Source organism: Cetorhinus maximus, chromosome 23, assembly GCF_964194155.1.
Source record: "Cetorhinus maximus chromosome 23, sCetMax3.hap1.1, whole genome shotgun sequence".
NCBI lineage: Eukaryota > Metazoa > Chordata > Chondrichthyes > Lamniformes > Cetorhinidae > Cetorhinus > Cetorhinus maximus.
In genome coordinates, this window is record NC_135901.1 from 15,906,284 (window position 1) to 15,978,372 (window position 72,089).

The 72,089-nt window shown below is 45.3% G+C and overlaps 3 protein-coding genes across 3 annotated transcripts; all 3 read right to left on the reverse strand.

The window, feature by feature from the left end:
• Nucleotides 1-19,550: 19,550 nt before the first annotated feature.
• LOC144697845 (interferon-inducible GTPase 5-like) lies at nucleotides 19,551-20,720 on the reverse strand. The gene has a single exon (XM_078569819.1). It carries the CDS (start codon nucleotides 20,718-20,720, stop codon nucleotides 19,551-19,553), a length of 1,170 nt encoding a protein of 389 aa, XP_078425945.1.
• A 9,129-nt stretch (nucleotides 20,721-29,849) lies between these two features.
• On the reverse strand, nucleotides 29,850-40,653 carry LOC144697846 (D(2) dopamine receptor A-like). The gene is made up of 6 exons (XM_078569820.1): nucleotides 40,580-40,653; nucleotides 34,822-34,949; nucleotides 33,435-33,643; nucleotides 32,164-32,256; nucleotides 30,927-31,263; nucleotides 29,850-30,037 (listed from the first exon to the last, which is right to left on the reverse strand). Exons 1-6 carry the CDS (start codon nucleotides 40,651-40,653, stop codon nucleotides 29,850-29,852), a joined length of 1,029 nt encoding a protein of 342 aa, XP_078425946.1.
• Nucleotides 40,654-58,990: 18,337 nt separating this feature from the next.
• Nucleotides 58,991-60,485, reverse strand: LOC144696950 (uncharacterized). Its single transcript, XM_078568668.1, has one exon. It carries the CDS (start codon nucleotides 60,483-60,485, stop codon nucleotides 59,061-59,063), a length of 1,425 nt encoding a protein of 474 aa, XP_078424794.1. The 3' UTR covers nucleotides 58,991-59,060.
• Nucleotides 60,486-72,089: the final 11,604 nt, after the last annotated feature.

The following is a 72,089-nucleotide window of genomic DNA, read 5'->3' on the forward strand; positions in this document are numbered from 1 at the left end:
ACTCTTCTTCTTTAAAATACTCCTTAAAACCTACCTCTTTGACAAAGCTTTTGGTCTCCTGCCCTAACATGGCTCATGTGGCTCAGTGTCAAACGTTACTTTGTAATATTTCTGTGAAATGCCTTGGAAAATTTTATTATGCTAAAAGCATAATTATTGTCACTGCCTTGGACATATATCGTTGATTTGCCTCATCAATTACACATTGTAACTCAAAGTGTGAAGCAGCTTGATGGACAATTGTCCTCAGTTTGTCATTGGGAACCTTTCAAAAAATGCCCACAACAAAGATGGCGGCCGCGCACGCGCCCTGCTGCGCATTGCCCACAATAAAGATGGCGGACGTTACCTCGGGGCTGCAATCGGAACAAAACTGCCGTCCTGGCTCCGTGCAAAAGTGGGAACACTAAGGTCTTTTTCGGGGTTTTGCGGATTACGCAACATGCTTACGAAACCTTTCCGCCTACCCACCAGATCCATCGCTTCCTCCGTCCCCCTATCTTTCCCCTTACCGATCCACATCCGGCAAATAACCGTCTCTCCATTGCCATTACTCGCTCTGCGCATGCTCCAATGTTTTTCACCACTGCGCCTGCGTACTGCTTTCCTGTGATGTGGACAGGGGATATTCCCCACCGCGGGGGATGATGGGTGAAGGCCTCGCCATTGAAAGTACAAATTATTGTATCGCGATTTGTTTTCCTGGTGTGGTACGGAGACTGGGGCCGGAGGATCAAATAATAAACTTAGGAAACAAATTATATCGTTATATTGAAACTATTGGAGAAAATTCTGAAGGAGAGAATCTTTCGCCACTTGGAGAGGCAAGGTTTGATCAGGGATAGTCAGCATAGCTTTGTCAGAGGGAGGTCATACCTAACAAATTTGATTGAATTTTTTGAAGAGGTGACCAGGTGTGCAGATGAGGGTAGTGCAGTTTATGTAGTTTATATGGATTTCAGCAAAGCCTTTGACAAGGTTTTGGCTTGAAGGAGGCAGAGGGTGCTTTATTGACTGGAAGCCAGTGTCCAGTGGCGTACCACAGGGATCTGTGCTTGGTCCCCTATTATTCGTCATTTATATAAATGACATAGATGACTATGTAGGGGATGGGATTAGTAAGTTTGCGGATGACACAAAGATTGGCCGGGTGGTTAACAGTGAGGTTGAATGTCTTGGGCTACAGGTAGAAATAGACGGGATGGTCAAATGGGCAGATAAGTGGCAGATGAAATTTAACCCTGAAAAGTGTGAGGTGATACACTTTGGAACACCACTAGTCACAGCTCTCCATTCAGAAAAGCACCCTTCCACTGCTACCCTTGAGTGTGTGCACACACACACTCACACACACCATTTTGTGTTGAGCTGGTTTCAGTTGTGCCTGTTAACCAGTTGATAGATTTTTAATTGGATACCATTAGGATCCTGCAGCAGTCCATTCGACTGAGGAGACAGTTCTAGATTCTGTCTGACACCATCAGTGGGTCAGGTGGAAGCTAAATAGAAAATCCTGCAGGAAAAATAATCCTTAACATTAAAAATCAATCTGAGCAATCAATACTACACCAGTGTGAATTAGTAAACTTTAACACAACAGGGTTTGTCACTAAGTAGTGTAAAGTACAGTGCACTAATGCTCACCTTTAGTCTTGCCCCTCTATCCCAATCTCTGGGAGATTGTTACTAGATTCACCCCATCCTTTCGACACAACTATTACCCACATAACACTGGAGTCATTAGAAATTGATGTGTGCTTCCCACATCCCATCAAAGAATAAAACAAAATATATTTTGCATGTGAAGATTTAATCATTTCAAGCATAAGTTTAATCTCATTGACAGCTATCAGCAGCTATTAACCCTGTTATGTTTTTGATCATTAAAGGCTGGTAGGAGTGAAGTATATTTAAAAGGACAGTGTGTGGGAAGCACACATCAATAAAACTGGGAATTCTTGGACATACGCTGCAGGTTGTTCTTTTTCTGGGAATCAAACTGTTGTATTATTGTCCCAGCAGTTTACAGCCTCCTGTGAACTCATCCAGCTTCTAGTTTAATGCAGATTTTAACCCAATAAATTTCAGCATATTTCGATTCAGTGACTCGGAACTGACACACAAACACGTTAAACCTTTTTAGACTTATTAAGAACCATTTTCCGTCTGGAAACTTAAACCTGCTGTTTCACTTTCAGTCAGGAACAGATCACAATTTTATACCAACCTTTGATTTGGCAGCACGTTTCCAGCATTCACCATTGTTCTTCCTGACTCTAAAACCAGTTGTAAAAGTGCCTTCTGTTCTGTGTCTAGGAGCTCTGAACCATGGAAGAGAGCAGCTGAGGCACATTTCTTACACACCTCAGGATTCACCCACATTGGGATTGTGCCATCAGTGAAGAAAGATGAGAAAGACCAAAGTGTTGTTTGGGGGTCCCTCAGTGTGACCCTGATGGACTGTGTCCAGGCTGAAGTTCTGTTCCTACCGTAAGATCCTCCCCCAGATTGTCCTTTCTGACTCCAGCCAGGTGATGTTAAACACTCAGGTGAGGAAAAACAAAAATATACAAACAAAGCTGATTTATTTCACATTTATTCAGAATATTGAACCTCATCAACAGGTCAGGACAGTCAGAATGAACATGGTTCAGTCCTGGTATGATTAACAGCATCAACAGGAGTAGAATCCAAACTTTGCAATCGCTTGTGAACCCACCGGTGTGTTCGTAGGTGTGATGACTGAGTGAATGCCTTTCCGCAGGCATTACAGGTGAACGGCCTCTCCCCACTGTGAACTTGCTGGTGTTTCAGCAGATAGGATGAATGAGAAAATCTCTTCCCACATACAGAGCAGGTAAATGGCCTCTCTCCAGTGTGTACTTGCTGGTGATTCAATAGGTTGGATGACCGAGTGAATCCCTTCCCACACACGGAGCAAGTGAATGGTCTTTCCTCAGTGTGAACCTGTTGGTGTGTCAGAAGGTTAGATGAACGGGTGAATCCCTTCCTACAGTCAGAGCAGGTGAACGGTCTATGCCCCGTGTGAAGTTGTTGGTGTATCAGAAGGTTGGTTGAATTAATGAATCCCTTCCCACAGTCAGAGCAGGTGAACGGCCTCTCCCCAGTGTGAATTCGCTGGTGATTCAGTAGGGCAGACGGACTGCTGAATCCCTTCCCACAGTTGGTACAGGTGAACGGCCTCTCTCCAGTGTGAGTATATTGATGTGTTAGCAGATTCTTTTTGCTTTTAAAGCTCTTGTCACAGTGAGAACAATTAAAAAATTTATCAGAGCGAACAAGTTGATGTGTCAGAAGGTGGGATGACTGAATGAATCCCTTTCCACACACGGAGCAGGTGAACGGCCTCTCCCCAGTGTGAATACGTTGATGTATCAGCAGATCTTTTCTGCATTTAAAACTCTTCTCACAGTTAGAACATGTAAACGGTCTCTTATCAGTGTGAACAAGTTGGTGTGTCACAATGTGGGATGACCGAGTGAAGTCCTTCCCACACACAGGGCAGGTGAATGGCCTCTCCTCAGTGTGAACTCGCTGGTGTGTCCGAAGGTTGTACAAATGGGTGAATCCCTTCCCACAGATGGAGCAGGTGAACGGTCTCTCCCCAGTATGACTGCGCCGATGAACTTCTAGTTGGGATGGGAAATTGAATCCCTTCCCACAGTCCATACATTTCCATGGTTTCTCCATGGTGTGGGGGTCCTTGTCTCTCTCCAGGTTGGACGATTAGTTGAAGCCTTGTCCACACACAACACATGTACAGTTTCTCCCCACTGTGAATGGTGTGATATTTTTGCAGACTGTGTAACTGCTTAAAGTTTTTTCCAAAGTCAGTTCACTGGAACACTCTCAATCGGGTGTGTGTGTGTGTTGAGGCTTTTCCAGTCACAGCGATGTTTGAAATCCTTTCCCAAAGACAGAATAGACAAATATTTCTCCTTCCACATTCAAAAGTTGATGATATTCAGGTCCTGATGAATTCAGTGCCTTTGACAGATCTTGATGTGATGTTCGCTTTGCGTTTTCTGTCTGCCAGTCATCCCCGTTTCATACCCTGTAAAACGAGTTTACAAAAGTCATCACTTCAAATCCAGGACAGAAATTCTGAACAGACAATTCTAGTTTCAATGGAACATCTTTTTTTCTCTTGTTCCCCCAAAGCTGTAAATCCCCGTCCCACACACTCTCCCTCCTCTCTGGGCTGAAATCCAAACCCATCTCACCATCTCTTTCCTCCACTCCCAATTTTCTCCCTCCTTCTCCTCTGCCTGGGTTCAGTTCTCCAGCTCCTGTGTCTCTGATTCATGGTCTCAGGCGGGACCCCAGCTGCCGTCGGGCGGGACACAGGAGGGGGGACCCTCCCGTGTGGGTCTTACCCGGACCCTGAGTCCGTCCCCCCAGTTTCTGAGCCCCCGGGCGGCCCGCGGTCTCCCCGCAGTTTCTGAATCTCCCACTCCGGAGCCTCTTCCTCTGAACCCGGCTCTGTCACCGGGAAGAAGCCCCGGGGCTGGAAACACGGGACATGGAGGCTATGATCCGGGATTGCGGCCTACAGCGGGTGTTTCTGAAGCCTCTTCCCCGACCCGCCGGCTCCATTCGGCCTCACTCACCCGCCGCCTCCAGTCAGTTTCTGTCTCCCTGTGGCTCCGACACCAGCCCGGCCGACCTGACCCAACACCCGCACTGCGCATGCTCCAGTCAGAGCGGCACTGCGCCTGCGGAACAATCGCCTGTTGTACAGATAGGGCACATTCTGCCTCTCGGTGAATGCTGGGTAACTCCCACCGCCATCGACAACCTGTTTCATCGAATACAACATCATCTTTCGTGGTCCGATTACGATTTGAACCCTGGATATAAAATGGTTAAGTCAGTTGACACAGCATCCATAGTTCTATCCTGGATTTGATTAACAGCAGGAAAAAACCCTCAATGTCAAATGTGAACTCACTGGATTATTAGCAGGCGGTGTGAACAAGTGTGTCTTTTCTCGCAAACAGAACATTTAAACAGCTCCTCATCACCAATTGATTGTATATCAATTGCTTTGAACTTTTAAGGCTGAAGTGTTAACTAGTGGAAATACTGAATAGATCCCTCTGCGCATATAAAGTATCTGAATGGTCTCCCTCTGACGCGACTGTGTTCTTGTGTCAGTAAATGGGATGACCAAGTGAATCTCTGTCTACATACAGCTGGTGGACGGTGTATTTGTGGTGTGGTTGTACCCATGAGTTCCCAGCCTTGACATGCTTCGCAAACTCTTAATATAACGATTTCCATATTCTCACATTCCCCGGGTCAAAGAAAAGCAAAAATACTGTGGATGCTGAAAATATGCAATAAAATTAGAAAATGATGGAAATATTCTGATATTGAGCAACTTCCAGATCAGAATTGACTTGATATGATGTGTTGCAGCCGTAGCATTTGGAAGTTGGTGGGCACCAAAGTGATCCACAGCAACCACAGCTGCAGTAAGTGCAGTTCATGGAACTTCAGTTCAGAGTTGTTGAGCTGGAGCCTGAACTTTGGACAATGGGGAGAAAGTTGTCTGGACAATTTGATTCAGCAAGCAGCCACTCGTCTTCAGTCACATAATATCAGATTTAGTCTGTGGTCAGGAATGGGATGCTGTGACTACTGGTGATAAAGGTATGGGTATCAAGAAGGTAGCACTGGAGGCGCATTAGCCTTTGCACTTGTCCAATAAATTCAACGTTCTTGGTGCCATGAGGAAAGCTGCTTGATGTATGAGCAAAGTGACCATGGTACCGAGTTACAGGGGACCATTCAAGTTGGGGGTGGGGGGTGGCGGAGAGAACAAAATGTAGGAATAGTCGGGGACAGTAGCCAAGGGTGTGAGTCCTGAATGCTGTGCAGCCTGCTCAGTAATGGATTGAAGGACGTCACCTCGGGCTGGAGAATAACGTGGAGAGGGAGGGAGAGGGCCCAGTTATCGTGGTTCATGTAGGTACCAGCTACATAGGTATTATCGTGTAAGAGGTTCTGCTCAGGGAGCATGAGCAGCTAGGGCCTAAATTAAAAAGCAAAAACAAAAGTAATAACCTCTAGATTACTATCTCATACATCAGTAAATTGGCATAGAGTAGTCAAGATCAAAATGTTGAATGTGTGGTTCAACAACTGGTGTCACAAGGGTCATTTGGAAGAACTCCTTCAGAATTTTATAAAACGGGATTGCCTGGGCGGTTATGTTATTAGGCTATCAATCCAGAGGCCTGGATGTGTGTTTGGATCCTAACCTGGCAGGAGGGAATTTAAATTCAGTTCATTAAATAAATCTGGAATTAAAAGCTCGTCTCAGTGACGGTGACCATGAAACTATCTGATTGTTTTAAAAGCACATCTGGGTCACTAATGTCCTTTAGGGAAGGAAATCTGCCAACCTTACCTGGTCTGGCCCACGTGTGACTCCAGGCCCCAACAATATGGTTGACTCCTAACTGCCCTCTGAAATGGTCTAGCAAGCCTCTCAGTTATACTCAAGGCAGCAACTCGCCACCACTTTCTCAAGGAGCAATTTAGGGGAGGGCATTAAATCCTGACTTTGCCAGCGGTGCCCATGTCCCGTGAATGAGAATAAAAGCTTGGAAGCGATCACTCTCTCATCAGATATTTAACTAGGGAAGACTGCATTATACTACTGAAACTGGGGCAGGTCTTGGGGAATAGCAGAAATATATATATTCTGCTACTATCCGGCACTATATCAGTCTCAGGAGTATCGGAATAGTTTCACAATACAATCTCTAAATTTGCCTCTGACGCCAAATTGGCAGGGGGGTGCTGGGGGAAAGAGTCAGTACTGAGGAGGGCTGCAACAAATTACAGGAGGACAGCAACAAACTTGCAGGATGAGAAAATAATTGGCAAATAAAGTTCAGCACAGATAAATTCTAGGTAGTTTATTTCGGTCGGAAGAACAGAGAGGTCATGAATTACTTGGAAGATGGCAGTCTAGGTGGAGTAGAGGAACAAAGGGGTCTCGGTTACGAATATGTCAATCATTGAAAACCGTGCCACAGGTTAGCGAGGCCATAAAAATAAGCAAACAAACACCAGGCTTTATCTCTAGAGGGCTAGAATTGAAAAGTAGTGAAGTTCTGCTGAACCAGCACCAAACCGAGATTAGACCAGACTTACGGTACTGTGTGCAGAACTGTTCACCATATTATAAAAAGGATACAGGGGCACTGGAGAGGGCGCAGGGAAGATTTACAAGGGTGATCCCAGAAATGCGTGGGTATATATATCAGGCAAGGGTTGGCAGGCTGGGTCTCTTTTGGAAAAAATGGAAGGCTGAGGGGTGACCTAGTAGAAGTCTTTAAACTGATGAAAGGTTTCGATAAGAGTGAATACAGAGAGAACGTTTCTTCTTTTGGGGAATAGCATAATCAGAGGCTGTCAATATAAGACAGTCACCAAGAAATCTAATGGGGAATTTAGGAGAAACTCCTTTACCCGGAGAGTGGGAGAGAGTGTGGAACTCGCTTCCACAGGGAATGGTTGAGGTGAATAGTGTAGATGTATTTAAGGAGGAAGCTGGATGAACACATGAGGGAGAAAGGAATAGAGGGCTTACAATGATAGATTGGGATGAGGAATATAGGAGGAGGTTCGAGTAGAGCATAAACAGCAGCATGGGCTGGTTGGGCCGACTGGTCTGTTTCTGTGCTGTATGATCCTGTGCAGTTTCCGACCAGTGTCTCAGTTCCTTCTGCTAACACCCTTCATGCCAAAAACCAACACATTTGTAAGAGTAGGCAGAGCTTTAAACAGTAGTGAATAAAAATGGGGCTCATGAAATAATTCAGGAGCCACATGCGAGCTTTCCTCATCACCCTCACATACACGGGTGGGCAGTTTAAATCCACAACACTACACCAGCACTCTACTCGCGGTCTCAAATTTCTAGAACACAGCCAGGACAGTTTTTCTAGAACAGTATATTTTCAAACTGGCTCGGGAACAGGCCAGGCGAGAGATAGAGAGGAGGGACAACCGGAGGGATTTGTTAATCATCCAACAGTCAATGACTGCCTTGCAAAGGGTGACCACAATACCACTGAATTTGAGCTCCGGTTTGGGAGGGAGAGTCAGTGGGTGTATTTTGGTTGAGAGAATGATGAAAGTCAATATAAGTTACAATGGTACGATTTTTAAACGGGGGTTTCCCTTCCTATTTACTTCCCAAATAATGAATTATTTCGTGAGCCCCGTTTTTATTCACTATTGTTTAAAGGTCTGCCTGCAATTACAAATCTGTTGGTTTTTCGCATGAGGGGTGTTAGCAGAAGGAACTAGGGCACTTGTCGGAAACCATTCAGGATATAGGGCACAGAAACAGGCCATTCGGCAGTACAGGGAGAGGCCATTCAGCTCCTCGGGCCTGCTCCCCTTCCCCCATTCAATAGGATGGCGGCTGATCTTCTGCCTCGACTCTACCTTCCCGCCCTATCCCTTCGCGCCCAAAATCCTATCAGTCTCAGACTTGAATAGGCTTAGCGACGGAGCATCCACAGCTCTCGGTGAGGAGGGGGGGTGGGGGGGCGGGGGGGGGGGGTTAGAATTCCAAAGATTCACAACCCTCCGAGTGAAGGAATTTCCCCTCATCTCAGTCCAAAATCGACGACCCCTCACCCTGAGACTGTGATGCCCCCGCCGCCCCCCATTCTAGCCTTTCCAGCCGCAGGAGGGAAACAGTCTGTCGGCACCGACCCCGTCAAACCCTCGAAGAATGTTCAAAGTTTCAAACAGATCACCTCTCGTTCTTCCAAACTCCAGCGGTAACAGGCTCCCCAGTTCAATCTCACCTCGTAGGTCGGCCCTCTCGTAGGGATTCACGGAATGAGTCAGGAGGCCATTCTGCGCTTCACCCCCATGCCAGCATCCCAGGGATCAGTCTCGTGAACCCTCACTGCATCCCCACCAAAGGCAAGTCTCCTTAGCTAAGGAGACTGAAACTTGTGCACATGTGCTCCAGGCGTGGACTCGCCAAGGCCTTGTATAATGGGGGCAAAACTTCCTTACTCTTAAAACAGCACCTCCCTCGCAAGGGGAGAGCCGACATGCCATTCGCCGCCCTTCATTGCTTGCTGCCGCCAGCGGGGCAGCTTGCCGCGTTTCGGGTGTGGGGCACCCAAATCCTCCCACGCGCCAACGTTGGCCAGGGCTCCGCAAGATGGCTGAAGGGTGCAACGCCAAAGCAATTCGCTCCGGAGCGTCGCCCTGGCTCCCTTTGAGTGAGGGGCACTCGGCGAATCCCAAGTGAAATTGGCGCCGTTCTCCCTTTTGCCCCACATGCAATGATGATGGTGTGATGATGATGATGGTGTGTGTGTGTGCACGTAACTCCTGCCATTTCGTCTTACCTGGACCTTTGGTGCTCTGAGACCCTTTACTGCCTTATTTCAACTCTTCAGCCTGCCACTGGTCACTTGCCTACCTCCAACCTGACACGCTTCACTGACTTGCTCTACGACTACGTCGCAACCTCCCCTATCTCTTAAAGCCTATCTTTCCTCTTAACAGGGAAACTTTTCATTTAAGTCCAACAGTTCTGACATGCAGTCAGAGCCACATTAGTTGGCCAATGTTTGGGTGACCTTTGACCCTGCCTAAACTGGCATCCCAATGAGGTCCTGGCTGCCTTTTATTTCTCTTTTTAAAACAAAGGGGAGCCTCTCCTGATTAGAGTAACCTTATTTCAAAAACAGTGTTCCCTCTTATATGTTTTATTTCTACTTTATTCCATGACCAGCCCCTCCACCTCACATCCTCAAATGGCATCGCTTCCCCCTCCATCTAACGGCTTAAATACCGGGGCGGCCGCAGGGAGGGGGCGGCGACAGCCATCGTCACGCCCCCTCCACCAATCACAGCGGGCGTTTCTGTTTCGTCCATCGCGCGGCGGCGGCCCGCCGTCCAATCAGCTCCCCACCACCTCCAGACCCCGCGCGGGCGGCGGGCGGCTCGAGCTTTCCCGCCAACGGTCGGAATTCAAAATGAGGACCACGTGGTTGGGGTGGTTATTCGGCCCCTCCCGCCATTACAAGCCCCTTTCCCCAAAAATGCGTCGCAAAAAGGCATTAACATGCTGAAGGATATGGGGACCTATCTTCTCAAAAGACATGAAGATGAAGACATTAAGATGACTGAAAAAGAGAACATCTTAAAAGGCATTCGCAAAAGGAGAGCACATCTTCTTAAAAGGCCATGAGATGACTAAAAAGGACATATTTTCTCAAAAGGCATTAAGTTGATTGATAAATAGAACACATCTTCCCAAATGACTGGAAAAGAGAACATATCTTCTTAAATGCATTAAGATAACCAAAATGAGGACATAAACATATGAACTAGGAGAAGGAGTAGGCCACAAGACCCTTCAAGTCTCCTCCGCCATTCAATAAAATCATGGCTGATCTGATTGTAACCTCCTCCTACCCCTGATAACCTGTCACCCCCTTGTCAATCAAGAATCTATGTAGCTCTGCCTTAAAAATATTAAAAGACCTTGCTTCCACCGCCTTTCAAATAAGAGAGTTTCATGACCCACCACCCTCCGAGAGAAAAATTTTCTCCTCATCTCTGTCTTAAATGAGCGACCCCTTATTTTTAAATAGTGACCCCTAGTTCTAGATTCTCCCACAAGAGAAAACATCCTCTCCACATCCACTGACCCCTCAGGATCATAAATGTTTCGATCAAGTCACCTCTTACTCTTCTAAACTCCAGCAGATACAAACCTAACCTGTCCAATGTTTCCTCATAAGACACCCACCCATTCCTGGTATTAGTCTAGCAAACCTTCACTGAACTGCTTCCAACGCACTTACAACCTTCCTTAAATAAGGTGACCAATACTGTACACAGTTCTCCAGGTGTGGTCTCACCAGTGCCTTGTACAACTGAAGTATAACCTCCCTACTTTTGTATTCAATTCACCTCGCATAAACTATTACATTCTATTAGCTTTCCTAATTACTGCATACTAACCTTTTGTGATTCATGCACTAGGACACCCAGATCATCCAGAATCTTAGATCTCTGCAATCTCTCACCATTTAGATAATATGCTTCTTTTTTATTCTTCCTGCCAAAATGGACAATTTCACATTTGCCCACATTGTACTCCATTTGTCTGGTCTTTGTCCACTCACTTAACCTATCTATGTCTACCTCTTTATGTCCTCTTCACAGCTTACTTTCTTACCTATCTTTGTGTCGGCAGCAAACCATCTGCCCCTTCGTCCAAGTCATTGACATAAATTGTAAAAAGTTGAGGTCCCAGCATTGATCCCTGCGGTACACCACTCGTCACATCCTGCCAACCAGAGAAAGATCCATTTATGGCTACCCTCTGTTTCCTGTTAGCCAGCCAATCTTCTATCCAATACACCCCTACACCTATGAGCTTTTATTTTCCACAATAGCGTTTGTGTGGCACTTTATCAAATGCCATCTGAGAATCTAAGTACAGTACATCTACCGGTTCCCGTTTATCCATAGCACATGTGGCTCCTTCAAAGAACGCCAATAAATTGGTTACACATGATTCCCCTTTCAAAACACCATGTTGACTCTGCCTGATTGCTTTGAGTTTTTCTAACTGCCTTGCTATAACATCTTTAATAATAGCTTCTAACATTTTCCCGATGACAGATGTTAAGCTAACGAACCTGTAGTTTCCTGCTTCCTGTCTCCCTCCCTTCTTGAATAAAGGAATCACATTTGCTATATGCCTATCTAATGGAACCTTCCCAAAATCTGGAGAATTTTTAAAAGCTTCTTAAAAGGCATTAAGATGATCAAATATCTCCTCAAATGCATGGAGGCGGCATATTATAAGGCATTAAGATGACTGAAAAAGAGAGCATTTCTCAAGAGGCATTAAGATAATTGAACAAAGGAAAATATCTTCTTTAAAAGGCATTAAGATATGGAAAAAGGTAAAAAAATCTTCTTAAGAAGCATTAAGAGGACTGAAAAAGAGGACATATTTCCTTAAAAGGCATTAAGATGGCTAAAAGAGAACATAACCTCATCTAATTGCTGAAAAATTGGGAGGAAATACTGAAGGCAAGTTAATCAACGGTCAACGCCAGGATGGTTGATCAAGGCCAAATAATTGCCTCCATGTCCAAACAAGAGTTTGTCAACACAGGCCATCAAGAGTCACTAAACTTTCTTGAGGTGCAACCACCCACTAAAAACTTAAATGTAGCCCAAAGAGTTCCGGGGGAGATGGTGGTGTAGTGGTACTGTCACTGGGCTAGTAATCCAGTGGTCCAGGCTAACGCTCAGGATACATGAGTTCCGATCAAGAAGATTTAGCAGAAGCGACATGTATTCAGAAACAGGAACGTGTCCTCTGCAGGTAAAAGGAACATGTCCAGGCATTGCGTCTTTTTTTGAATTAAACAAAAGCCTGGGGGCGAAACAGTTCCCTTGGTGCATTGTCCAAAGTAATACCTTGACCAATCTGCTAAGTGCAAGACGAAAATCTTCGCAGCATGTCGCCTCAGTAATACACAACTCTTATCTATTCTAAACAATTTGGTAGATATGTTGCCTTTATAAAGCACCTTTCATGACATCCCAAGGCACATTACAAGTCAATGACGTACTTTTGAATTGTAAGCACTGTCGCATTGTAGGATTACCAATGTGATTACTGCTTTTTTCAGTGTCATTGGCCAAGAGATAAATGCTCATGGTACAGTAGGGATAATTCCCCTGCTCTTCTTCGGAATAGTACCCTTGCAATCCTTTACATCCACCCGAGACGGCAGATGGGGGGCCCTGAGTTGAAAGCCTCATACGGCAGTGCAGCATTCCCTCAGCACTGCATCAGGAGTGTCAACCCAGCTTGTGGGCTCGAGTCACTGGACTGGGCCTTGAATCCACAACCTCTGACCCTGCGGCCAGGCTGCTAGCCAACAAGCCATGCTGGGTATACAGTCAGGTTTTGTATTCAAAACTCAGGGTGATTTGATTGAAGTGTATACAAGATCCCAACGGCCTTGACAAGGTGGATGTCGAAAGGATGTTTCCTCTTATGGGTGAGCCCAGAACTAGGGGGCACTGTTTTAAAATTAGAGGTCGCCCTTTTAGGACAGAGATGAGGAGAATTTTTTTTCTCTCAGGGGGCTGTGCGACTTTCGAATTCTCTGCCTCAGAAGATGGTGGAGACGGGGTAATTGAAAATTTTTAAGGCGGAGGTGGACAGATTCTTGTGAGGCAAGGGAATCAAAGGTTGCCGGGGTTAGATGGGGATGTGAAAATCGAAACACAAGAGGATCAGTTATGATCTTATTGAATGGCGGAGCAGGCTCGAGGGGCTGAATGGTCCACTCCTGTTCCTATTTCTTATGTTCTAATGTTCCAATCATGTCAATATTTCCTATGGGGAAAAAATGTTAACATCTCCACTGTTAGAAGTGAATAAGATTAGGGCAGGTTTAGATAAAGTAGACAAAGTAAAGCTGTTCCTGTTAGCGAGGTACAGGAGACACAGATTTGAGGTTTCGCACAGGGGATGTAGGGGAGATGTGAGGAAGACCTTTTTTACACAGCGAGTGGTAATGAACTCGCTGCCCTCGAGGGTGGTGGAAGCAGAGACGATGAATGATTTCAAAAAGAAATTGGGTGGGAACCTGATGGAAAGAAACTTGCAGGGGGGTGATTGAGTCGGGGAAATGGGAATGACTGGATTGCTCTACAGAGGACCAGCATGGACTCGATAGGCCAAATGGCCTCCCTTCTAAGCGGTAATGGCTCATTGACTATCATCTGTGGCCTTAGACCCTACTATTGAACAAAATGTTAAAGTCTCTTCTCCTACATATATCCAAAAACTTTCCACACAAATTTCCATTTGCTTTTTCAACTCATTGAAACTTCTAGCAAACAAATTGAGGCTTTAAACAATTACACATTTCACATGATTAAATTTATCCATAGGGTTTTTATTTGAAAGGGCCGACTTTTCTACACGACAGCAGCACAGAAACAGACCATTCGGCCCATCTGCTGCATGTCAGTATTTCTGCTCCACATGAGCCTCCTCCCACCCCCTTACCACATCCTTCTGTTCCTTTCTCTCTAATGTCTCTCCAACTTCCCTTTAAACATATCTATGCTGTCCACCTCAACTCCTCCCGGTGGTAGCGATTTCCACATTCTCACCACTCGCTGGGAAATGAAGTTTCTCCCGAATTCCCCATCGGATTTTCCATTCAAAAGGTCTCAACCTCTTCCAGCACTTTGGGTTTAAGACTCAATATCCATTCACTTACAGCTGTATTTTCACTGTCTAAATATATATCAAAGGCTCCTTGGTAGCTGGAATATAATGGCACTGAGACAGACGAGTCACTGAATGTTCTGGTTGAACCCTCATCAGTGCGTGCATTACTTTTCAAAACTGTTTAAATGAAATGCTAGAGGGGAAAATTTTAAAAAGTTTATTTGGATAAAATTCCTGTTTAATATTTTGAAAGGAGGTGATAATTTGTGCAGTGATTTAACATCTCCTATTTGGGCAGCCCTTCAGGGTCGAGGATGACTTGCTTCCACTACAGTCCAATGGGTTCTATGGTGGCTGAGAAGCCCAGCGTACCATCTGCAGACTGTGCCAGATGCAGCGAAGCTGGAGATTGAAGGGTGGGGCGGATGGTTCCTCCGCGGGTTTGCGCGCTCTTTCGGACGCCTGGGCTTCACTTTCATAAAAGAACCTCCTCCATCCATTTTGGTCGGTCACAAGCCAGGGACTCCCATGAGTCGGTGTTACTTTGGGGGGGGCGGGGGGAGGAAGCGTGACTGAAGCGTCTCCTGCCTCCATTGAGTTCTGAGTACAGCGGTTGCTTCCGGAGTCTGGTATCAGGCATATGAAAGACCTGTCCTGCGCACCAGAGTGGGTTTGGAGTGATTTGCGCCTCACCACTGGGCATACTGGCTTGGGAAGAGGAAGCTAGTGTTGGATGGCTTTTCTAGTTTAAAAAATAAACTGCAGGAACGATTACACATAATTATACTTTTGAGGGATTCTGCATAGAGGTGGTTGGACATTTCAGACTCATTTTTCAGATTTTTTTCCCCCCAAACACACCACACATTGGGAAGTCAAGATGCCAAATGTGCTAATGTTGTAGCATATTAAATCATTCTGCTACCATAGACGCTACCCAGAGGGACTCATCAACGTGGTAATGATATTCTTTGTTCGCCAAAATGCAAAACTTTGAGGTTTAGTCGTCAGAATCCTCCACGCCCACTTCAAACTCGCAGGCTTCTTATCTAAAACGGAACACAATTTATTGGCTGCGATCTCACCTTAAATCTGGCCCTTCCAAAGGGGCTTCCCCGCAGGAAATGTTCTCTATTTCGCTTTCTTTGGAACAGAGGAGACCAAGGAATAGAATGTAAGTGGTGTACAAAGTTAGGCATTTTATCTATAATGGAGAGGGCCATGATGCAGAGTGGATATGAAGTACCCATTTCCTCAAGGAGCTCTGTATTTGAGGGGACTGCCTAATTGTGTTGATATGTGCACGTGCAGGAGATTAATTGGAGTCAGGTTGTCTTTAGGTTTTGAAAGATGTAAAGGATAGGGGTGTTAAGCTTGAGGTACAAGTAACTAGGTTAGATCTAAAATTTGCATTTTTAGAGAAGTTGAGAGTTTGTTTGAATATCAAAGGGGAGTCAGAGGTACCAAAAAACATCTTTACATTTCACAGGGAGTTCCATAGATAGAGTAGTGGGGTGACGATATTTTATTGACCCAAAAAGCAAAGACAAGACAGAAACAGAAAAAGATTTTATATGTGGAAGGATCTGAGTTTCAAAGGTGTGAGAACAGTGGAACTGGGATGGAAGGGGAAAGAGTTTAGGATTAGAGATAGCTGGAGCTCTGGGCCCGGAGAGCTTGCCATTTGAACCGGCCATTCAGTCAACAGAAAAGTCCTGGGCTGCAACAAGCAGTTTTATTCTGAAGTGGATTCCAACGTAGAGTGGAAGAGGTTAGAAGTCATGTGCTATGCCTTTATTAAAGCTACAACACTTCGCCTTGGTTAACTATAAAATCCAGTAATATTACACATCTATAAAGGGACTGTTGCCTGGGAGGTGTTGCCGGGGGGAGGTGTTTACTTGTAGGATTGACCAAGTAGAATTTTTCTTTTTTTGGGGAATGTTTTTTAAAAAAACTAACATTAATGGTGTAACTAATCGTGTGTGTTTACGTTTCCTTTTATTGTTGCTAATAAAACTTTTGGGATTTTAAGAAATAAAAGTAAAAGCATTACTGGACTTCTTACTAAGATCGGTACATCGCCTTGTTTTCAGAATAAAAAACAAAGGGTATAGTCCATAAGACAAGTTTCCCTGAGATTTGGTTTGCTCAGCAACTAACACCGGCTGTGGTTATAACCATGGAAGATGGACACACTCCCAAGGACCTTCCGTGTAGCAAGGTACATGGACCCAAATTACTAGTGGACAACCAAAGCAATGGTTCAGGGATAATTGTAGCCATGACACGAAGGCCCTAACCATCGACAATTGCACCTGGAAGTCAATTCTTTTAGGTTGGCATGCTATGCCACAAATGGCCAGTGGCAACAATCCCCAATGTCACTTGGCAGCTTCATGGTGCAATGCCTGAGACAGAACCTGTCACTTGGTGTACCTTTCTCTTTGAAGGCCAAGTGCAGACACCCCTCTGAATGGATCATTTGCTACCTGCCAACCATTGCCCACAGATTGACCTCACCAAGGGGAATGTTGGTGTCCTTCAACAACTAGGAGACAAATTTAATGTCATTGGCAGAAATATTAGATGGGCATAGAAACGGAACTATCCATATAAATATTGTGGCTACGAGAGGTCAGAGGCCAGGAACTATGTGACAAGTAACTCATCTCCTGACTCCAAAGCTTGTCCACCATCAGCAAGGCACAAGTCAGGAGTGTGATGGAATACTCCACTTGTCTGGATGAGTGCAGCTCCCACAACACTCAAGAAGCTCGACACCATCCAGGACAAAGCAGCCCCGCTTGATTGGCACCCCATCCATTCACTCCCTCCACCACTGACAGTAGCAGCAATATGTACCATCTACAAAACGCACTGCAGGAATTCACCAAATCCCTTTCAAAGCACCTTCCAAACCCACAACCACCACCACCTGGAAGGACAAGGGCAGCAGACACATGGGAATACCACCACCTGGAAGTGCCCATCATTGTCACTCACCATCCCGAGTTGGAAATATATCAGCCATTCCTTCACTGTCATTGGGTCAAACTCCTGGAACTCCCTCCCTAACAGCACTGAGTGTATCTGTACCACAAGGCAGCTCACTACCACCCTGAAGGGCGACTAGGGATGGGTAATAAATGCTGGCCCAGCCAGCATAGCCCACATCCCATGAATGAATTTTTAGAAATTCATGTGATGGGGTACAGGCAGCAACCTTGTACACATTTATTGCATGTGCACATCGCTGGCCTGGTGAGCATTTATTGCCCATCCCTAACTGACCTTGTTCAGACATTAAGAGTCAACCACGTTGCTGTGGATCTGGAGGCACATGCAGGCCAGATAAGGACATCTGAAGGTCAGTGAACAGGATGGGATTTTACAACAAGAAAAATGGTCAGACATGGGGTCTATTTTATTTTATAAATTGACTTCAAATTTCACCATTGGGATTTGAACCTAGGGCCCCCAGAGCATTATCCTGGGTCTCTGGAATACCAGCCTGGTGACAATACCACTACGCCACCACTTCTCCAAAAAGTGCACTTGGAAATCTGCGTGTCATGCTGTAACCCACAAGGCTAGGGACCAATCCCAGTTGGCACAGACATGGGCCAAATAGCTTCACTATGCTGTGAATCAAAACAAAAATTGCTTTTAAAGTTATCCAGGGTTTGGGAACGTGTGTATACCTAATCCAGTTTTACAGAAACATAACTACACAGTTAGCATAGAGAAAAAAATTCCAAGGTAGCTGACTCCAGGATAAATTGCATAAGTTATTCATTTTAATAAATTAATTCCTCACGGGTGACAGACAGCTCCAATACAAAAGTCTTTGATGACCCACATACAAACCTGCATTTATGAAAACAGTATTTACAGGAAATTCTTGAACAGAACTGGAAAATGAAAAAAGTGGATGACAAACAGGTTACATGCAGCAGTTAACAAAATGTTGAAGATTTTTTTTAAAATTTTTTTTAAGTCAACTGCAGTTAAACCCTTCACTAAAGCTACTTTGAAAAGTCAGATAACAGTCACTGTACACATTAATAATTTAATTTAAATTCTGAAGTTCCTCAAATAACCGTAGTGAGTTCAGTTATCAATTGGAAATAGACTGAAACGTTAAGTTGAGAGAATTTTGACACTCCCAATAGCATTCCTTTCGTGAAATAAAATGAGACTCACTCAGCTGTAATCTGTACAAGAAACAGCTTTGTTTACATTTTCAGCAAAAAAAAGTGAGTTTACTTGCATTGCTCAGAAATCACATCTTCCATTTCTTTTGCACACATTTGGCATTTCCTTATTGAATCCTGGCCTTTCACCCACCAACTCCCCCTGCAGTGACAAGTTTCTAATATCTCCTCCTGTTGGGAGGAGAGGAAAACAAAGCAGTGCCGTCAATAGTCAGCCATTCTGCCAAAATATTGGGCTCAATTAGTGTTGATGTGCTTGAAACAAAGGTTCAATTTTTTTTTTAAATTGAAGTGTTGCGCGACAAACACACTGGATTCCGGTTTACGTCAAAAATATCACGCCCATCACCTTTAAAAGTGGAGAGTCAGCAATTCAATCTACACTAGGGCTTCCAAAGACCGTCATTGGCTGTTTAATGATGGTGTTTACTATTACAACATCTACAAGAGCTATTGCTACTTTTAACATGGGAAGGATAGAAGAAATGATCCCCAATATTGCATCAACACTTGGATGTACAATACAGCTTAAACTTACAAAAGAAAACACATCTGGGTTATGTTGCTCATTCAGACAAAGAGGGTCAGTCAATATGTTGCATTGACAACAGCTGAATGGTTGCAGTAATGTGCTTAGGCGAAACCTCACACCCACCTAGCATGGTAGCTACCAGCTGCAGTGAAATACGAGTCTTGTAGTGCCTAGCCTTCAATTTTGGCCCATGCCCATGTGGACTGCCAATTAGAATTTCATCTGCAAGCCAATCTCGTTTAGTTAGTTGTGGAAGGTGAAGGTCTTGGGATGAAATGGCTATGTTTTGTACTTGAAGAGAATGCATTGTGCATTAACAATCTTGGACTGGCAGAGCATGGAATGCCTCTGCAACAAGGTTACATTGCAGACTATGGAGGAAAATAGGGAATTAAGCCACTTCACCCACCAGAGGATACCAATGTTGGCCTTTGATACTGAAGTTGAGCTTTCCTCTCCCTTCATGTGTACCAAACACCATTAGATTGTTGGGCCTCAAACAATGTTATTCACCCTTCAGTACATCCTCCATTTTCCTCTGAACACGGCAGGCATCGTCCGTAAACTTCTGCAGCATGGTATCCAACAAGCGGATGGTGGAAGCCCCAGACAGCTTCCCTCCAGGCAGGGTCTCGAGGAAGGGAATCCACTTCACGTAGCTGTTGGGGACCGACACGTTTATCTTCGTCCACTTCAGCAGCTCCTCCGAGACGCCCTTCTCCGTCAGCATCTTCGCCATCGTGGTCTGGATCTCATCCGAGAGGACAAAGGTCGGCCGGCGAATCAGCTTGGCCCTTTTGCTCAAGGCCGGGTAGTCCAGCCCTAACAGGACGCGGTAAAGCCGGATCTCGTTGTACAGAAAGTGGACATTGGCCTGGTAAGGCAGCTGATCGACCGGGATGGGGTCGATGAGGCAGCTGTAGACCGCCGACACCGGAATGAACTCCCTCAGAGAGTCCTTCAGCTCCATCTTGTTGGCCAGGTAGTGCAGGGAGAGCAGCAGGGCGTGTTTCTGGAGTGGAGGAGAGGAATTTCTCTGCAGAGCCTGGACGCACTCCAGAAAGTCGAACCTGTCAACCTGGTGGCAGGAGACACAGAAGAAGTGAGCAATCGCGTATTCAATGTTCAGATTTGCAAAGTGGTCGGCGGTGAAAACATTCAGGACGTCCTCAACGAACTCCTTCTCCCTGAAGCCAGGAGGGCCCAAGTCAATCTTGGTGCGGATGAGGTAGAACTGCTTGCCAACCCGCCTGAGCTCGCTGGCAAGGGTTGCGACCTCCCACGTGAACCACGTCGATGACAGGATGAAGAAGCCGACGTACTTGTCGACCTCCACCGCCTTCAGGTAGTGGCCCGACGAGAAGCCGGGTCCCCGAACGCTGGGCAGCTCCCAGAACACGGAGCTGGGGTTCCCCGGCCGGCTGTAAGGCGCCGGCTTTGTCACCTGTTGGGCGGGGCCGGTGGGTGCCGCGCCATCTTCGCCATCCTTGAAACCCATGACTGAATTAATGAAAGCAGACTTCCCCGCTCTCGGGGTCCCGGTGACCGCCACATGAACCGTCACGCTTTCCAATCTGCTCCTCTCAGCTTTCACCAAAGATGCCACTTCGGATATCCCGCCACGGCTCATGGCATCTGAAAATCTTCCTATTATCCCCTCAATTTCCAAATCCATGCTCGTAAACTGAGAGAAAAATAAACCAGAGTTATAATCTAATCTACAGCGTAGAACAAAGAATGAACACACCGATGATCTCCAAGAGTCCTCCTTCCGTTTCTTAGACCCACAAACACGTGGGAGGAGAGAGGGAGTGGAGGTGCCACATAATGGATGGCACTAGTAATCCAGAGACACAGGGCAATGCTGTATGCGCCCGGGTTGGTGGAATTAGAATTCCATAAAAATCTGGAACCAAAAATCTATTGACGGCCACGAACCGATCTGGTTCACTAATGCCCTTTCGGGAAGGAAATCTGCCGCTGTCCTTACCTGGTCTGGCCTACATGCCGTTAATTCTGACACCCACGCCCCATGAATGAAGAAGAAAATTTAAATCAATGCCAACTGAGGGAAGTCACCTTTTTCTCAGGCCTTGAGGAAACAGACAGGTCACTTTGTATAGATGGATGCCTGATTTTAATCTCTTGTGTGACAAATCTTGTTGTTGTATCTAGCAGACTAGCACGCAAGGAGGCCATTCGATCTGTCAACTGAGCAATTCAACTAGTGCCATTCCCCTGTAGTCCTGCATATTCTGCTGTCCTGTAGCCAAGATCTCACTATTTTTATAAAACTTAAATGGCTAAGTTATATACTTAAAAAAACTGGATAAAGGCTTTCAAATGACTGGAGCCATTGCTGGCTGACTCAAACAAAAGTAACTTCCTGGCACTCAGAACAGCTGCCACCTCGTTATCTCTGAAGAGATGCCAATGATTGTTGCGACTGCAAAGATCAAATCCAAGGGAATTGTACAAAGACCAATTACATTTCTGAGGCCAAGGCCTGGCCAACAGAGAAGACCAGTCTGATAGTTCAAAGGACCCCAAAACCTCTTGGAATGATTAATGGTTGAAACATTAACCATCAAGAATGCAGACTAAGGAATATAAATAAATCCTTTGTCCGAACCAAAGTGGAGAAGTGGGAGTAATATCACATGATTTCCCCAGCATCCTAGCTGGGAGAACCAGTTACCCTGCCTTGTGGAACTGCGAAGCAGATTGCTATCTTCCATAGAGCAAGTGGCAGCAGAGCCAGGACTCAGTCCAAGTTTAAATGGCCCTAGCCCCCCCATCTACACTGTTTCTACCGGAACTTACTGCACCAGCGCCTACAAGACTAATTCATCTCATCATAGAAGTTCTGCGCACTGGAAAAGCGAATTATCCAGGATTAGTCTTCAACCTGCCGACTCTGAAAGGAATACATCATTGAACCTTTGATTCTGGAGTCCAGTGAAATAATTTTTATTTTCTGTGGTCTTTGCCCTGTACTTCTTCCTTTATCCCTCTTTTGTATGAATGTAAAAGTTGGGGGGGGGGGGGGGCGGGTGGGTGGGTGTTGTGGCAAACCCTCCTTCCTGCTTTGTACGTGTAAAATAAACTCCTCCGATTCTACCCTCGAGTTTGCCGTGGAGTGGTTAACAAAAATTGGATCACATCAAAACTGAGGCTTGGGGGGAAAAAAAATGCCACCACTTTTGAAATCACTCATCCCCCCCCACTTCCACCACCCCTCACGGGCACCACACTCAGTGTTAAAAAATAGAAATGTTCTTCACACTTCTCCTCCAACCCCTCCCCCCGCCTCAACTAAAATCTGTTCCTAGTCCTTGGTATCATCAGCTTTTACTCGTACAGGAAAAGCGTGGAGAAGCTGGGATTGCTCTCTTGAGCATGGAGAAGCTTAAGAGGATATTGAGGTTCTGAAAAAAATATCACAAACCGTTCAATGGCAGCAGTGTCAGATTTTAAACGGGGAATTGCTGAAAATACCGTAGCAACACGAGAAAGTTTTTTTTAAAAAACGGTTGTGAAATGATGGCAGTAGCAGATTCTAAAATGAATATTCCTATTTGTGGAACTTTAAGGCTACAGGGAACACCGCAAGAGCGGAACTAATCAGATAAGAGTCAGTACATGCAGGGTGGGCTGAATGGCCTCCCCGTGCTGTACAAATGCAGAAACTGTTTAGCCTGCAGATGGTCAACCGTGATGGTCTAGCATTCAGCTGGACGGCAGTGTAAATAAATGCAGGATTAATTACATCTGATGGAGGCAAGTCCCATATGTAAGAAGTCAACCAAACTCTACTCAGATGTAGAGAGGACAACCACAAGGCACAGGGCCCTCTATGACCAGTTGTCTATGTTAGTGTGCGGGTAAATCATTTCTTCAAAAGATCTCAAGCAGGCTATCAGGGTCACTGACCAGGGGAAGTCAATTCTGACAGCATAGAACTAAACAAACCACTCAAATTCAACCTTTGATTTGCACATCAATCCAAGAAATACTATGATACAATGCCAAAAGTATCTTTACAGTGCAAGAGGACAACACTTGGCCCGTTGTGTCTGCACTGTCTCTCTGAAAGAGCATTCTGCATAGTCCCACTCCTCTGCCTTATCCCTGTAACCTCGCACACTTTTCAGGGAGCAATCCAATTTCCCTTTGAATAGCGCGGTTGAACCTGCCTCCACCAACCTTTCAGGAAGTTAGTTCAAGACTCCAACCACCCTCTGGGTGAAATAATTTTCCTCACATCACATTTACTCCTTTTCCCACAATTATTTTGAATCTGTACCCTCTAGTTCTTGATGTTCTCTTGAGTGGTAACAGTTTCTCACTATTTACCCTGTCCATACCCCTCAGGATCTTGAATCTCTCTTATCTAGTCTCTTCTCAGCCTTATTTTCTCCAAAAGAGTCCCAGCCTATCTTTATAGCTAAAGTTCTTCATCCCAGGAATCATTGTGAATCTAGAGAATATATCAATCAATATTTTCTTTGGAACATAGGGAAACCTAATACAACCCCTCCTGATCACACGAGTGGTAATGCTCCAGTCAAGCCTCCTCCCACCTAACTCAGTATACCTCTCTATTCCCATTTCCCTAATGTATTTAAAGGGGGAAGATGGATAAATACATCTACACTATTCACCTCAACCACTCCCTGTGGGAGTGAGTTCCACACTCTCCCGCACTCTGAGGATCCCTAAATCTGGTCTCCCCCACAAGTGCAAACCTATTATAATCACATTTATATGTTTTAAAAGACCCCAGACAGCATCTAAAAGCTAAGTACTAGGGAACGTGATTGGATGATTCTCAAAAAAAAAACAAGCCAGAATATCCAATTTAGAACAAAGTCAGATTTTTCATTGCAAAATAATGTAACATTAAAACTCAGTCAGAACTTTATACTAGTAACTCAAATTAATGAGCATCATTATTTGTCAGGAAAAATCAATAGGATTTCAAATCAAATTAATTGTGAAAAGCTGCTCAATGGCCTGATTAATCTATCACTGCAGTGTTTAGCACATTTAGATTTAACATATATCTCCACCAAGACAGCATTATTCAACTGAGAGATTATATCGTGATAAAAAAGGTACTGGGAATTAATTACAGACCCAACATCACCTTCCTTCTCCCAATAACCATTTCTATCTCAATTTCAAATCTGTTTTCTGGTTTAGGCTGGAGGCCAACAGCTCCAACGAACATTAGCCTTATTAAAGGAGGATCGGCTATGCGCTACCAGTCACTATCACAGGACAAAGAGGTAGCTCTTTCAAATAATCCAACACAAATAGCCTTCTTCCTCTTAGACATGTTATTCCATTTCATTCACTAAGAAACTTTAATGGTTTTGGAAAAGTCTGAGCTCACTGGAAACAATCAGAGCCTCCCTAATTTGTTTAGTGGAAGGACAGACAAGGAGCTGCTCAGCAATTCAAATTGTCAAAAACGCAAAGGGAACGTTACTTCAAGACCTTTAGGTTCCTCACTCACCAAAGTAACAAGCATGCTAAAAGCGATAGTAGTGCCATGACCAAGAGATGAGGGGAACAATGAGTTTTTTCCTCAATAGTTCACAAAAATTGTTGCCAGCCATTTTAATTCTCTACCTTACTCTCACTCCAACCTGTCCTCAGCCTACTCCACTATTCCAGTGAAGCCCAAGGAACAGCACTTCATCTCAAATCAGACACTGCCTACAGCCTTCAAAGTTCAACAATTTCAGACTAATCTCTGCCCCCATTTTGTTTCTTTTGCCAGTTTCACTTTTACTTTTTTTTTTTAAAAAAAGCATTCAGACAACAGCGGCTTTAAAAATTCTGCCCTTCACACCTATAGACACATTTTGTTTCTTTACTTATCCTAAAACTAATTCCCTTGACACCACACCATAAAACCTCTCATCCTTCAATCACTTACATTTCAATTTTGAAAACAATCCTCTCCACTTGCTGAAAATCTATTCCATTTCTATCTTTACTCAGTTCTGATAAAAGGTCATCAACCTGAAACATTAACTCTACTTGTTTTTCTCCTTTCTCCCCACAGATAGTGCCCAACCTGCTGATTGCTCCCAACATTTCCGGTTTGCCTTCAACTGAAGGTCCATCATCCACTTACCTGGATGAATATCCTTCACTAACCACCCAATCATTCAACTCTGCTAAATGCTCCCACAGCTTTTATATAATGCTAATTGATCTCTTCTGACTACTTAACTGAAGCACCTATGTCAATTTGAAAAAGGTGCAGCCCAGTTTCCATTGACTCATTGTCGCCTCTCAGAATATTTATTATGTAACATCTCCACCATCTCATTGAGCCAATTATTGGTTAATGGAAGCAAAGGGGCATCCAAAGTGACTAACTTGACTCAGAAACCAGCTGTGAAATGTTGCATCCACTTAGACATGATCATGGTCAAGTGAAAAGGCCACCCCCTTGGGACACGACAGTTAAATAGTAGTCAGGGTGCAAGGGGTAGCAATCTCGCCCCCGAATCAAAAGGTTGTAGATTTGTAATCCCATTCCAAAGACATGAGCAGAACATCAAGTCTCACACTCCTCAGTGCCAGTACTGAGGGTGTGCTGCCCTGTCAGAGGGCCAGTATTGAGAGAGTGCTGCTCTGTCAGAGGGTCAGCACTGAGGATGATCTGCACTGTCAGAGGGTCAGAAATGAGGAGCACTGTATTGTTTGAGGGTCAGTACTGAGAGAGTGCTGCAGTGTTGGAGCGGGGGTCAGAACAGAGGGAGTGCTGCCTCTTAGAGGGTCAGCACTGAAGGCAAGATGTACTGAGGGTGTGCTGCACTGTTAGGGGTGGGGAGGGTGAGTACTGAGGGAGCGCCGCCCTGTCGGAGGGTCAGTACTGAGGGAGCGATGCCCGGTCAGAGGGTCAGTACTGAGGGAGCGCTGCACTGACGGAGGGTCAGTATTGAGTGAGTGCTGCACTGTCAGAGGGTGAATACTGAGGGAGTTTGGCACTGTTGGAGATTCAGTACTGAGGGAGTGAAACACTATCAGAGGGTGAGGACTGAGGCAGTGCTGCACAGTTGGAGAGTCAGTGCTGAGGGAGTGCTGCACTGACAGAGGGTGAGTACTGAGGGAATGCTGCAATGTTGGAGGGTGAGTACTGAGGGAATGCTGCAATGTTGGAGGGTGAGTACTGAGGGAACGCTGCCCTGTCGAAGGGTCAGTACTCAGGGAGCACTACCCTGTCAGAGGGTGAGTACTAAGGGAGCGCTGCACTGTTGGAGGGTCAGTGCAGAGGGAGTGCTGCACTGTTGAGGGAGTGGGTTGGGTCAGTACTGAGGGAGTGCAGGCCTGTTGGAGGGTCAGTGCTGAGGGAGTGGTGCACTGTCAGAGGATGTGTTGCCCTGTCGGAGGGTCAGTATTGAGGGAGCACTGCACTGACGGAGGATCAGTATTGAGGGAGTGCTGCACTGTCAGAGGATGAGTCCTGAGGGAATGCTGCACTGTCGGAGGGATGACATTCGGATGACACATTAAACTGAGGCCCTGTCTTCTCCAGTTGGCATTTAGCAGCTAATTCTCTTCAACTGAATTGCTTGTTACCGTTGATGTGCTCCATGCACCCCACCTTCCTGTGGAACTAAGAAATTATTGGGATGATCAATGATTACTGGCCATCTTCTTGTTGTCTCTATCAATGTATGACATTTAATACCCAATCCTCTAGACGTGCTTACACAGGGCTAGGAATTGGTATGGTTAAAATTAAAAACTTTTTTTTAAAACTTAAAGATAGTTTGTCCTGTTGTAAAATTGTTTTTTCATTCTTTCATTTATTGCCCATTCCTAATTGCCTCTTGAGAAGGTGGTGGTGAGCTGCCTTCTTGAACAGCTGCAGGGAGGTGTCAGCTGTGGCTCAGTTCATAGCACCCTCGCCTTTGAATCAGAGGGTTATGGGTTCATGTCCCACTCCCAGAAAACCAAGAACTGTGATTGTACTCGAAAGAGTTGTGACTGTTGATAACTCGAAAGAGTTTGAACAGCTGCAGTCCCTGTGTTGTAGGTACACCCACAGTGCTGTTAGAGAGGGAGTTCCAGCGATAGTGAAGGAATGGCGATATACTTCCAAGTCAGGATAGTATGTGACGTGGAGGAGAACTTCCAGGTGGTGGTGTTCCCATTTAGCTGCTGCCCTTGTCCTTCAAGGCGATGCAGGTTGCAGGTTTGGGACGTACTGTCAAAGGATCCTTGGTGAGTTGCTGCAGTGTATCTTTTAGATGGGGCACACTGCTGCCATTGTGCGTCGGTGGTGGAGGGGGTGAATGTTTGTGGATGTGGTGCCAATCAAGCGGGCTGCTTTGTACTGGATTGTGTCGAGCTTCTTGTGTGTTGTGGGAGCTACACTCATATAGGCAAGTGAAGAGTATTCCATCACACTCCTGACTTGTGCCTTGCAGATGGTGGACAGGCTTTGGGAAGTCAGGAGGTGAGTTACTCACCTCAGAATTCCCAGTCTGTAGCTCTTGTAGCTATAGTATTTTATATGGCTCGTCCAGTTCAGTTTCTGGCCAATGGTGCCCTCCCAAGGTGTTGATAGTGGGGGTTTCAGTGATGGTAGTGTCATTGAACATCAAGGGGAGATGGTTAGATTCTCTCTTGTTGGCAATTGTCATTGCCTGGCACTTAACGATTCACGAATGTTACTTAAAGAAATGGTTCAAATTGTTCATCCCCCAAGATGCTCCTGAGTTTAGTGTGTCACTGTACAATTTAGCTGAGTGCACTGCTAAGGTTATACTGAATGGCGAAGTTTAATCAGTCAGACAATAGATTATTAGGCAAGAAGGGGCCATCATGGAGCAGAAGGGCCTGCTCCGCCATTCAATAAGATCGTAGCTGATCTTCTACCTCACTCCACTTCCTCGCCTGACATATCCCCATATCCCTTAATATCCAAAAACGTATCAATCTCAGTCTTGAATATACTCAACGACTGAGCATCCACAATTTTTTAGGGCAGGGAATTCCAAAGGTTCACAATGCACTGAGCGAAGAACTTTCTCCTCATCTCAGTCCGAAATTGCCAACCCTTTATCCTGAGGCTGCGCCGGCCCGCCGGCCCGCCCACCCACTCCACCACCCACCCACCACCCACCACCCCGCCACCCCACCCCCGCCCCCGCCCCCGCCCCCGTTCTGCCTCTCCAGTCAAGGTGGAAATCCGGACTTGGAAATATATCGCCATTCCTTCACTGTCGCTGGGTCAAAATCTTGGAACTCCCTCTCTAACAGCACAGTGGGTGTACCTACACCACATGGACCGCAGCGGTTCAAATAGGCAGCTCAACACCACCTTCTCAAGGGGCGATTAGGGATGGACAATAAATGTTGGCCCAGCCAACGAAGCCCACATCCTGTGAATGGTTTTTTAAAATAAAGTGATCGCTTATTGTCTCAAATTCTAACTTGATGGTGGACAGATTGGCATATGGTATTTTTTTCAGGCACCATCTCGTTTCTGGGACAGCTTTGCTGAATCATCTAGCACAGTGTGCATGACTAGAGATCGATAAAGATTTGAGCTTTCCATCACAATCTGTAAAGTGAGACAAGGACAGAGGTCACATCTCTACCCAAACGGGAATCAGGATAATTGCGTATATTTCTCAGTATATTCACTGCTTCGAGGCATTATCTCTGTCCAAGAGTGGATTAAGGAGAAGAAAAGGCTTGCGTTGCCATTAAGTTACAGCACAGAAGATGGCTATTTGGCCCATTGTGACTGCTGGCTCTCTGAAAGAACAGTCATGCAAGTTCTGGTACAATCACATTGCTTTTATATTCTGTGCCTCCATTTATAAACTCAAGGAACCCATTTGCTTTTATTACCACCTTATCAACTCTGTTGAGTTGAACAGTAGCCTTGTGGTCATGTTACTGGACTAATAATCTCGAAACGTGAGTTCAAATCCCACCATGGCCAGAAGGAATTTAAATTAGGTTCATTAAATGAATCTGGAATTAAAAGTGAGTAACAGTGATCATGATACTATAATTATTGTTGTAAAAAACCATCTGGTTCATTAATGTCCTTTAGGGAAGGAAATCTGTCATCCTGACCCGGTCTGGCCTGCATGAGATTCCAGAACCACAGCAATGTGGTTGACTCCTAGCTGCCCTCTGCAATGGCCCAGCAAGCCACTCAGTGGAATTCAAGAAGGCAAATCCCCATCATCTTCTCAAGGGGAAATGAGGGAGGGGCAATAAATGCCAGCCATGAATGAACAAAATAAGGGACCTGCCACCTTTAGATTTGGCCCAATGCCTCTCTGCTCATCTCCACATGACCCATACGTTACATTTCGTGGTGGCACAATGATCAAGGGTTGCATTTCATTCTGAGGATACTAGCTTGGGTGCGAGGAAGTGGGAACTTCAGTAAGGAACACAACAACTAAACTCAGAGTAGGTGGCGATGGAAGGTGTTTAGGTGTAGAGAGACTGTATGTAAACTACTTAACATTGTGTTGTGAGCACTCATCCTTTTCTTGTCGTGTTCAGAAGGTGCCAGTGTGTGGTGCACTCATGTTCCTCCATCTTTGGCAGGAAGGGATCATTCTGGCTTCCTGTTATGGTGTGGTGAAGACAGCAGAGACAAGGTGTTTATAGTCTGGGATCCTTAAAAGCCTGTGTCTCTCATGTGGAGACATCAGTTGAAAGTTTCATGGTCTGGTCCGCTTGGCTCTCAGTTGCCAGCGACTGTGCTTCAGCTGTCCCTGTTCCAGAGTCAGTCCCTGTTCCAGAGTCAGCAATGCAAGGTCTTCATGAAGGCTTTGCGGAACGCCACGTTGAAGGTCGTGTAGATGATGGGATTGATGACGTAACCCAGCCAGGCGCAGGCGCTGTAGAGCGCCGGCGGGGTGTAGCACCTCTGGCAGTGGACGTTCAGGATGTGAGTAATGAACAACGGCAGCCAGCAGATGATGAAGACGCCTGCCAATCCGACAGAGAGAGAGAGAGAGAAAGGAAAAGAGTCGTCAATGCACGTGTGGGCCATTTGTCATCGCAACACAGTGACTCGCGAAAGGGTTCCTACCCCACTCAACTCCTCAACCATATGGCAACAGGGCATCCATTAATTACTTATAGTTGTTAGTTCTTTGCTAAAATTCACATTACATCTCTGGCACACAAGCTTACAAATTTGGTATCATCAGTATAGAATCCAATCCTAGAACATAGCGATTTCATACAACTTAGCCTATTGTTCTAGATCATTGTGACACTATAGGACTCAGACTAATCTACTGGGAGTATGGTAACACTATACACAGCCAATTAATCTAGATAATTACATTTCCGTGCAGCTTGGCCTATTGCTCTAGAACTTTGCGGTCTGGTGGAACGCAGCCTATTGTTCTAGATCACATCAAAACCCATGAACTTGGACTGTTGATCTAAATCATTGTGCTACAATGCAACTTAACCTATGGTTCTAGATCACTGTGCCACAACGAAACTTTGCCTATTTTTCTAGATCATTTCAAGACTATGGAAGTTAGTCCACAGTTAAAGAGCATGTAATTTAGCCTACAGTCCAAGATCATTGCAAGATCCAAGGAATCTATCCTGTTCTTCGAAATCATTGAGACACAATGGAACCTCGTCTATTGTTCTAGATAGTTGTAACTACATAGAACTCGGTCTGTTGTTCTAGACCATTGTAAGAACCGGTAGACGTTTGCCTATTCTCGATCATTGTGACACAACAGCACCTAACCAATTGTTCTAGACCACCGAGACGGTGGATCTTGGGCTATTGTTCTAGAGCATTGTGACTCGGTGGAACATAGTCTATTGTTCTAGTTTGTTCTCGACTCACCTAAGACAACCACCAACATTTGTTGCTTTCTTCTCCCTCTGGTGGGACAGTTTGCTTTCGCTGCTGATTTGGCCACTGGCACCTGTTTCTCATCTGACACCATCCACACCACAAAAGCGCTCCGCCTGAAGAACCTTGCTCGGCCATCGCACTCGGGGTCCGCGGATACCTCGATGGGGGAAGGGGCCTTCCATTTAGCAGCCATCAGGCACGATCTGGAAGTGGTCCCGAGCTGGAAAGGCAGCGGAGTTCCTATTGGCCTTGACCTCTCTGGAGGCCCCACAAAGCGGGCTTTCTCAGATTCTTCGGAGTAAGGGATTGCTTCTCGCACCAGTGTCTAGGATGCCAAAAAGAAGAGAAAATGGGTGTTACCAACAGCCAATAGCACAGACCAGAGCACACACAAATCACAGGAGAGGACAAGGAAGGGAATGACAAAGGGCCCTTGTCTCCAAGTCACCATTTTGTACATGGGGTGTGGGCAGTCAACTTGTTCACAGAATCATACTGCACAGGAGAAGGCCATTAAGCCCATCGAACCTTTGCTGGCTCTTTGAAAGAGCTTTCCAATTAGTCCCACACTTCCGCCCGCTCTTAGCCTAACAGCCCAGCAAATTTTTCCCCTTCAACTATTTATCCAGTTCCCCTTTTGAAAGTTCCTACTGAATCTGCTTCCACCGCCCTTTCAGGCAGTGCCTTCCAGATCACAGAAACTCACTGTGCAAAAAGAAAAAAAAATCTCTTCATCTCCCCCTCTTTCTTTCACTGATTCTCTTCAATCTGTGTCCCTCTGGTTACCGACCCTCCTGACACAGGAATCAGTTTCTCCTTATTTACTCTATCCGAACCCCTCATGATTTCACCCATCTCGATTAAATCTCTCTTTTAACATTCTCTGCTCTAAGGAGAACAATCCCAACTTCTCCAATCTCCCCATGGAAGTGAAAGGAATTGGGGTTCTGTGCGATGGTAATGGATCCATCTATTAACATTCTGCGCAATAGGACTGAAGGAGAAGGGGCTTGTTCCGTTGGGATTGTGTACAATGGGAGTGAGTGGGAAGAGGTTTGGGTCCATTGAGATTCTGTGCGATGGCAGCGAATGGGAAGAGAGTTGATCAATAACCTTTGGAATGATTGGTGACCTTAGTGACAAGTGGGAATTTCGGCCACTCAAATTGAACTGGGAATTTGTCAATCAGCTCCGAGGATTCTGATGTCTCCAGATGAGGCCTCACCAATTTCTTTTTACTCACACTGGTGCTCCCGTTTGATTGGACCATTAAAGTGCAAAGTTTGACATCTTCCGGGTGTGTGCACTTATTCTGAAACTAAATAAAACAAAAAATGGAATTATCGACCCTGGCAACAGTGTAGGCACGAACATGGATACAAATACTTCATATTGGCCATAAAGAAAACCCATTGTTTACAACTTGAATTGAGAGATTATCCATTAAATAGGGCAAAAATCCTTTCAAAATTACTGACTTAAGTACTGCATTTTAAAAACATTACTCGTTCATGGGATGTGGGCTTCGCCGGCTGGGCCAGCATTTGTTGCCCATCCCTAATTGCCCCTTGAGAAGGTGGGGGTAAGCTGCCTTCTTGAACCGTTGCAGTCCATGTGGTATAGGTACACCCATTGCTGCTAGGGAGGGAGCTCCAGGATTTTGACCCAGTGACAGTGAAGGAACAGCCGATGTATTTCTAAGTCAGGATAGTGAGTGACTTGGTGAGGAACCTCCAGGTGGTGGTGTTCCCATCTATCTGCTACCCTTGTCCTTCTAGATGGTCATGGTCATGGGTTTGGGAGGTACGGTCTAAGGAGGCTTGGTGAGTTGCTGCAGTGCGTCTTGTAGATGGTACTCTGTGCTGCCACTGTGCGTCGGTGGTGGAGGGAGTGAATGTTTCAGGTGGAATATGATTGTGTGAAACGTACAGTAATATTGCACAAGGAAATTTCACTCTAAAATGCATGTTTTTTAAATAATAAAGCAAGATACTGTCCCCTTCAAACACTCCCAGGACAGGTACAGCACGGGGTTAGATACAGAGTAAAGCTCCCTCCACACTGTCCCCACCAAACACTCCCAGGACAGGTACAGCACGGGGTTAGATACAGAGTAAAGCTCACTCTACACTGTCCCCATCAAACACTCCCAGGGCAGGTACTACATGGGGTTAAATGTATATTTCCCTCTATCCCTGCCAATCTGCAGCCTCTTACAAATGACCAACATCCTATACTTGTGGTGACATCACTTCCTCAGTCATCCTGTATCCTCCCTTAAATGGCAGGTTGAAAGCAACTCTGCATCATGACAGCGTGTCTGATACAAAATGGATCGAAGCCACTCTAACCCATGTCGAATTGAACCCGTGCAGCCTCTACGCAAAGCAAAGTTGGGCAGGATTTAATTGCAATGTCTAGAGGTTAAAGGTCAGTCACTTACACCACGCCCAGTACGCACATCCCCTCATTTTAATATTTGAGCTTGTTATTTACTCTTTCGGCCTTTATGGGCGGTTGGGTTTCATGCTCCATGGCAACGCTGATCCTCTTAGCTGCCATGCGCTTCCTCCTCCATCTCAGCATGGCATAGATCTGGACGTAAACTAACAGCGTCATGATGATGGGAACGTAGAAGGAGACAATGGAAGAATATAAGATGAAAGAAGTGTTCATGATGGTACAGATGGTCTCTTCCCTTTTATCTGGAAGAGGACAGAGCACATTCCTGGTCTCCATAATTGCAAAAACTGTCATTGAGCACTGGGGAAGGTGTAACTAAAGGTTCACAAAGATGGCACTCGAATTACGAGCTTATAACTATCAGGCAAGACTGAACAGGCTGGGACTCTTTCCTCTAGAAAAGAGAAGGCTGAGGGGTGACCTGATAGAAGCCTTTAAAACTATGAAAGAGTTTTGACAGGGTGAACGTAGAGAAGTTGTTTCCATTTTTGGGGTGGGGTGGGGGAGGGTAGGGCTGGTGGGAGACCAGAACTAGACGGCCCTCAATATAAGATAGTCACTAGTGTTGTATGTGCCTGCATGCCACTGTAATGTAAAGGTACACGGCAGAGTAAGGGTTAGAGAGGGACTGGAGAATAGCACCACCCACGGTATGATGTATAAAGTCACATGGTAACAGACTGAGAGAACAGTCTAGAGAGAACACTCTGGAACCAGCCTGCGAGGTAGCAGCGCCATGCATGACAGTAACTTGAGATCTGTAAATAGATAAAGAGTTCATGTTTAAATCTACAAGTCTCAAGGTCACATCGTTGAGACACCACTGCACACCATAATACAATATGGTTGGCAGTGGTGGGATACCAGCACTATCAGTATAGGGCAACAACTTGTAAATCCAATGGGGAATTCAGGAGAAACTTCTTCACCCAGAGAGTGGGGAAAATGTGGAACACACTCCCACAGGGAGTGGTTGAGGTTAATAATATCGATGTATTTAATGGGGAAGTTGGATAAACAAATGAGGGAGAAAGGAATAGAAGGAAATGATGATAGGGGAGATAAAGAGGGGGTGGGAGTGGGCTCATGTGGAGTATAAATTCTCCTCCTCCCCACCTATGGTTGTTTTCCCGATTCTCTTCAATCTGTGGTCCTCTGGTTACCGACCCTCCTGCCACTGGAAACACTTTCTCCTTATTTACTCTGTCAAAACCTCATGATTTTGCATGCCTCAATTAAATCTCCCCCTGAACTTTCTCTGCTCTAAGGAGAATAATCCCAGCTGATCCGGTCTCTCCATATAACTGAATTCCCCAATCCTTGGGACTGCTGTGAGAATTCTCATGCCGCTCCCTTATCATAGAAGGAGACAATAGAGGAATAAAAGTTGAAAGAAGGGTTCTTTATGGGCACAGCTTACCAGGGTGTTTTCTTAGCCCGAAAGAAGCGGGCATGAGATTGCGAAGGACAGCATCCAAACCATGGTTATCATCAACGTGACTCTCCGCTTGGATATTGTAGAGCATTGGCATGGCACCCGCTGTATACCTGCAAGGGGTGTACAAGAAACAGGTTAGAGCTGTTAATGAACCGGATGGTCTTTAAAAAGCTCCAAAATAGGTGGTGAGTGAAGCAGGGAAATAAGTTCAATAGGTCAAATGGCGTACTCCTGTAGCCATGACAACCAAGGGAGGTTGAGGATGAGGATCCATTGATCCAATCGGAAAAAGGTACACAATACTCCCAAGAACTAGCAAACAACCAGACAAATCGGAGCAGGAGGAGGCCATTCGGCCTCTCGAGCCTGCCCCACCCATTCAATAAGATCATGGATGATGTTCTACTTCAACTCCACTTTCCCACCCTCAGTGCCCAAAAATCTATCAATCTGAGTCTTGAGTATACCCAATGATGGAGCATCCATAGCTCTCTGGGGTACATAATTCCAAAGATTCCCAATCCTCTGAGTGAAGAAATTTCTCCTCATCTCAGTCCAAAATGGCTGACCTCTTAACCTAAGACTGTGACCCCCACCATTGTTCCAGACTACCCAGCCAGGGGAGGGGGTGGGGGTTAACAGCCTCCCAGAATCGACCCTGTTAAACCCCTGAAGAATTTTGTACATTTCAATTAGATCACCTCTCATTCTTCTAAACTCCAGAGAATATAGGGCCATTCTGCTCAATCTCCCCTCATAGGACATCCCTCTCATCCCAGGAATGAGTTTAGTTAGAGTTAGGGATGGGGTTAGGGAGTTAAGGATGGGGTTAAGGAGTTAGGGTTAGGAGTAGGGAGTTAGGGATGGGGTTAGGTTAGGGGTAGTGAGTTAGGCGTGGGGTTTGGGGAGTTAGGGATGCGGTTAGGGCTGGAGTTGGGAGTTGGGATGGGGTTGGAGAGTTAGGGATGGGGTTAGGGAGTTAGGGTTGGGTTTGAGGTTAGGGGTAGGGTTAGGGATCCAGAACTGTGCACAATATTCGGGTGTAGTCTCACCAAAGATCTATATAATTATTTTAAGATTTCTTTACTTTTATATGCCAATCCGTTTGCAATAAAAGCGAACATGCCATTTACCTTTCGAGTTCCTTGCTGTACCTACATGCTGACTTTCTGTGATTCGTGTACAAGGAGACCCAGGTCCCTCTGCACACCAATATTTCCCAGTTTCCCACCATTTCCAACCAGGATCACAAGCGGGACAGCCGCTCCCATGGGAGGGTCCCATTCTCTATTGAGCTGCAGGGAGGAGGGGGCGAACCTTGTCAATGCACATCTGGAGAACCTGGAGTAATGAAAGGGCCTCTCGCTGGCCGTTGGGTCTCGCTGGCCCCACTTCTCCCAAAACTAGGGAGCCCAGGGAAAGTAATGGAGGAAGGAGGGAGGGTGGTGGGTAAAGGCCTGAGGAGGGAGGTGGGGGCGGGGGGTGGTGAAGAGAGGGAGGAAGAGTCTAATTACCCTTGTACAGCCCAGAGGGCACTCCACTGACAATGGCACACGTGTGTCCTGTACCCCACTGGAGCCCTGATGTGTATGAATTCAGATGGACACATCACAAATTATGAATAAGGAGCACGAGTAGGCCACTCGGCCCCTTGAGCCTGTTCTGCCATTCAATAAGATCTTGGCTGACCTGATTGTAACCTCAACCCCACATTCCTGCCTACCCCCGATAACCTTTCAACCCCTTGTTAACGAAGAACTTATCGAGCTCTGCCTTAGAAATATTCAAAGACTCTGCATCTACCGCCTTTTGAGGAAGAGAGTTCCAAAGACTCACGACCCTCTGTGAGAAAATAGTTCTCCTCATCTCTGTCTTAAATGAGCGACCCCTTATTTTTAAACAGTGACCCCTCGTTCTAGATTCTCCCACAAGAGGAAACATCCTCTCCACATCCACCCTGTCAAGACCCCTCGGGATCTTAAATGTTTCAATCAAGTCACCTCTTACTCATCTAAATTCCAGTGGATACGAGCCTAACCTGTCCAACCTTTCCTCATAAGACAATCCACACATTCTTTGTATTAGCCTGGTAAACATCTTCTGAACTGCTTCTAACGCATTGACACCTTTCCTTAAATAAGGTGACCAATACTGTACACAGTACTCCAGATACGGTCTCACCAGTGCCCCGTAGAACTGAAGCATAACCTCCCTACAATCAATTCTCCTCGCAATAAACGATAACATTCTATTAGCCTTCCTAATTACTTGATGTAAAGGCTATTAGCCTTTTGTGATTCATGCACTAGGACACCCAGATCCCTTTGCATCTCAGAGCTCTGCAATCTCTCACCATTTAGATAATATGCCTATTTTTTATTCTTCCTGTCACAGCCCCGCCACCCGGTGCCAAAAGGGCTGGAGAGAAGCAAGTTGTCCGCTACCATTTTAAGTCTGTTGCTGTGCAGTTTCCGCCAGGTGGAGTGAAATTAAACTCCTTTTCCCGATCATCTCAGGACTTCACAGCACCGAAGAAGGCTATTCTTCATCTATTCTGCATTTCCTACACTGCCAAAATCCGCGAGGTTATAACTCTTGGGAAAGACTGAACAGGCTGGGGCTCTTTTCTCTAGAAATGAGAAAGCTGAGGGGTGACCTGATTATGACGATGAAAGGGGTTTTTCGATAGGGTAGAGAAAGTCTTTCTATCTGTGTGGGGTGAGACCAGAACTAAGGGCTATCAATATTTGATTGTCACTAAAAGGTGAGATGGTGGCATAGCATTAGTGTTTGGACTACTAAGCCAGAGGCCTAGGCTAATGCTCTGGGAGACATGGGTTCAATTCCCACCACAGTGGTAGGTGGAATTTAAATTCAATTAATAAATCTGGAATTGAAAGCTAGTCTCAGTAATGGTGACCATCAATTGTCATAAATACCCTGTTTGTTTCACTGATGTACTTTCGGGAAGGAAAGTGTGATAGAGTTGATTTTCTAGGCAGCTTTGCTTGGTGGAAACGTTGAACTTTATTTACAAGACGGCAGCAGCAGTTACATGTGTGCATCTAACTCTATATCTAGAGAAGAATTCTCTCCTCGTGGGTCCCCGTGCTGCTAACTCATTGGTCCATACAGATCATGTGATCTTACAACACGGGAGTATTCTTAAAGCTACAGTCCTACATTTATCAGAACTATAATTACTGCAGCCACCCCCCCACCCCGCCCCCACCCCCGCCCCCGCCCCCGCCCCCGCCCCCAACCTTAAACTTTTCTCTACCTTTTGTATTTATCTCATGCCATCACAATATTTACACAGGTCATGAAATTACAAATTCAGTCTTTAAGATGGTTTCCTGATCTGTGTGGAATGTCGAAGCTCCACGACTTCTGATTCTTTTGCAGGAACCATATTCTCTGGAACCGCATTAACATCAGGTACCTCATTAGGCACAGGCAGTTCAGTGTCTTCCACTCCGACAGAGACATCGGAGACATGTCTGTCCATGGTTGAGCAACTTTAACAGGAACCATAGCTGCACACATCCAGACAAGCGGGGATTATTCCATCACACTCCTGACTTGTGCCTTGTAGATGGTGGACATGCTTTGGGGAGTCAGGAGGTGAGTTACTTGTCGCAGGATTCCTAGCCTTTGACCTGCTCTTGTAGCCACAGTATTTAAATGGCTCCTCCAGGTGTTGGTAAGGAGGACTTAGGGTCGACGGGGCTGAGATTGCTGTTGTCGTTTCCGGTGCCTATGTCAATGCCAGATGGCCCATGCTGTTTCGTTCCTTTTTCGAGACTTTGTAGCGGTTTTGATACAACTGAGTGTCAGCTTGGCCATTTCAGAGGGCATTTAGGAGTCAACCACATTGCTGTGGGTCTGGGGTCACATGTAGGCCAGACCAGGTAAGGATGACCTCCTTAAAGGGGCATTAGTGAACCAGATGGGTTTTCACAACAATCAACAATGGTTTCATGGTTATCGTAAGACTTTTAATTCCAGATTTTTACTGAATTCAAATTCCACCATCTGAACCCACCACCGTTCGAACCCAGGCCCCCAGAGCATTACCCTGGGTCTCTGGACTACTAGTCCAGCGACAATACCACTACGCCATCGCCTCCCCTAACTGGGAAGTGGGAGAGCAGAAGAGAAGGAGAGAGAGAGACTGGAGAGAACGGGAGAGCAGGAGAGAAGGAGAGAGAGAGACCGGGGAGAATGGGAGAGTGGGAGAGAAGGAGAGAGAAACTGGAGAGAATGGCAGAGCAGGAGAGAAGGAGAGAGAGACCTGGGAGAATGGAAGGGTGGGAGAGAGACTGGGGGGAGTGGGAGAGCGGGAGAGAAGGAGAGAGAGACTCGAGAGAATGGGAGAGTGGTAGAGAGAGACCAGAGAGAACGGGAGAGCGGGAGAGAGAGACTGGAGAGAATGGGAGAGCGGGAGAGGAGAGAGAGACCATGGGGAGTGGGAGAGTGGGATAGAAGGAGAGACCGGGGTGTGGGAGAGTGGGAGGGAAGGAGAGACCGGGGAGAACGGGAGAGCGAGAGAGAGAGACCAGGGAAAATGGGAGAGCGGGAGAGAAGGAGACACCGGGGGTGTGGGAGAGAAGGAGAGAGAGAACAGGGAGAGTGGGCGAGCGGGAGAGAAGGAGAGGGAGACTGGTGGAGTGGGACAGTAGGAGGGAAGGAGAGGGAGACTAGGAGGGAAGGAGACAGAGACTAGGAGGAGTGGGAGAGAAGGTGACAGAGACTGGGGAGAGTGGGAGAGCGGGAGAGAAGGAGACAGAGACTGGGAGGAGTGGGAGAGCAGGCGAGGAGAGGAAGATCAGGGGGAGTGGGAGAGCAGGAAGGAAGGGGAGGGAGACCAGGGAGTGGGAGAGCAGGAAGGAAAGGGACGGAGACCAGGGAGTGGGAGAGAACAAGAGAGAGAGACTGGGTTTGGGAGAGCAGGAGAGAAGGAGAGAAAGAGAGACCGGTGAGAATGGGAGAGCGGGTGAGAAGGAGAGGGAGACCAGGAGGAGTGGGAGAGTGGGAGAGAAGGAGAGGGAGACCGGGGAAGTGGGAGAGCGGGAGAGAACGAGAAGGAGAGTGGGGAGAATGGGAGAGTCGGAGGGAAGGAGAGAGAGAGACTGGGGAGAGTGGGAGAGCAGCAGAGGAGGAGAGGGAAAACGGAAGAGGGAGAGGAAGGCGGACGTGACAGAGAACCAGAAGAAAACAGTGACAAAAACAAGCAAATGTGCTAGTTAGTGACTGTGGAGGATGCACAATCCAGTGTGTGGGCAGAAAGAAATGAATCATAAAATCTTACAACACAGGAAGAGGCCATTCAGCCCATTGTGCTTGTGTTGGCTCTCGGAAAGATCTATCCAATTAGTCCCACTTCCCCCACGTTGCTCTTTCCCCCATAGCCCTGAAAACATTTCCCCCTCAAGTATTTGTTCAATTCCCCTTTTGAAAGTTCCTGTTGAATCTGCTTCCACCACCCTTTCAGGCAGCACCTCCCAGATCACAACAACTCGCTGTGTAAAAAAAAAAAATCCCCCTCATCTCCCCCTCTGGTTCTTTTCCCGATTCTCTTCAATCTGTGTCCCTCTGTTCACCGACCCTCCTGCCACTGGAAACAGTTTCTCCTTGTTTACTCCAGCGAAAACCCTGATGGTCGTAGGTAAGGTGTCACGATATCAATGCCCAATCATTTACAGCTCAAATAGCTGACTGTGAAGGTGCCAGTCTTTACCAGGTGTGGCAGGAGGGCACCAGCAGCCTTTTCCTGGCTCCGTACTGTTTTCCCCGGAGCTGTGCCGAACCCATAAGACCATAAGACATAGGAGCAGAAATTAGACCATTCGGCCCATCGAGTCTGCTCTGCCATTCAATCATGGCTGATAAGTTTCTCAACCCCAATCTCCCGCCTTCGCCCCGTAACCTTTGATCCCCTTACCAATCAAGAACCTATCTATCTCGGTCTTAAATACACTCAATGACCTGGCCTCCACAGCCTTCTGTGGCAATGAATTCCATAGATTCACCACTCTCTGGCTAAAGAAGTTTCTCCTCATCTCTGTTCTAAAAGGTCTTCCCTTTACTCTGGGGCTGTGCTCTCGGGTCCTAGTCTCTCTTACTAATGGAAACATCTTCCCCACGTCCACTCTATCCAGGCCTTTCAGTATTCTGTAAGTTTCAATTAAATCCCCCCTCATCCTTCTAAACTCCATCCCAGAGTCCTTATACGTTCCTCATATGTTAAGCCTTTCATTCCTTGGATCGTTCTCGTGAACCACCTCTGGACCCTTTCCAGGGCCAGAACATTCTTCCTGAGGTACGGGGCCCGAAATTGCTCACAATATTCTAAATGTGGTCTGACCAGAGCCTTATAAAGCCTCAGCAGCACATCCCTGCTTTTATATTCTAGTCCTCTCGAAATAAATGTCAACATTGCATTTGCCTTCCTAACTACCGATTCAACCTGCAAGTTAACCTTAAGAGAATCCTGGACTAGAACTCCCAAGTCCCTTTGCACTCCAGATTGCTGAATTCTCTCCCCATTTAGAAAATAGTCTATGCCTCTATTCTTCCTACCAAAGTGCATGACCTCACATTTCCCCACGTTGTATTCCATCTGCCACTTATTCGCCCATTCTCCTAACCTGTCCAACTCCTTCTGCAGCCTCCCCGCCTCCTCAATACTACCTGTCCCTCCACCTATCTTTGTATCATCTGCAAACTTAGCCAGAATGCCCTCAGTTCCTTCATCTCGATCATTAATGTATAAAGTGAAAAGTTGTGGTCCAAATACTGACCCCTGCAGAACTCCATTAATCACCGGCCGCCATTTTGAGAAAGACCCCCTTATCCCCACTCTCTACCTCCTGCCAGATAGCCAATCTTCTATCCATGCTAGTACCTTGCCTCTAACACCATCGGCTCTTATCTTACTGAGCAGCCTCCTGTGCGGCACCTTGTCAAAGGCCTTCTGGAAGTCCAAGTAGATAACATCAATTGGCTCTCCTTTGTCTAACCTACTCGTTACCTCCTTAAAGAATTCTAACAGATTTGTCAGGCATGACCTCCCCTTGATGAAACCATGCTGACTTTGCCCTATTTTACCATGCACTTCCAAGTATTCTGAAATCTCATCCTTAATAATGGACTCTAAAATCTTACCAACGACCGAGGTTGTTGAACCCACTGCCTGAGAAACAAAATTCCGGTGCTCCAGAGCTGTCCCCTATTCCCCACGAGGGAGGCAGTGCGGCACCTTCGAGAGGGAGTGGGTTACCACAGGGCGGTACAAATATGTGTTGACAGGACTGAACCCAACCAGTTTGGATATAGAAAGAAAACTTGGCAGAAATTTTGCTCCCATTCACCAAATTTGTGCAGCACTGAAGGAGACCATTGAGCCCATTGAGTCCGTGCCAGCACTTCTGACGAGCGATCGGGTTAGTCTCACTACCACCACCCCCACCCTAACTCTTTCCCTTAAATGCTATTCACCTCGACCACTCCCTATGGGAGCGAGTTCCACATTCTCCCCACTCTCTGGGTAAATTCTCCTGAATTCCCCATTGGATTTATTAATGACTACCTGATATTGATAACTACTAACCACCCCTACCCCCACGGCCCAGTTCTGGTCTCCTCCACATCTTCTCTACGTCTACCCGCTCGAAACCCTTTCATCATTTTATGGACCTCGATCAGGTCACCCCCTCAGCCTTCTCTTTTCTGGAGAAAAGAGCCCCAGCCTGTTCAGTCTTTCCTGATGGTTATAACCTCTCAGATCCGGAATCGTCCTTGTAAATCTTTTTTTGTTTTGCATCTTCTCCGGTGCCTCTATATCCTTTTTTATAATACGGAGGCCAGAACCATGCACAGTGCTCCCATCGCTCGATATAGGGTAGAACAAAACTTCTATTTTTCAACGTTCACCCTCTAGAAATGAAACCAATTGCTTATTGCTCTTTTAAATGTCTCTATCAACCTGCATCACCAACTTTTTGCCACTGGCGTTTCATTCCTGTTTGCTCCCCTTGATAATTTGGTGTTGAAAATTTGGTAGCACAGTCACTTCTGCTCCGTCCTGAGACTCCTTGCGAGTTTGCTTCCGCTCTTCCTTCCCCGCAGCATCCACATAGCGGAGAGTCTCACTCCGGCAGAGAGAGATGTTCTCGATCATTCAGGGCTGCACTGGTGCTGCCTGTACCGAACTCTCAGCACAGCCTGTCTCTCCCTTACATACACATACACACACACACACGCACCATCAGAAACCTACTCTCCTCAACATCATCCCTCTCCCTGACAGCTTGATGTTCTCTCACAATAAGGCAGACACCCAATCGGATTACAACTCAACATGCCAGAAATTAATTCCCCCAACTATGTTCATTCTGACAGTTGGAGTTTGTTTCTGCTGATGTTAATAATTGAACTGAAGTTTAGTATTCTGGTTATATAGCAAATAAATCAGCTTTGTTTTAAACATATTGTTGTAGATTTTTGTCTTTCCCACCTGGGTGTTTAACATCACCTGGCTGGAGCTCTGAAAGGACAATCTGGGGGAGGATCATACGGCAGGAACAGAACATTCAGCCTGGACACAGTCCAGGAGCACGATGACCATCCACATCTTGTCCCTGTTGGATGAAATCAAACACAGCATTTATTCTCAATCTGGTTATCTGACATTTTCATTGTATACAGTTCACACTGATCTTCATGATAACACAAATATTGCATTTCCATCCTTCATTTCCATTTCGCTAATATAAGATTTGTTTCCCACAAGTCTATCTAGAACATCATATGGACCTTCCCAATTAACATCCAGACCCGATCTCATTTCACAACGTTTTTAACATGACTTCATCTCCTATTGAACAGTTAATGTAACGGGTAGGGTTGTTCTCCCTGGAGGTGTTGAGATGGGCAGCACCATCTTCTCCACTGCCTGTAGTCCCACTGAGGGAGGATGCTGAGGTTTGTTGGAGGTTCTGGAGAAACAGGTCCTGAGTCTGTCGAGTAGCAATGGGGAGTGGGATCCCAGGGCGATGCACAATCTGCATTTTCTGCCCTGTCATGAGCTGAAATGGGCTGCAATTGGAGGAGTGAACAGGAGGGGAGTGAATGGTCATTAACACGCCAGGCAAGGCAGTTGACCTTGACCAGATCATCAGCTCCCTTCATGACAGCTTTTCTCAGTGCTGTTTTTATAGAAAAGTGAAGCCCTCGACTATCCCGCTAAGTGCTCGGTGGTAGGTGATGTGGAAATGTTGTTCCACACCCACAAGATGACGGAAATGCTGCATTAATTCAGCTGTGAAATGAGAACCAATATCACTCTCTATCCTTTTCAGAAAGTCCCATCTGATAAAGATCTGTTCCCACAAGATTTTAGCTGTAGTGGCTGCATCATTTTTTACAGGCAGGGAAAGATTCAATCCACCAGGTAAGCATAACTATAACTACCAGGATATACCGGTCCCTTCCTGTTACTGTGGGTAGTGGGCCTGTATAATCAATCTGCAATGTTTCCCATGGAACGTCATTCAGATGTGACATGTCCGTTCACAAGTCTGGGTTAATTTGGTCACGGATTCAGGTAGTGATGGACATCCTGGTGCATCCTGTGTTGTCAATAATAGTTATGCAACATATCGAGGACTGGAAAAAGAGGAACATGTCCCAAATTTGATCCATGAACAAAAATAATTCTTTTCTGAGGCATGAAAGTGTGACCCAAGTCAAATTAGAGCCACCCTTGTTGGATGAGTGAGTTCTTGCTGAGAAAGGATGAGGGAAAGTCTTTGCTATGGTGTACGGCCTCTTTGGCCACAGTCACATCAGGGTCATGGTCCTGACAAGTTTTTAAATCACGTTTAACTGGAGTCTGTCGTACCAGTACCAGTGTTCTGGGTGGATCCCATGGAATTCCCTCTGGAGTAACTTTCCTGGTGAGTCAGTCTGCCTGGTTATTACCATCACCCTCTTCACTAACTCTTGCTGCTGATGTACATTCACATTACAAATAGCAAATTGTTCCCGTCACTTACCAGCAATATATCAAATCATTCGGCATTTGGAGTGGTGGGTGAGTGGTTTCCTTTCTGTTGTGGAGAAGTTGTGTTTTTTTTTTTGCCAGAGAGGTAGGTTTTCCCTGAGGGAGTTACAACCAATGGATAGTTTCTGAATAGTTGGAGTTTCCATCAGTGACAGTTTGAAGGGCTGTGATCACAATAAGCTCAGATTTCTGTGTTAAATATTATGTTGAGTATTTAATAAGGATATTACAGCTGTCATGAGGGACATAAGATGCAGCACCAGTCTGATACAGTCCTTGTTCATAAAGTTGAGATCCATCCACATGAACACCAGTGAAATTGGACAGTGGTGTGGCCCTAGTATGTCCAATGGACACGGCCTCTTTCACTGGACAAGTATGTGGGGTTCTTTCAAACTGCAACATCCCAGCTAATTGGCATTTGTGAGGTTACAGCATATTAATATCCTTGATTCGTAACTCCATAATTCATCTACTCTATCACATTAGGGATGTTCCCTTCACTTGGCCCTTTATTAATAATGTCACTGTGGTATGTGGGGTGTGCAGAATTATCGAATTAAACTCGACCAAGTACTCTGTACTTAACTAACCAGTGAACCCTTAAATAAAAGCAATATACTGCGGATGCTGGAGATCTGAAATAAAAATCGGAAGGTGTTGGAAAAACTCAGCAGGTCTAACAGCATCTGTGGAGAGAGAAGCAGATTTAATGTTTCGACTGCAATGTGACTCTTTTTCAGAACTGAAGAGAATGAGAAATAGGATGGGTTTTCTGGCATTGAAAAGTGGGGAGGGTCAGGTACAACAAAAGAGAAGGTCAGGAAGACGGGAGAGATTAAACAAAGATGTGATTGAACAAAAGGCAAAGGGAGTGGTCATGTTTGTAGTATAAAAAAAACAAAGCACGGTAAGTTTTAATGTCAGAATACAGGAAAAATGGCTGTCCATTTCAGTTTCGAAGAACGGGAGTAGACGGCAGAATGGTATTGTTGCCAAACTTGTAATCCAGAGACCCAGGGCAATGCGCTGGATAATCCCACCACAGTGCAAATAAAAATCTGGAATTAAAAGTCGAATGATGACGACCCATCTGGTTCACAAATGTCCTTTAGTGAAATGGTAACTACATGTGACAGCAATGTGGTTAACTCTAAATGCCCTCTGAACTAGGGCAACTAGGGATAAGACACCTACATCCCATGATTGAATAAAATAAAGAATCATTATGGAATCAAAATACTAACACTGTTCCTCTCTCCAGAGGAATTGCCAGACCTGCTGAGTTTTTGTGGTACTTGCTGTTTTATTTCAGCTCAGAACACTGGTCGATCAATCTTCCCAGAGTCTGGGAGATCCTTTCCCATTCACCTCCTGCATTACTACAGCAGATATGCATCGTTTTGACAGTACCAGCCGGGCTGTGGAATTACTTGGATAGATCGTCCAAAAAGTCAGCACAGGCATGATGGGCTGAATAGTTTCCATCTGTGCTGTATCATTATATCAAAGAGTGAATATTCAGTAACATAAGATATAGAGAGAAAGAGAGGAACCAGTGACTGTGGGATTGAACCCAGCCAGGGTCACACCTACATGGGAGGAGAGAGAGGAAACCATTGGAAAAAGCTTTAAAAACTCAGTGTATTCCGAATGGAGCAGAGATTTAAATCACGTTAGCAGCACACAAATTCACAAACATTTACGTCTCTTTTTTTTTTATTAATTTATCCCAATTGGTTAACAGAACGATTTTCTATTTTGTATTTCGAGTGTCAATGGCGCTGCTGTTACCCAACATTCCGTGCGGATGTGAATGTGCTCTAGTCACTGTACAGGAGCCCAGTGCGCAGGCGCCGTGCTGTTCTGTTGGGAGCATGCGCAGTGTCACTTTGATCGGAGCCCTATGAGTGCGGGAGAGGCTTTTGGAAATGGGTGAGAGCGGAGGGAGGAATGAAGCCGGGAGGTGAGGGGAGGGAAAGGAGGCTTCATAAACACCCGATGTAGGCCGCAAGCCCAGAATCAGACTGTGCAGGAATGGGAATGGCGTTTGCAGCTCCGGGGAACAGACCCTGGTTAAAAACAAAAAAACTGCGGATGCTGGAAATGCAAAACCGAAACAGAAACAGAAACAGAAACACCTGCAAAAACTCAGCAGGTCCGGCAGCATCGGCGGAGAAGAGGATGTTCTGTTGAAGGGTCATGAGGACTCGAAACGTCAACTTTGTTCTTCTCCGCCGATGCTGCCAGACCTGCTGAGTTTTTCCAACTATTTCTGTTCCTGTTTCTGTTTACAGACCCTGGTTAACGGCCGCCATCTTCCGAGGGGCAATTTGCTGCAGGGCGCATGCGCGGTCTTCCCAAGCACCAGCATAAGAATATCAGGGGACCATTCAGCCCATCGAGCCTGTTCTGCCATTCAATAAGGTCACAGCTGGTATGCTTGTGGCCTTAACTCTCCACTCCTGTCTGCACCCCCTCCCTCCCCACCACCCCCACCGTAACGCTTGTGTCCCTTTTAGATCAAAAACCTGCTTATCTCAACCTTGACTATATTCAATGACCCAGACTTCACTGCTCTCTGGAGAAATGAATTCCACAGACTCATGACCCTCTGAGATAAGAAATTTCTCCTCCTCAGTGTAAAATGAGAGACCCCCTTATTTGTAAACTGTGCCCCCCCCCCTTGTTCTAGATTCCCCTATGAGAGGAAACAACCTCTCAGCATCTGTCAAGAGCCCTCAGAATCTAACATGTTTCAATAAGATCACATCTCATTCTTATAAATTCCAATGAGCATAGTCCCAACCTGCTCAACCTTTCCTCATAAGACAACCCCCCTCAATCGAGGAATTGGCCTAGTAAACCTTCTCTGACCTGCTTCCAATGGAAGTTGTCACTGCTCAAGTAATCCTAGGTCAGGAGGAGGGAATGTTGTGAATTTCTATCCTGGACAAACAGTGATGGATTTTGGAAACTCCTTTTACAGAGGGTTAGAAGGGGAGGATCAACACACAGGAAACTCAAACCAAGATAAATGTTTGTCTCTTCTGAATTTCAAACCTGGACTGACACATATGACTTTTGTAATATCCTTTTACAGGTGCTTTCACTGCTTGTAATATCTTTCCAGCTGCAGGCTCTAGCAGGAGATTTTAAATTTGAAAACAGTGAAATTGTTTCAGAGGTGAGTATTATTGAACATTCATCTACAATTTAGAGCTTTTAGTGCTGTGCTCTGGTTTCCATAGCTTTGGGGCTGGTGTGGCTTCTTTACTGTGGATCTGAATCTATGTCCATCCATTGCTCTGTTTCACCTCTGCCTCCCTGATCACCTCTCTTCCATTGTCTAACTTCCTCTCCCTCGAACAATGGGTGTATTTTAATCATGTTTGGTATTTACCTGTTATTTCTGCCAGCTGTGTCTAAATGAGGTGTCCCCTGCTGCCCGTCTCCCGTCTATACACCGCTGATTTACCAGTTTTATCTTCCCGTGGTCAGGAATTGTTTTTCCTGCACTAGAGATCATTCTCTTCTGCTTCTGAGCTTAGATTGACCATAAAATTCTGCTGAATTTTTATTCCCTGTAATTGATTCTGCACATCCTGAAATGTTAACTCTCTTTCTTTTTCTACAGTTACTGTCTGACCTGGAGCATTTCCAGCATTTGCTCTTTTTCTTTCAGATTTACAGCAAACGCTGTATTTTGCATTTGTTTTATTGCAGCTGTTGCTCACAGAACTGAGTCTAGAAACAGAGATGGACCATTTAATAACTGATTTGTAATGGGCTGCGTGTTGGTTGCAGAAGTCCCTGGCCTCCGGTGCAGGTCCTTTTTCATTGAATCTGAGGATCATTGAGTGATTGCAATTCAGAAGGTGCCATTTCACCGTCATGCTCGTGCTGGATCTCCAGAACAGCAAATCAGCTGGTCCCACTCCCCTGCCCTTTCCTCATAGCCCAGCAATTTATCCAGTTCCCTTTTGGAAGCCTTTGTTGCATCAGTTTGAGCTGGAGTGGAGATGGAGGAGAAGCTGCTGGGTTTAACCCTGAGGACTTTGAAACCCAGTCGGGCCCAGCAATTTCCAATGTGAAATTGTCAAGGGAGGTAGATTCTAGGGGAGATCAGGTTGCTAAACGGACACTGTCCAGACAATGTAAAAGAATATTGTTTAAAGAACAATTATTTTTGTAGGTGTTTTTAATCTATTTTACATATCCATATTTACATACAAGTTTTTAAAATTTATTCTTGGGATTTGGGTGTCATTAACAAGACCTGTAGCATATATTGCCAGTCCCCCGTTACCTGTGGAGAAGATGATGTTTGACCTTCTTGAACAGCTGCAGTCCATGTGGTGAAGGTGCTCCCACAATGCTGTTAGATAAGGAATTACAGGATTTTCACCCAGTGATGATGTCGGAACAGTGATATATGTCCAAGTCAATGACACTTAATTTGTTTTTATATAACGCCTTAATGTAATAAAACGTTCTAAAGCATTTCTCAGGAATGTTACAAAACAACATTTGACAACAAGCCACATAAGGAGATATTAGGGCAGGTGACCAAAAGGTTGGGCAAAGGCGTAGGTTTTAAGGAGTATCTTGAGGAGGAAAGTGAGGTAGAGAGGCAGAGAGCTTCAGGGATGAAATTCCACAGTTTATGGCCTTGGGCAACTGAAGGTGCAGCCAATTAATAGTGGAACAGTTAAAATCAAGAATGCTGAGGAATTAGATGAGCACAAAGATCTCAGAGGGTTGTGAGGCTGAAGGAGATTACAGAGATAGGGAGGGGCCATGGATATAATTGAAAATAAGGATGGGAAGTTTAAAATTTAGATGCTTCTTGAACAGAAACCTTTGTATGTCAGCGAGCACAGGGGTGATGGGTGAACAAGACTTGGTGTGAGTAAGCACACGGGCAGCAGAGTTTTGGATGACCTCCGGATGGAGGGAGGTGGTTTAATATGGGAGGCCGGCTGGGAGTGGGTTAGGATTGTTAAGTCTAGAGGTAACAAAGGAATGATGAGGGTTTCAGCAGCAGATGAGCAGAGTTGGGTGATGTTACTGAGGTGGAAATAGGCGATCTTGGTGATGATGGGGATATCTGGTCGTAAGCTCTTCTTGGGGTCAAATATTATTCTGAAGTTGTGAAGAGTCTGCTCCAACCTCACCCAGTTGCCAGGGAGAGGGATGGAGTCGGTGGCCAGGGAGTGGAGTTTGTTGTGGGACTGAAGACAATGGCTTCAGTCTTCCCAATATTTCAATGAAGGAAGTTTGTGTGCATCCAGTTCTGGATGTCAGACAAGTCAGGACAGTGTGTGACTTGGAGGTGATACTGTTCCCATAGACCTGCTATCCTGATCCTTCTCGGTGGTACAGTGTCAGGATTTGGGAGATTATGTCAAAGTTCTGGTTGAGTTGAAGATATATAAAATCCCTCTTCCTTGCCTCATCCCCACACTTCTCCCACCTCCCCACCTCTCTCTGTCCCCTCCCATAGAGAACAGATTGTTGTGTAGGCCCAGAAAGGTTCCCTTCCCTGAAGGACATGAGTGAACCAGTTGGGTTTTTATGACAGTCCAGCAGTTTTCACATTCACTTTTTCTTAGTCCTGGCCTCACAAATTAACAGATTCATTCAGCTCAATTTCACAACCCGCCTTTGTGTTTTTGTGGGTTCTCTCTCACTCCATTTTTTCTGTTTTAAATCAATTTCACAGGGTATTAGAAGGGGAGGATTCACTGTCGGGAAACTCAATCATCAAATCAGGATCTGATGAAGTTGCCTAATTTATCATAACCTGAATACCATCGGATTTTGATCATGGAAGGAAAAAGCACCGTTCACAGTGGAGAGGAACCGTACACATGTTCTGCCTGTGGATGAGGCTTCAGTCGATCATTTGACCTGTTGAAACACAAGTGCAGCCACACTGGGGATAAACCGTGGAAACGTGGGGAGTGTGAGGAGGGATTCAGATTCCCGTCTGAGCTGGAAACTCATCAACACAGTCACACTGGGGAGAGGCCGTTCACCTGTTCTGTGTGTGCCAAAGGATTCAGTTGGTCATCGCATCTCCTGAGACACCAGCGAGTTCACACTGGGGAGATACCTTTTAATTGTCCGAGTGTGGGAAATGCTTTAAAAGTTCCAGTGAACTGATGCTCCATCAACGTGTTCACACTGACGAGAGACCGTTCAGGTGCTCTCATTGCGAGCGGGGTTCAGACAATCATCTCAGCTCACTGTACACCAGCGGATTCACACTGGGGAGAGGCCATTTACTTGCACTGAATGTGGGAAGGTATTCACTCGGTTAACCAACCTTCTCATACACAAGCGAGTTCACACTGGAGAGAGACCATTGACCTGCCCCGAGTGTGGGAAGGGTTTCACTACCTCATCCAACCTGCTGATACATCAGCGCATTCACACTGGAGAGAGGCCATTCACCTGCACCAAGTGTGTGAAAGGATTCATTCAGTCATCCAAACTGCTGATACATCAGCGCACTTACACTGGGGAGAGGCCGTTCACCTGTTCTGTGTGTGGGAAGGGATTCACTACCTTAACCAACCTGCTGACACACCAGCGAGTTCACACTGGGGAGAGGCCGGTCACCTGCTCTAAGTGTGGGAAGGGATTCACTCAGTCATCCAACCTGCGGATACATCAGCGAGTTCACACTGGTTAGAGGCCATTCACCTGCTGAGTGCGGGCAGGGATTCACTATCTCATCCCACCTGCTGATACACCAGAGAGTTCACACTGAGGAGAAGCCATTTCACCTGCTTTGTGTGTAATAAGAGATTTGCTCGCTCATCTCACCAGCAAGTTCATGAATAACTACAGTGATGGATTTTGCTGTTAATCACATCCAGGACTGAACCATGTTCATTGGGGTCTTTTTCTGCTGTTGTTAATAAACTCCAGTCCAGTTATCGTGGTTAATATTGTGGATAAAAGTCAAATAAATCAGCTTTGTGTTAAACCTACAGTATGTTAAGCCTTTTTAATATCTCTAACACAAGTTAGTTCCTTTTGAAGTGCTCTCCCTCTCCCCTGTCTCCTCCATCCTCACCCCCAACAACAAGTGTGAGGATCTCATGGAGCTTCTTTGTCACTAAGATTGAGACAATCTGATCAGCTGCCTCTGCTGCTTCCCTCCCTTCCACTACCCCACTGGGATTTCCTCCTTGTCCGCCTCTTTCTCCATCCAACCTCCATACACACCAGCAAGTTCATACACCAGAGAGAGGCTTTAAATGCTTAGACCAAGGTTTAAAAACCTACATTCACTGATGATGCTACAGAGCATTCACTCTGGTTCCGCTCCATTCATCTGCTGTCACTGCGGGAAGAGGTTCAGGCGATTGTCCATCCTGCAGCAACACCAGCGAGTTCACACCAGGAAGAGGTCATTCACCTGCTCCATGTGGGGAAGGATTCCCTCATTCATTCAACTTGTTGACAAACCAGTGAGTTCACACTGACGGACGATCTTTTCAATCTCTGGATTGTAGGAAGTGCTATGAAAATCCTGTGGAGCTCACGTACCAACAACGTGTTCACACTGACAAGACGATTCAGGTGCTCTCACTGGGACTGGGTACTGTTGATCATGTGAACTCAAGTGTCCAGCAACAAACTCGCACTGGGGAGACACCGTTCACCTATTCCATGTGTGGGAAGAGATTCACTCAGTCATCCCACCTTAAAACACATAAACTTGTTCACACTGATAAGAAACCTTTTCTAAGTTGTGTGAACAGAGATTTAAAAGCAAAGTGGACCTGCTGACACACAAACACATTCACACTGGTGACAGGCGGTTCACCTGCTCCATGCGTGGGAAGAGATTCACTTGGTCATCTCACCTACTGACACCAGTGAGTTTACAAGTGACTGCAGGGGTTGGATTCTGCTGTTCTTGCAGCTGTTAATCACATCCAAGACTGGACCATGTTCATTCTGAGAGTTGGAGTTTGCTTCTGATGATGTTCATTATCCCTCTAACTGGGCTGGAGTTTAACATTTGGATAAATGTCAAATAAATCAGCTTTGTTTTGAACATATTGTTGCAGATTTTTGTCTTTCCCACCTGAGTGTTTAACATCACCTGGCTGGAGCTCAGAAAGGACAATCTGGGGGAGGGTCATACGGCAGGAACAGAACTTCAGCCTGGACACAGTCCTTCAGGGTCACACTGAGAGGGACAAACGGCACTTTTGTCTTTCTCATCCCTTCACTGACACTGAAGAGATTTTGTGTGGGTTAATCCTGAAGTGTGGAAGAAATGTGTCAGCTGCTTTTTTCCATGGTTCAGATGGGACAAAAGGCTCCTTTACAATTGTGTTTAGAATCAGGAAGAACAACAGTGAAATAAAGCAAAATACTGTGGATGTCTAAAATAAAAACAGAAAATGCTGGAAAATCTCAGCAGGTCTGGCAGCATCTGTGGAGACAGAAACAGAGTTAATGTTCTGGAAACGAAGAAGACCCAAATTGGGCTTAAAATGTTAACTCTGTTTTTCTCTCTGCAGATGCTGCCAGACCTGCTGAGATTTTGCAGCAATTTCTGTTTTTCAAGTGAATGCTGGAAACGTGCTGTGAAATCAGAGATTGGTGTAAAACTGTGATGTGTTCTTGTCTTGAAAGAGAAACGGCAGGTTTAAGTTTCCAGCCTGAAAATGACTGTGGTAATTATACGACAGCTACCATTTCAGGACAATGTTAACTTATTTGAAAGACATTTGTTAAAATCTGCATTGAAAGAGCAGATAGTGGAGTTCACAGGAGCCTGTTAACTGCTGGGACAATTATACCACAGACATTTGATCTCCAGATAAAGAAGGATCTGCACCGTGTTTCCAGGAATTCCCTGTTTTATTGATGTGCGTGTGTTAGACACCAGGATAACTATAAATAGACAACTCAGGATATCCATGGTGGTGCAATCCCAACAGTTACTCTGGGATCACTCCCGCTGTGGAACACCACCACTGACCCTGCTGAAGGTTGCAGGGAGTGGGGCCTCCAGGACTGGACTGTCAGAAAGGTGGGTTTCAGTATCCTGACTAATACATGGTGAAAAACCAAGGGATCCTTACTGAGGTTTTACCTGTCAGTGTAGGACTAGGGGTGAATGATTCCCGACTCCCTGAACTGTCTGACATTGAACCCAGTTTAGAACAAGATTGATTCAGTGTCCAGGAGAATAGGGACAAATATCACCCACAATTGAGGGAGACACAAGCAGCTGTTAGAGAAGTGAACCAATCTTTGGAAAGGAAGGTGGTGAACAATTATAGGAATAATAGTGATAACTTTTCCAGCTCCATCAGGAGTGAGAAGATAGTTAAAGATGGTTTTGAAAGTCAGCTCAGGACAGATTGAAACAGATTGCCAGGATATAACAGAGCTGTTAAATGACTATTTCACATCAGTCTGCACTCCTGTGGATGATGTTCAGATTCCAGCTGTGGGATGTGCTGTTGACAGTAACATCATCAATATTAAAGTAGAAAGTGATTTTCATCCTGGATAAAATAGGAAATCTCAAACTAGATGGTGCTCCAGGTCCAGATGATACCCACCCAAGGCTGCTTAAAGAGATGGGACGGCTGCTCTTTGAGCCCCTTGGCCGAATCTTCAACAGCTCAATAGAGTCGGGGATTGTTCCCTGAGATTGGAAGGCAGCTTACTTAGTTCCCACTTTCCGAATTGGAGACAAAGCAGAGCCAGGGAATGACAGGCCCATCAGTGTGATGTCAATCACAGGGAAGATGCTTGAAGGGATCCTAAGAGAGGCTGTTTCTGATCACTGGGGAAGAGAAGGAGCCATTAGAGATCCTCAACACGGCTTCTGGAAAAGGTCACAACTTTGCAAACCTGTTTGTGTTTTGTGGAGAAGTTGTTGTGTTTGTGGATGAGGGGAATCGGGTTGACATTGTCTATCTCAGGGTGAATCCAACAACAACACCTTGTATTTACACAGAGGGTTGTGGAGCTGGAGGAAGTTACAGAGACTCAGGAGTGTCAAACTAATTTTCCATGGTGGCTCTGATCTGATATCCTGGCACTGGGTGAGGGTCACATTCAGCAGAAGTTATTAAAATGGAACTAGATACAGATAAACGATATCAGTATTTACTGACATTTCCATTTATTTACTGCTCCTGCTGCTCCTGACACCTGACACCTCTTAGCTTCAACCATCACATCAACATTTGGAGCAAATGACTGGGCAGAGGCCTGTCTCGGATAAAAACACGAGGACCACTTGTCATCACAGAAATTTACAGCACAGAGGAGGCCATTGAGCCCATCATGCATGTGCTGGCCGAAAATTAGTTATCCAGTCTAATCCCACTTTCCAGCTCTTGGTCTGTAGCCCTGGAGGTTACAGCACCTCCAGCTGTATATTGGAGTGTTTCTTAAATGTGATGAGAGTTTCTGTCTCTACCACCCTTTCAGACAGTGAGTTCCAGATCCCCAACCACTCTCTGGGTGAAAACATTACTCAGCTCCCCTCTAATCCTCCATTAATTAGTTTAAATCTTTGCCCCCTGGTTACTGATCTCTCTGTTAATGAAATAGGTGCTGTCTGCTCTATCTGGACCCCTCATAATTTTATACATCTCAATTAAATCTCCCCTCAGCCTCCTCTGTTCCACAGAAAACAATCCCAGTCTATCCGATCTTTCCTCACAGTTAAAATTCCACAATCTGGGCAACATCCAGATTAATCTCTTCTCTACCCTCTCCAGTACAATCACATCCTTCCTGTAATGTGGTGACCTGAACTGTACTCAGTACTCTAGCTGTGGTCTAACTCGTGTTCTTTATAATTCTAGAATAACCGCTCTCTCCCCTCCCATTAACTTCAATGTAATGGAAACTGACAGTTGGAACCTGTCAACATTTGAAAGATATTTACAAATGATTCGAGGGTTTCTTACAGATGGGATCTTTCTCTGTTCTGTCCACTCGAGGTGTTAGATAACAGACTTTCTCCTGGGAATATCGAGCTGGAATATTGGGCCGTGATGTGTTTCCTTGTTCATCTTGTTGACTCTAAATATTGAATCTTGTGATTTCAGACACCAGATAATCAAACTCACAACAATAGATTGTCTTTTCCTGACTTTATTAACAGCACTGCAATCATACAGAGTATAGTTCCCCGATCCAGGGAACAGGGGTAATGTTGGGGTAGACGCCTCGTTGTTCGAGTATGTCCAAGCTGTCAATGATTGCATCGTTTTCTGTGGCTCCTCTCATGACTGAAGAGTCCGATGTGGGATTGCCATGGACGCCCACAGAACTGGCAGTTCATGTTGTCGTTGTTGGTGCCGGAGGAACTTCTGCAGCTGCTCCACCACTGGTCTTCCTCTGGGCACATCGGATGTTGTGAGTCTGGAGTAGCTGGTCCTTGAAACATGCTGAACCAAATTTCAGTGTTTGCCTCCACGTGGGCCGGTCGGCTGCAGTGTTTTCCCCAGAGAGATGGTCTGCAATGCACAAGTTTGTAAGGCTCTTTTTTAAGGGTGTCCTTGTACCGTTTGTACTGACCACCTTGATGTTGTTTACCCTGAGACAGTTCCCCATTGACGATCTGCTTGGGGATTCTGTCATCATCCATGTGGGGACATGGCCTGGCTATCCAAGTGGAATTTTCTGGAGGGTGGTCTCCGTACTGTTGAGCCCAGCACGATGGAGATCTCATTGTTTTGTGATTTTGTCCTGCCATCGAATTCTCATGATGGACCTCAGGTGTCTTTGGTGGAAGCGTTCCAGAGCTTTGACGTGGCTCTGATAGCAGACCCAGGATTCTGCTCCATACAGCAGGGTGGTAAGGACAATGGCCTGGGAGAGTCTGAGTTTAGTCTTCAGGTTAATTCCATGCTGCTTCCCAACACAAACAGAAATAATACAGTGGATTCAGAGCTCGATTACATAGGATTACAGAGGATATAAGGCACAGAAACAGGCCATTCAGCCTAACCAGTCCATGCTGGTGTTTATGATCCACTCGAGCCTCCTCCCATCTTTCCTCATCTAAATCTATCACTGTAACCCTCTAATCACTTCTCCCTCTTGTGCTTATCTCTTGTGCTTATCTCGTTTCCCCTTAAATACATCAATACTATTCACTTCACCCACTCCCTGTGGTAGCGAGTTCCACATTCTCATCACTCTCTGGGTTAGGAAGTTTCTTCTGAATTCCCTGCTGGATTTCTTGGTGACTATCTTATATTGATGGTCTCTCTTCCCCACAAGAGGAAACATTCTCTCTGTATCCTCTCTATCAAAACCTTTCATCATTTTAAAGGCCTCGATTAGGTCACCTCTCAGTCTCCTTTATCCAAGAGAGAAGAGACCCAGCCTGTCAATCCTTTCCTCATATGTAAACACACACATTTCTGGTATCATTTTTGATAAACAGAACATCCCTTTGGCTGTTCGCAACAGGCAAAGTACTGACCATAATCAACCGGCCCATGCTTGCAAATCTCAGAACAAAGTGTCCAACATGATAAGTGACTCTGCAATTGGACAGCACTTACTAAACAAATCTGATTGTGCTAAGAATGACACTGACAAACAATTTAAAATTGTCAGTCATGCTCACGGTATAGCTCACTTACACATGCTAGAAACTCATGTATTCACACACAGGGTCCTGTCCTTTGCAAACAGAAAGAGTATGTCCACACACTTTCTTTGCGCTTTCTCAACAAAACAAAAGCTAAGGGACAGTCATTCCCTGGTTCATTTCCCATGACCAATCAGAGTCAACCTGCCTGGTTTGAATTTAAACAAAAGCTTGGCAGTTAACTATTGCCTGGTGCATTTTCCGTGGTAACACCTCTACCAATCAGAGTCCTCTTGCCAACCAATCAGCCCATCTTCTCATGTAGTATAAATCATTGTTCCATTTACAATTGGTATTCTTACAAATCTGTCCTGATGAGTGCAGGATGAAAAACTTCAACAGGGTGTCTCTCTTTTCACAATTGTTCAGCAAAATTTCACCAATAATGATCCTGGATGTGTTATGCTTCCCTGGATGCTAAGGCTAGGAGAGACATAATAACATAAGAAATAGGAACAGGAGTAGACCATTTGGCCCCTTGAGCCTGATCCACTATTCAAGAAGGTCATGGCTGATCTTCTTGTGTTTCAATCCTGATAACATTTGATTCCCTTGCCTAACAAGAATCTATTTACATCTGCTTTAAAAATTTTCAGTGACCCCGCCACCACCGCCTTCAGAGGCAGAGTTCCAAAGTTGCAGAACGCTCTGAGAGAGAAAAAGTTCTAATTTCTGTCCAAAAAGGGTGACCCAGATTTTAAAACAGTGCCCCCTGGTTCTGGACTCACACACAAGAGGAAACATCCTTTCGACGTCCACCTTGTCAAGGCCGTTCAGGATCTTGTATACTTCAATCAAATCACCCCTCACTCTTCCAAACTCCAGTGGAAACAAGCTCAGTCTGTCCAACCTTTCATATGACAACCCACTCATTCCAGGTATCAATCCAGTAAACCTCCTTTGAACCACCTCCAATGTATTTCTATCCTTCCTTAAATAAGGAGACTAAAACTGTATACAGTATTCGAGGTGTAATCTCACCAATGCCCTGTACAACTGAAGCGTGAAACCCTTACATTTATGTTCAATCCCTCTCGAAATAAAGGATCGCATTCCATTAGCCTTCTTAATTACTTGCTGTACCTGCATACTAACTTTTTGTGACTCATGTACTAGAATACCTAGATCCCTCTGCACCTCAGAATTATGCAGCCGTTCTCCATTTCAGTAATGCTCTGCTTTTTCGTTCTTCCTGCCAAAGTGAACTTCACATTTTCCCACATTAAACTCCATTTGCCAGATCTTTGTCCACTCACTCAACCTACCTATATCCATCTGCAATCTCCTCATGTCCTCTTCACAACATACTTTCCTACCTATCTTTGTGTCCTCTGCAAATTTAGCTACTTCTTCACTCCCCTCATCTAAGTCATTGATGTAAATCATAAAATGTTGAGATGCCCTGGGAGGTACGGGGAGCTGGGACTTGTCCATGAGAGTAACTGAAGGTATGAGAACTGAAATAATCTAGAGTTAGAAAGGAGAAAAGGTTCAGTTCTGGATGTGATTCTCAGCATCAACAACTGAATCCAACTTTTCTGGTAACATGTGAACTCTCTTATGTTTCAGCAGGTCGGATGACCGAGTAAATCTCTTCTCACACACGGAGCAGGTGAATGGCCTCTCCCCAGTGTGAACACGTTGGTGTCTCAGCAGGTTGGGTGAATTAGTGAATCCCTTCTCACACACAGAACAGGAGAACGGCCTCAACCCCATATGAATGCAGTGGTGTCTCAGCAGGTGGGTTGAATCATTGAATCCCTTCCCACACAAGGAGCAGGTGTACGGCCTCTCCCTATTGTGAATGCGCTGGTGTCTCACCAGATAAGATGAACAAGTGAAACCCTTCCCACATACTGTGCAGGTGAACGGCCTCTCTCCAGTGTGACTGCGCTGGTGTCTCACCAGATGGGATGAATGAGCGAATCTCTTCCCACACGTTGAGCAGGTGAACGGCCTCACACCGGTGTGAACTCGCTCATGTACCTCAAGGTAGGACAAACGAGAGAAACTCTTGCCACACACGGAGCAGATGAACGGCCTCTCCCCAGTGTAAACCCGCTGATGTGTCCACAAGTTGGCTGACTGAGTGAATCTCTTCCCACACATGGAGCAGGTGAACGGTCTCTCTCCAGTATGAACTCGCTTGTGTATCAGAAGTTGGTTTGAACGAGTGAATCCCTTGCCACATATGGAGCAGGTGAATGGTCTCTCCCCGGTGTGAATCCGTTGGTGTATCAGAAGGCTGGATGACCGAATGAAACTCTTTCCACACACGGAGCAGATGAATGGTCTCTCCCCGGTGTGACCACGCTTATGTGTCAGAAGGTGGAAAGAATGAGTGAATCTCTTTCCACACACAGAGCAGGGGAACGGTCTCTCCCCAGTGTGAATGCACTGGTGCCTCAGCAGATCAATGCTTCTTTTAAAGGTTTTCTCACATTCGGAGCATTTAAAAGGTCTCTCATCTGAGTGAACCAGTTGGTGCTTAGTGTAGCTTGAAAACTGAGTGAATGCCTTCCCACACTGGGAGCAGCTGAATGGCCTGTCCTTGGTGTGAACTCGCTGGTGCTCAGTGAGACGCCCTGACTCGCTGAACGACTCCCCACAGTGAGAGCAGCTGAACGGCCTCTGATGAGTGTGAAGGAGCTGGTGCTCTGCAAGGCGGGAGAACAGCCTGAACCTCTTCCCGCAGTGGGAGCAGCTGAACGGTCTTTCATCAGTGTGAACTCGCTGCTGTTGGACTAGTTCCTCAGAGATTTTAATGCTTTTCCCAGAGTCAGAGCATTGAAGAGGCTTCTCATCAAAGTGATCAAGCTGGTGTGCCAGCAGGTTGGATGAACACATGAATTTCTTCCCACATGCAGAGCAAGTGAATAGCCTCTCACTGTTGTGAGTTCGCTGTCGTGTCAGCATGTTTACCAGCTGTATTAATCCCTTCACACAGGAGGAGCAGGTGAACAGCCTCTCACCGGTTTCCAGCTGAGACAGTCGATTAATTCCCTTCAGATGTACAAATCTTCAGGTCCCAATGAACCAGTTGATTCTGTCAGACGTGAGGTTTGGTTTGATATTCCTGTCTGCAAATCCTCCTCTTCTATTACCCTGTAAAATAAGTTTACAAAGAATTACACGGAGTATACATTACACAAACAGGCCATTCGGTTTATCTAGTCTGTACTGGAGTTTCTAATCCACATGAATTTCCTCCCATTCTGCCAACCTAATCTCAGCCGTTCAGTTGATCTTTCTAATCCCTTTTCTCTCATGTTCTCATCCAGTTTCTTTTTGAAAGAGTCTCAGGTATTTTTCTCAGCCACTTACTGTAGTAGTGAGTTCCACATTTTAATTACTGCCTCAGGAAAGAAGCATCTCCAGTTTTCCTGTTGGATTTATTTGTAACTATTGTGTACAGAAGACCTCCAGCATTGGACAGACCAACAAGTGGAAACATTCTGTCCGCATCGACCTGCCCATCCTAATGAGGATTTTAAAGACCGAGATAAAATCAAAATACTGCGGATGCTGGAAATCTGAAACAAAAACAAAAATTGCAGGAAAAACTCAGCAGGTCTGACAGAAACTGTGGAGAGAAAGACAGAGTTAACATTTCGAGTCCGTATGACTCTTGAGTTCTGAAGAAGTCATATGGACTCGAAACATTAACTCTGTCTTTCTGTCCGTTGATGCTGTCAGACCTGCTGAGTTTTTCCAGCAATTTTTGTTTTTATTTTAAAGACCTATGTCAGACGAGACAAATATTTCTCTTGGTTTGAGTTTGCTGTGTGTAAATCCTCCCCTTCTAACCCCCTGTAAAAGGAGTTTCGAAAATCCATTCCTGTCAGTCCAGGAAATGCACAATATTCTCTCCTCCTGCTGACAGGGACAGGGATGACCGCGCATGCGCCCCGCTGCACATTGATCCCAGTAAAGATGGCGGCCGTTAACTCCGCCATTTTACTGAGAACCGCGGCCCGCAGCTGCCCCCACGACCGTTCGCTGCGACCGCGGGACCACTGCAATTTATTCGGGTGTCGAACTGCCAGTGGATCTGTATAAAATCTCACTGCCCACTCCACCGCCTCCGATCCTCCCCATCTACCGGCTTCAGTTACTCGCCTATACTCGGAAATTGTCATCTCCTTCGACCAGCTCTTGCTGCAGGAAGCAACTGCGCATGCTCCCCTAAAAGCACCCACAATGCTCGACTCACACCCAGTATTGCGCCTGCAGCGAGGATCGGGCACATTCTGCACCGCCGCGAATGCTGGGTAAAGCCCCGGCCATTGAGCAGCGATATTGTTGAGTAGAAAACCGTGTTTTGTGATCGATTGGAGTCATAGGGGCAAGATATGACATTATCACATCAATTGAAACAGCAGCCAAAGTACACGGGTCCTCCACCATAGTTCCGTCCTGGGTGTAATTAATAGAAATTAACACTTCAACAATTAAATTCAAACTCACTGGAGTCTCAGAACGTGGGGGAAAGAAATTGTTTCTTCCCCAAGGCTCAGAACACTTAAGATGTCTCTTTCTAGAAAGAAAGCGCTGATTTATGAATCAAATCCTTTGAACTTTCTAAATTGGTAAGAAAACTAAGCAAATCCTTTCTCACTCGTGAAATATCTGAAAGGTCTCTCTGCAGTCTGACTGCTATTGTGTCAGTAAATGGGATGACCAACTGAATCCCCTTCCGCTTCCAGATGGTGATGATCTTTTCATGCTGTGATTTTACTCATAGTTTCCAGCTCAGACGGGGATCTCAAACCCTTCTTGCAATGAGCTCCACCTTCTCAGCACTCTCCAGTTCAGGAAAAGAAAAATACTGCGGATGCTGGAAATCTGAATGAAAAACAGAAAGTGCTGGAATTTTCAGCAGATCTGATTGCGTCTGTGGAGAAAGAAACATAATTTACATGTATTTCAGTCTGTGACCTTTCATCAGAACCACATTGTTTCTGTGCATCACTCTGATTTTCAGTCCACTGAAGCAGCCACTGAAAACTGCCCTCGACTTCACTGGAAGTACAAGGGACAAGTTTGTAGGTGTGGTCTAATGTACAATGCATGATGGTATTTCAAAAGAGAGCCTATGTACCAATAGATATTTACATTAATTAACCAAACTTCTTAACCTTGAAGTCTGCTTTAAAAATTTACCTTTTTAACAAAGTCAGGACAATACAGCTCATACACACTCTGTCTCCAGATTTCTAGCCAAATGAGTGCACCTGACATTTTATAGCTTTCTCTCTCTCTCCCTCTTCTGCAGACCATGTTAAACAAACATGTGTTATTCTTTGAACTACCATTTCTTGAGGTGTTGTGGCAATTTCAAAAGCCTAGAATGTTAATAACCTTATCCTCACAACCTTAATCTTCCCCAAACTAAAGATTATCTGTAAAATATTAAGATGAGCCATGAACAAAATGGTTATGAAAATATGTGTTTCATTGTTTCAACACTTCAAAATGATGATTGTTTTCCTATGTAACTGCCTATGTTTGTTCAATGAAATGTTTATAAAAGATAATGGTGGAGAAAGAATGAGAGTTTTTAGTGAAGTGAAATGGGTCAACAGAGAAGCAACACATTTCCAATCAGAGCAGAAATAGATGACAGATACATAACGTTCTTCCACCTGTAGTTTCATCACGAGTTCCATTACCATCGCTTTTGCCATGCATCCTCATCCCCTTTGTAATTTAATCTATCCCAATCACAAACTTCTCTTTTATTATTTCCCCATCCCCCACTTTCCGTGTCTGTGAACTTGTCCTGCTGGAAGTTCAATGTCTTGGACCATTAACTGTTTCTCTCTCCACAGACTCGATCTGACCTGCTCAGTATTCCCAGCATTTCCTTTTTGTGAATTAGACTGAGAGATGTATGGACAGTTCCCCTTGGTCAGGGATGTTTGACACTGATTTCCATAGTGCAGTGATCATAATATTTGATTTACAAGTGAAATTCCTGGTTTCATCCGACGTGGAAATGTTGTGTTTCAATTACAAAGGGCAGGTGATCAGGCCACTGGACTAATAACCCAGACGCGTGGGCACAGGTTAAATCCCATTATGGCAGTGGGAGAAATTTAATCAATAAGTCTGAATTTCAAAACTAGCCTCTGTAATGGTGACCATGAAACTATCATCGATTGTCATGAAAACCCACCTGGTTCTCTAAGTTCCTACAGGGGGTGAAATCTCCTGTCCATACCTGGTCTGACCTACATGTGACTCCCGGCCCATGGTGATGTGGTTGACTTTTTACTACTTTTTAAAATGGCTGATCAAGCCATAAAGTTCAATGGAAATTAGGTTTTGGTCATAAATGCTGGTCTTGACAGCGACCCTACATCCCATGAAACAATAGTTTAAAAAGTGCATTTTGTTCCATTTGTTTTGGAACAGGGTGACAGTAACTGTTGCCTCATTCCTTAATAGCTCCTTCTTTAACTTCTTTAAACAGGTCACATTAAGCGAGAGAAAACTGTTCCACAGTGACCCAAAAACAAAACACTGCGATGCTGCAAATCTGAATTTCAAAGAGATATAGTTGGAAACACTCAGCAGGCCAAATAGCCTCTATGGAGAGGGCAGCAGAATTAATGTTTAAGGTGAGTGAACCTTTATCGAACTTGAAGAATTTAGAGATGTAATTGTTCACAAACAAGTACAGAGTCAGGAAAAAGAGAGGGGAAGAGAAGGAAAAAGCATTGTAAATGGACGGCAGGAGTGATTAAATGACAAAGGGGAGGATAATATCAGACACAATTGTGTGATAATGAGACAATACACTAATATGACGAACAAATAAAATTCAGATCCAGAGGGTGTATGAATAGCATCAGCAGAATCATTACTAGCACCTGCAGTCTGAAATAATGGGAGTGGTGATTATGACCAGTGCAGGAGGCTGAGGACAGAGAGGTCAGACCAGGAATGGGGTGGAGAATTAAAATAGCAAATGACTGGATGCTCAGGAATACATTTGAAGATTGAATGGTGATATTCCACAAAGCAGTTACCCAATCTTGATTTAGTCACCTCAGTATGGAGGGGATCACATCATGAGCAGTGAATACGTGATCCTAAATTGGAAGAAGTACAAGTAAATTGCTGTATCACTCAGAAAGTGTATTTGTGGCCCTGAAACGCGGGAACGGAGGTGAAAAGCTGGTTGTTATATCTGCTGTGCTTGTATCAAATGTACTGGAATAATGCCAGAACTGGCAGGTTATACCTATCAAGAAAGATTGAACAAGCTGGAGATGTTTTCTCTGGCAAAGAGAGTGACAGATGACCTGATCGAGTTTTTAAGATTATAAATGGGTTGACAGGGTAGGCAAGTTGAAAATGGTTCCAGTTTGAGATGGATGAAAATAAATATAAGTTTATTACCAACAAATCTAATGTGCAATTCGGGAGAAACTCCTTTAACAGGAGATACAATCAGAAAATGCTTCAAATCCTCACCTAAAGTACTGTAAGATGCAGGGCTATGGGCCGGGTGCAGGAAGGTGGGATTAGGCACCTGGGTGTCCTCGGGCTGGCATGGACAAGATGGGCCAAATGGCCTCCTTCTGTGCTATAACTTTTCTATGGTTCTATGTCTGGCAACGTCTGTGGATTCGGAAACATAGTTAACATTTCAGCTTTGTGCACTGACACAGTACATTTCTGATGAAAGGTTGCAGATCTGAAACGTAAATTATATTTCCTCTCTGTGGATGCTCCCAGTTCTGCAGAAAATTGCAGAATTTTCTGTTTTTATTTCAGATTTACAGCACTTGAAGTTTTTTTTTACCAGGAGAATGTTGAGAATCTGGAATTCAACACCGGAAAGGTTTGAGATCCCCGTCTGATCTGGAGACTCACAGGTAAATTCACATGAATAGATCGTTCACCAGCTGAATGTGGAAATGGATTCACTCAGTTATCCCATTTTCTGACACAGCAGGACAGTCACACCAGAGAGTGACCACGCAGATACTACGCACGTGTTTCTTTTTATTCGTTTGTGGGATGTGGGTGTCGCTGGCTAGGCCAGCATTTATTGCACATCCCTAATTGCCGTTGTTCAGAGGGCATTTTTAAAGAGTCAACCACATTGCTGTGGGTCTGGAATCACATGTAGGTCAGACCAGGTGAGACAGTAGATTTCCTTCCCTAAACGACATTCGTGAACCAGATGGGTTTTTACGAAAATTAACAATGGTTTCATGGTCATCATTCGAGTTTTAATTCCAGGGACTTATTCAGTTTGCTCACCTATTCACACCTCAGCTTCATAAATTCAAACGATTTTATCCACAATAGGTATACTCTTACAGGGAAGGCATGGTTTAAATGTTCCGTGTATGGGGAAAAAAATCACTTGTTCACCCCAGCTGCTGAGACTCCAGTGAGTTCACACTTAACCGTAGTGGTTTGTTATGCTGTGAATTACACCCAGACAGAATTATGGTGGAGGGCCACTTTGTTTGCTGTGTCAATTAATTTAATAATTTTATATATTGGCCCTATGGCTGCATCGTCATCAGATCACAAATCATAATGTTCTATTGAACAATGTCATCGTTCAATGGCGTGGCTGTTACCCAGCATCCTCGACGATACAGAATGTACCCTATACTCACTACAGGAAACCCTTGCGCAGGCGTAGTGGTGGACTGTGAATGGAGCATGCGCACTGCGGGTTGGAACTGGCGCATGTGCAGTTTAGGTGCTGGAACTGCAATGAGGTGGTCATCTGGACTCCGAAATCAGTGAATTACGGCTGATTATACGGGCATAACGGAGGCGGCGGAATGGGCGCAGAGGCTTCATAAACACCCAGTGGAGGCCTCGGACCAAGATTAAAAATCTACCAATCCTGCATTGAGTCCAGGTAGGGCAACAGCCGCGGAACTGAACCTGACAGGCCCGAGTTAACGGCCGCCATCTTTATAGGGGGCAATGTTCACCAGGGCGCATGCGCGATCATCCTCGTCCCTGTCAGGAGGAGGAGAGAATGTTGTGCATTTCTATCCTGGACTGACAGGGTTGGATTTTGGAAACTCCTTTTACAGGGGGTTAGAAGGGGAGGATTTACATTTAGGTGGTGGAGGTTGAGGATTTCGGAGGTTTTGTCAAAGTTCTGGTCGGGTTTAAGGCATATAAAATCTCCCTCCTTCTCGCCCTGTTTCCCTCACCCTCCTCCCACAGAGGTCAGAGTCTTCAGTAAGTCCAGACTGTCTGGCAGGTTCCCTTCCCTGAAGGACATTAGTGAAACAGATGCGTTTTTACAAGAATCAAACAGTTTTTTCCTCATGCTGTCCCCACAAATTACCAGATACATTCAGCTCAATTTCACAACCTGCCTTTTGTTTTTGTGAGCAGCCTTTCACTCCCTTTTTTCTGTTTTAAATCAATTTCACAGGGTATTAGAAAGTGAGGATTTGCATCCAGAAAACCCCAACCAAATATCACATCAGGATCTGATGCAGTCGCCCAATTTATCATAACCTTAATATCATCGGATTTTGAACATGGAGGGAGAAAGCACCGTTCACAGTGAAGAGAAACTGTACATGTGTTCTGTGTGTGGACGAGGCTTCAACCAATCATCTGACCTGTCAGAACATAAATGCAGTCACAATGGGGAGAAACGATGGAAATGTGGGGACTGTGGGAAGGGATTCAATTATCCAGTTGAGCTGGAAACTCATCGTCGCAGTCACACTGGGGAGAGACCATATACCTACTCTGAATGTGGGAAGGGATTCACTCTGTCATGCAACCTGTTGGCTCACCAGTGAGTTCACACTGACGAGAGACCTTTTAGGTGTCCAAACTGCGGGATGTGCTATAAAAGTTCCAGGGAACTGATGCGCCATCACCGTGTTCATACGGATGAGAGACCGTTCAGGTGCTCTCACTGTGGGACTGGGTTCAGGCAATTATCTGACCTCATTGTGCATGAACGAGTTCACACTGGAGAGAGTCCATTCACCTGCACAGAGTGTGAGAAGGGATTCACTCGGTCATCATGCCTGCTGATGCACCAGCGAGTTCACACTGGGGAGAGACCATTCACCTGCCCCGAATGTGGGAAGGGATTCACTAATTCATCCGCCCTGCTGAAACACCAGCGAGTTCACACTGGGGAGAGGCCATTCACCTGCTCCGAATGTGGGAAGGGATTCACTCGGTCAACTGACTTGCTGGAGCACCGGCGAGTTTACACTGGGGAGAGACCATTCAGCTGCTCCAAATGTGGGAAGAGATTCACTCAGTCCTCAACCTTGCTGACACACCAGCGAGTTCACACAGGGGATAAGCCATTCACCTGCTCCGTGTGTAAGAAGGGATTTTCTCACTCATCCACCCTGCTGAGATACCAGCGAGTTCACAAGTAACTACTCTGATTGAATTTTGCTGTTAATCCATTTGTTCATTGGAGTCTGTTTCTGATGTTAAAGAAGTCATGCTCAGTTACAGTGATTAATATTCTGGACAAAAGTCAAATCAGCCTTGTGTTAAACACACAGTGTGTTGGATCTCTTTAATATCTCTAATTCATGTTAGTTTCTTTTGAAGGGTGCTCCCTCTCCCCTGCCTCTCCCATCGTCACCTCCAAAATGATGGAGGAGCCTTGAATTCTTTGAGGATGTAATAAGCAGTGTCGATAAAGGGGAACCAGGAGATGTACTGTGTTTAAATTTACAAAAGGCCTTCAATGAACTGTCACATTAAAGGTTAGTGCACAAGATAAGAGCTCATGGTGTTGGAGGTGATATATTAGCATGGATAGAGGATTGGCTAACTAACAGGAAAGAGTGAGTTGGGATAAATGGGTAATTTTCTGGTTGGCAAACTGTAACTAGTGGAGTGCCAGAGGGATCAGTATTGGGGCCTCAAATATTTATGATCTATACAAATGACTTGACTGAAGGGACCAATTGTATTGTGGCTATATTTGCTAATGATAGAAAGATAGGTATGAAAGCAAGTTGTGAGGAGGATACAAAGAGTCTGAAAACAGATATAGATAGGTTAAGTGAGTGGCAAGAAATTGGCAGATAGAGTATAATGTGATAAAATGTGAGGATGTCCAGTTTGGCAGGAAGAATGAAAAAACAGAATATTATTGAAATAGAGAGAGACTGCAGAATGCTGCAGAACAGAGGGATCTGGGTGTCCTTGGACATGAATTACAAAAAGTCAGCATTCAGGTACTGCAAGTGATTAGGAAGGCAAAGAGGATGGAGTATAAAGGTAGGGATGTCTTGCTACAACTGTACAGGAAATTGGTGAGACCACACGTGGAATACTGTGTACAGTTTTGGTCTCCTTACTTAAAGAGGGATATGCTTGCACTGGAAGCAGTTCAGAGAAGGTTCACTACGCTGATTCCTGGGATGAAGGTGTTGTCTTATGATGAAAGGCTGGGCCTGTATTCATTGGAGTTTAGAAGAATTAGAAGCCAAAATTAGAAGAGAGAGTAACTGAGTCTAGAAGGCATATAAGTTATAGGCCAGTTAAGGCACAAGGGAGTTTGGTACGGTTGGATGGTATTTATTTTAATGCAAGGAGTCTGACAAATAAGACAGATGAGTTGATGGCACAAATTAACACAAGGAAGTATGATGTAATTACTGTTACAGAGGAATGGTTGAGAGAGGGGCAGGATTAGCAGCTCAATATTCCAGGATATAGGGTCTTCAGGTGAGACAGGGAAGGAGGTAAAAGGAGGGGGGTATCGCAATATTGATCAAGGAATCAATTACAGCAGTAAGGAGGGATGACATCTTAGAAGGCTCCTCAAATAAAGCCATATGGGTAGAACTTAAAAACAAAAAAGGAGCAATCATATTGCTGGAAGTGTACTACGGGCCCCCAAACAGTCAGAGAGAAATAGAAGAGCAGATATGTAGGCAAATTTCAGAGAAGTGTAAAAATAATAGGGTAGTAATAGTGAGGGTTTCAACTTCCCCAACATTAACTGGGTTAGTCATAGTGTGATAGGTTTAGAGGGAACAGAATTCTTAAAATGCATCCAGGAGAGTTTTTTAAGCTAGTACGTAGAAGGTCCTACAAGAGAGGGGGCAGTCCTGGACTTAATTTTAGGAAATGAAGCTGGGCAAGTGGTAGAGGTATCAGTGGGGGAGCATTTTGCGGACAGTGATCATAACTCCATTAGATTCAAGGTTGTCATGGAAAAGGACAAGGATGGGCCAGAAATCAGAGTTCTAAATTGGGGGAAGGCTGATTTTAATAAGATCAGATATGATTTGGCCAAAGTGGACTGGGAACAGCTACTTTTGGGTAAGTCTGTGCTAGAGCAGTGGGACTCATTCAAGAAGGAAATAGGGAGAGTACAGTGCCAACATATTCCAATAAAGGCAAAGGATGGGACCAACAAATCCAGGGAACCCTGGATGTTGAGGGATATACAGGATTAGATAAAGAGAAAAAGGGAGGCTTATGGCAGATACTGAGGGCGTAAAACAGCGGAAGCCCTAGAGGAGTATAGAATGTGCAGGGGGGGAACTTAAATAGAGCAAAAAGGAGTCATGAAAAAACATTGGCAGGTAAAATAAAGGAAAATTCAAAGTTATTTTACAAAGTGTATCAGGAGTAAAAGGATAACTAGGGAAAGTGTAGGGCCCATTAAGGACTATGGTGGTAATTTGTGTGTGGAGCTGGAAGACATAGGTAGGTTTTCTAAATGAATACTTTGTGTCAGTGTTCACAAGTGAGAGGGACGACGTGGGTATGGAAATCAGACAGGACTGTGATATAATTAAAGAAATTAGCATAGAAAGTGTCTGGCAGGCTTAAAAGTAGATAAATCTCCAGGCCGGGATGAAATGTATCCCAGGCAACAGAGTGAGGCAAGGGAAGAGATAGCAGGGGTGCTGGCAATAATTTTTCAATACCTCTCTGGCCACAGGAAGAGATGCCAGTGGACTGGAGGACAGCCAATGTGGTACTGTTACTCAAAAAGAGAGGAAGTGATAAACCAGGGAACTACAGGCCAGTCAGTCTAACCTCAGTGGTGGGGAAAATATTGGAAGTAATTCTGAGGGATAGAATTAATCTACACTTGGAGAGGAAGGGATTAATCAAGGACAGTCAGCCTGGTTTTGTTAAGGGGAGGTCATGTCTGACCAATTTGATTGAATTTTTCGAAGAGGTGACCAGGTGTGTAGATGAGGGCAATGCATTTGACATAGTTTACTTGATGTTCAGCAAGGCTTTTGATAAGGCCCTGCATGGGAGATTGTTAATGAAGGTAAGAGTCCATGGGATCCAAGGCAATTTGGCAAATTGGATGCAGAATTGGCTGAGTGCTAGGAAGCAGAGGTTGATGGTCGAGGGGTGTTTTTAATGCTGGACGCCTGTTTCCAGTGGGTTCTACAGGTATCGGTGTTGGGTCCCTTGTTGTTTGAGGTATAAATAAACTATTTAGACTTGAATGTAGGAGGGTTGATCAGTAAGTTCGTGGATGACATGAAAATTAGTGGGGTGGTATAAAGTGTGGAGGATAGCCTTAGATTACAGGAGGATATAGATGGGCTGGTCAGATGGGCTGATCAGAGACAAAAATGGAATTTAATCTGGGTAAGTGTAAGGTGATGCACTTAGGCACAGGAATACACGATGAATGTACTGGAAAGTACTGATGATCAGAGAGACCTTGTTGTACATGTCCACCGGTCCCTTAAGGTAGCAGCGCAGGTAGATAAGGTGGTTAAGAAGACATATGGGATATTGCCTTCATTAGCCGAGGCATAGAATATTAGAGCAGGGACATTATGCTGGAACTGTATAAAATGGTGGTTAGGCCACAGCGAGAGTATTGCGTGCAGTTCTGGAATCTGCATTATAGGAAGGATGTGATTGCAACAGAGAGAGTGCAGAGGAGATTTAGCAGGATATTGCCTAAGCTGGAGAGTTTTAGTTATGAGGAGAGACTGGATAGACTGAGGTTATTTACCTTGGAGCAGAGGAGATTGAGGGGGGACATGATTGAGGTGTATAAAATTATGAGGGGCATAGACAGGGCTGACAGGTAGGAACTTTTCCCCTGGGTGGAGGAATCAATAACCAGGGGGCATAGATTTAAGGTAAGGGGCAGGAGGTTTAGAGTAGATGTGAGGAAGAATTTTTTTGCCCAGAGGGTGGTGGGAATCTGGAACTCACTGCCTGAAAGAGTGGTAGAGGCAGATACCCTCATAACATTTAAGAAGTATCTGGATGTGCACTTGCGATGCCATGGCATCCTAGGCTATGGGCCTAGTGCTGGAAAATGGGTACTTGTTAGACCGGTGCAGACTCGATGGGCCGAATGGCCTTTTTCTGTGCTGTAGACCTCTCTGACTCTATGAGAATGAGAGGTAATCTTTTTGAAACATACAAGATTCTGAAGGGTCCTGACAGGGTAGGTGCTGAGAAGGGGAGGCAATGGCGTAGTGGTATTGTCTCTGGACCAGTAATCCCGATACCCAGGGTATTGCTCAGGAGACC

What these genes read in the sequence shown, in the direction of transcription:
- LOC144697845 (XM_078569819.1), bottom strand. Translation starts at nt 20,720, where the DNA reads ATGGATTTGGAAATTGAGGGGATAATAGGAAGATTTTCAGATGCCATG.
- LOC144697846 (XM_078569820.1), bottom strand. Translation starts at nt 40,653, where the DNA reads ATGGGTTCGGCACAGCTCCGGGGAAAACAGTACGGAGCCAGGAAAAGG. An exon ending in GTGCCCTCCTGCCACACCTG is followed by an intron (nt 34,950 to 40,579) that starts GTAAAGACTGGC and finishes CACCCCTTGCAG; the next exon opens with GTATACAGCGGGTGCCATGC. An exon ending in CGCCCATAAAGGCCGAAAGA is followed by an intron (nt 32,257 to 33,434) that starts GTAAATAACAAG and finishes TGTTTTATTTAG; the next exon opens with TTTCAGAATAAGTGCACACA.
- LOC144696950 (XM_078568668.1), bottom strand. Translation starts at nt 60,485, where the DNA reads ATGCTGACACGACAGCGAACTCACAACAGTGAGAGGCTATTCACTTGC.